This window comes from Lathyrus oleraceus, chromosome 5 (assembly GCF_024323335.1).
Source record: "Lathyrus oleraceus cultivar Zhongwan6 chromosome 5, CAAS_Psat_ZW6_1.0, whole genome shotgun sequence".
Taxonomy (NCBI): Eukaryota; Viridiplantae; Streptophyta; class Magnoliopsida; order Fabales; family Fabaceae; genus Lathyrus; species Lathyrus oleraceus.
Genome location: NC_066583.1, coordinates 420,965,683 through 421,037,771, shown reverse-complemented (window position 1 = coordinate 421,037,771; position 72,089 = coordinate 420,965,683). Strand labels below are relative to the sequence as shown.

Below are 72,089 nucleotides of genomic sequence, written 5' to 3'. Positions count from 1 at the left end.
GGCGAAATACGTAGCAACCGATAATTGTGTGCTTAAAATTTAGGGTTAAATACACTTTTCCCCCCTGTAATGTTAGCGAGTTTAGGATTACCCCCCTGTAAAAATATTTTTTGTAAACCCCCCCTTATGTTATGTAGATTCCTTCATAGAACCCCCTAATATCCAGGTGGCATGGAATCTAATAAGAGGTCATACACCTGGCATATTTTTAATTTTGTTAAAGTGATTATGTGTCATTTTACACTTTTTAATTTCAAATACCCCCTTAGAAAATTAGGGTTCTGAACATAGCAGGGAAGACGAAGACGAAATTTCCAGGGGAAGACGAAGACGAAGAAGAAGAATGCAGGGAACGAAGCAAACGAGAAAGACGACCGCAGTGAAGACGAAGATGAAGACAACCTCAGCGAATACGAAGAAGCGATCCAGCTCAGTGAAGACGAGCTCAGTGAAGTGTCCAAAGTCCGAGGTTAGTAAAAATTTGAAGTTCATCAATGTCGTAGGGTAAAATTTTGAAATCAACAATCTTTGACATGTGGGTATAATATATTGACAGGATTCACAACACTTTAGTGTTACACTCCACCATGGGGGTGAATTTTACAGGGTTTTTGAAGAAGAAATTATATACAGAGGGGGTACGGATACGACAGTTAATGGGATACATGTTTCAAATTGGAACATGGATAACATTGAGAAGTTGTTGAGTAGGTTAGGGTATAAGGCTGATTGTGTTAGGGTATGGACAAAAGTTTTAGAAATTCAAGATGGTTTTTTTCTGATTAGGAAAGATGATGCTGTTGATGATTTTGCTCTATACTTTAGTGCAATGAATGTGAAAGGAGATTTGTATGTTGAACATAGTACTAGGAACATGGACCCTGCTGATAGGGAACCTAAATGTGTGAATGATGATGACCACCCCCCTGATAATGGAATTGATGGGTTAGATGAGGAGAAGGTAGAGGGGTTAGATGACAGTGAAGATGAAAGAGCTACTGCTTACTTTGATGGTTTTGAAGGAATAGATGTTACTAAGCCTATTAGGTGGGAGCCCAATAACAGTATGGAGGAGCCCAATAAGAGTATGGATTCAGATGATGTATACTATAGTGATGAGTTGAATAGTTCTGACCCAGATGATTCTTGTGATGAAGAAAGGCCCAAGTATGCTAGGTTTAGGAAAGAGCATCTAAACAAAGACTTTATATTCAAGTGGGGTATGGAATTCAACACACTTGATGACTTTAGGGCAGCTATCCGTGAGTGGTCAGTGCTTAATGGGAGGGAAATTTCTTTTGTGAAAAATGAGGGAGATAGGGTAAGGGTGGTGTGTAAGCATAAATGTGGGTTTTTAGTCTTATGCTCTAAGGTGGGCCACAAGGAGACTTTTGCTATAAAAACACTTGTACATAAGCACACATGTGCTAGGGTTTTGAACAACAAGTCTGCTAGCTCAAAGTGGGTGGCCAAGCATGTGGTAAAGAGGATGCAAACTTCTGATACAGTCAGGATAAGAGACATCATCCAAGATATGAGGCAAACATATTCTGTGGGTATTACTGTTGCAAAAGCATGGAGGGCTAAGCTAATTGCGAAGAAGATAATTGAAGGTGATGCTGACAATCAGTATGCTTCCATATGGAGGTATGCAGAAGAACTAAGAAGGGTAAACCATGGCAACACTGTGAAGATAAATGTAGAAAGACCTAGTCCATCCATACAACCAAGGTTTGGGTCATTTTATTTCTGTTTTGATGGCTGTAAGAAAGGCTTTATTCATGGATGCAGACCATTTGTGGGGGTTGATGGATGTCACTTAAAGACCAAGTATGGTGGACAGTTACTTATTGCTGTAGGCAGGGATGCTAATGATCAATACTTCCCTTTGGCATTTGGTGTGGTTGAAAATGAAACAAAGGAGAGTTGGAGATGGTTTATACAACTACTAATGGAGGACATTGGTCAGGATAGAAGATATGTATTTATCTCTGATCAACAGAAGGTATGTATTTAACTCTATCTTTCTGTTGCAAATTATTCTATTCTCTAAATGTTGAAAAAATTTCTATTTTGTATCAGGGACTTGTGGCTGTATTTGAAGAATTGTCTGATACTATTGAGCATAGATTATGTCTTAGGCACTTGTATGCTAATTTCAAGAAAAGGTTTGGTGGAGGAGCCCTTATTAGAGATTTAATGATGGGAGCTGCTAAAGCCACATACTATCAGGCATGGGTCCAAAAGATGAATGAATTGAAGAATGCAGATCCCAATGCTTGGACTTGGTTGATGGCTGTTCCTACCAAAAGCTGGTGTAAGTATGCCTTTTCTTTTTACCCTAAATGTGATACATTGATGAATAATATCTCAGAGTCTTTTAATGCTACCATTCTAGCTGCTAGGGACAAACCTATACTCACAATGTGTGAGTGGATAAGAAAATATCTGATGAATAGGTTATCCACCTCTGCAAGTAAACTAGAAAATTGGCCACATAAGGTGATGCCAATACCTAGGAGAAGGTTAGATAATGAGGTGTTCAGGAGTGGTCATTGGTTGCCAACATGGTCAATTGCTGAGACTTTTCAGGTTACACATAGTTACAACACACATGAATTTATTGTTGACATTGCTAAAAGGTCATGTAGTTGTAATTTTTGGGAATTAGTAGGAATTCCATGTAGGCATGCTGTAGCTGCTCTGAGTTATAGAAAGCAAAACCCTGATGAATTTGTTGATGCTTGTTACACAAGAGAAAAGTTTGCACTATGTTATGGATTTTCAGTAAGTCCAATCAATGGTCAAGATATGTGGCCAGAAGTTGAGATGGAACCACCTCTACCACCTGCATATAAAAATGGTCCTGGTAGACCTAAGAAGATTAGGATAAGAGAAAGTGGAGAGGATGGTGCAAGGAAGAGAAGATCTGGTGTTGCATATAAGTGCACCAAATGTGATAATTTTGGTCACAATGCTATGACTTGTAAGGCTACCACTCAGGATCCCAATGCACTTAAAAGAAAGGTAATTCATTGTGATATACATTTTGTCTTACATTCTACATTCTGTCTTACATTCTTCATTGTGATATGCATTGTGATGACAACCATACATTGTGTCTTACATTGTAGAGAAAACCTAAAAAAGGACATGTGCCAACTGCAACTGATATGCCAACTGCATCTGATATGCCTGCCCCAACTGCAACTGATATGCCAACTGCAAATGATATGCCAACTGCAAATGATGTGCCAACTGCAAATGATATGCCAACTGCAAATGATATGCCAACTGCAACTGATATGACTGTTCCAACAAATGTGCCTGTTCCAACTGATCCACAGCCTCCAACTGATATGCCTATTCCAACTATTATGAGTCAAACAGGATCTAGTGTGGCTGCCTCAATCACAAAACAATCCAGAAAAAGGGTTGAAAAAAAACCTATCATCAAAAGAAGGCAAAGTGAGAGGATCAAGTTGAGTTGGTTTAAAAGACCCATAACAGGTGAAGGAATATCTAGTGACAAACCAATTACCCTACCAGAAAATGAAGACATACCCACTTCAAAATTAGGGACTGATTATTATGTTTCTGCTATGTATTTTGTAATCCTTTTGGAAAACTCTTTTGTAATGCCAACTGATCTTTGAAGACATGTATTTTGTAATCCTTTTAGTATATCAAAATGGGATGTAACATGCATAATTGAAATTCAGTTACTCACCTTCAATGGATGCCATTTGCCATTGGATGCTAACTCTTCAATGGATGCTAACTCTGCAAGTGTCTGTACATTTACAGTTTGGTTACTATGTGCTCTCAAAACAATTGCTCCAACACTGCTTTTTGATCTGTGTTCAATTGTTTTCCCTCAATGAATTCGTGTTTTTGCACTGCTGTTGTAACCTGTCTTTTATATGCTGCAAAAACAGTTGTTGTTATACCACAAAACAACTTTATGTATTGATACATGATAGTGTGCATCGATGCATACTGTAAGTAATGTAAATTTTGGTGAAATTTATTATTCATGTATCGATGCAAAAGTCGTGTGTATCGATGCAAGTGCTTATTACACTAGTATGTATCGATGCCTGGTGCGTATGTATTGATACACAGGCTGTTCCAATTTGTCATGTATCGATGCAGGGATCGTGTGTATCGATGCATAGAGTATTTTGTCTTCCATGTATTGATGCATGGCTCGTATGCATCGATGCATACTGAACAGAAAGGTTTTGTGATTTATTTCATGTTGTATGTATCGATGCAGAGGCTTTATGTATCGATGCTTACTGACATAAAATGCATTTTAATTGATATTTAAAGGGAAATATCAATGTAGGTTTATATGTACAGTTATGCAACAATATAGTGGGATGAAAAACATAATAAACACACATGTATCATATAAAATTGTTCTGTAGTTTTCTGATGATTTTGCAATTTTGCTCTTTCATTATGATATAACTTTTTTCTGTCATTATTGGTAGATTGAATGCTGAAAGTTTAATCAAATAATGATGCTGCACTGACAGTTTAAGATTGATGAACAGATTACATTTCATTGATGAACACATTACAAGTTCAACATTACATTGTTGAAAAACACTAATGACATAACAATTACATGACAGACTCATTAGACTAACTTAACCATAGCTGCTATCAACATCCATGACAGACCAATTACAAACATTAACCATAAATTTTTCCTCTTTTCCATTGCAATCTTTTTCTTCAGTTTTTCTAACTTGTTAAGCTTTCTGACTCTGCAATCTATCTCCTCAACAATCTCTTTAGCAAATTCAATCAAATAAGCCTTGTTGACTTCACATTGGCGGCATCCGGACGGATTGGTTTCTTTCACTGCAAACTCACTGACCAAATCATCCCACAAAAATAAACCGCACCCATTCTGCAATTTGAGACAAACACCACCAACAATTAATTTCGAAATCAAACTCAAAATAATAAAATGCTTCAAAATTGCTCACCATATAATTCCTGCATTTCCAAAATTTGCGACCGGGGTTTTCAATTGACTTGGAGACCCACAACTTCATGGTTTCATTGCATCCACATCTTGGTAAGCCGTTTCCAACTTCACTCGTGGAAGATGCCTTGCTGCCACCCATAACCCAGATGAAGGGGACACGGACGAAGATGAAGAGAGGGATGGATTTGGGGTAGGGATGGATTTCACGAAGAGAGAGAGGGATGGATTTGGGATAGGGATGGATTTCACGAAGAGAGAGAGGGATGGATTTGGGATAGGGATGGATTCCACGAAGAGAGAGAGGGATGGATTTGGAACCCTAATTTCTAGTTTATGCCATGCTGGAGACCTAATGAAGATTCACATGTGAAAATAAAAAAATTAAAAAGCCACGTCTGAAATAAAAAACCAAGATTCCATGCCACCTGGATATTAGGGGGTTCTATGAAGGAATCTACATAACATAAGGGGGGTATTGAAAAAATAACTTTACCAGGGGGGTAACCCTAAACTCGCTAACATTACAGGGGGGTAAAGTGTATTTAACCCTAAAATTTATGGCTCAAACAACAACTACTTGATTTTGATGTTAAACTACAATGTATTCCTATTATGTGCTACAACGCTAGTGTTATTAATCTAATAAAAAATATGGTGTTACACTCTCACGCTAAGCATATTGACATTTGTTACCACTTCCTACGTGACCATGTTGAAAAAGGAGACGCTGTATTTGAGCATGTTGATAGCAAAAATCAACTTGCAGATATCTTTACAAAACCTCTTGTGATTGGACTATTTTTCAACATTCGAAGGGAATTGGGGATACTTGATATCTCAAATCTTGCCTAAATATGATTTGTTGCATGCACTTTATATACCTTTGCTCTAACTTTTCTTGGAAGTACAATCACATGTGAGTGCACCCTTCATCAATTCATAAGTAAGGTAATATTGTTCCATTTTTCCCTCTTTGAAAGTTATATTTTACTTTTGCATTTTATTTATGTTCCAAATGCTTGATATTCTTGATGTATGAAATAGTACAGGAACGTTCACTTCAAAAAATTCTATTGATGTATGTCAATTTATATACTTATCGTGACTTTATGTTATTCTTCTTTCATACTTGAAATATGTTCTTGGTGTTTAAGCTTATCATTTATTCCGGCATGAAATATGTTTGAAAATGTTATAATGTTAGAAAAATTCTTGTAGTGTGTCATGAGTGGTGGTAAATTTATATACCGCCTTGCTAGAGCACATGCATGTGCAACATTTCAGGAGCACCAAAAAGTATATGTCACGTAATCATGTTGCTTTTGTAGCAACTCAAGAGTTTTTTATTGAATTATATCCTTCATCTTTCATATTTATTGTATATGTTATTTGGCATAAATTATGGCAACTATGTTGTCTGGTTGTTTAAATGCTTCTATTTATGTTTAGGCATTTTCAATATGTACATCATTCTATGTGAGTGTTGTGTTATTGATGATCTTATCTTTGTAAACATCTAAGGGAAAAAATCATTAGCAAGATGAAATTGGCATGCGTACATTCAGGGGGAGCCTTCATGAAGACATAAAACACATCGTCTCAAGTTTTGCCATCATAAAAAAGGGGGAGTATGTGGTGAGACTTTATGTTAGATGTATTTTGTATGATGTCAAAACTAGGATACTTTAGCGTTTATATATTGGACGGGGTCCTCTGATTCTCAATGTGCATCTTAGCATTAGAAAGCATAAAAACATTTGGAAATAAGTTGGAAAAGGTTTCATGCATCAAAAATTGATTTTCATGTAAAAAACAACTATGTGTCGACACATACACGTTATAGGTCGACACATAGAAATAAATTTTCTCTACAGGTCGACACATTCGATTTTCAGGTCGACTCATGTACTCCATTTTTAAAGCCTCTAGCCTCTGTTTGATGTGTCGCCTCTTTAGGTCGACACATGACCTTTACAGGCTGATACATAACCTATACAGGTCGACACATGCATCGAACAGGTCGATACATGACTTACATAGATCGACACATGTAACGCGTTTTTCCAAAAATTCATAACTTTTTCAAATCATTTGTACTCCTTTTGCCTCCAAACATGCATGCATATAAATACTTCATACATGCATCATTTCTAGTAAGGTTCTAGAGTAAACCTACATGAAACTAGGATTTCAAAGTATTCTCGTCATCTTCAACCTCATTCTATGCATACACACAAACAAACTACACATAATCATTCTTTTTTTGGGTGCCATCTAAAATTAGAGTTGATAGCGTCTAATTTAGGTTGATTGAATTGTAAATTGGGTTGAGATCTTTGAGCGTTTCAAATAAGAAAACTGAGCTGGGATTTTTCTTCAAGATCAATTTGGGATTTAAAGATTTTGGACAAGATTACACAATTTGGATCTGATCGAGTGAAGACTTTGAAGAACAAAAGGTTCTTGCAAAGGAGTAGCGTGGGACAGTGGGTCATATTGGTAAATCCTGGGTTAAAAATTTTTGCAATTTGGATCCGATCGAGTGAAAACTTTGAAGAACAAGGGGTTTCTTGCAAAGAAGTAGTGTGAGACGGTGAATCAAATTGACATTGTTGGGTTACTTCATCAAGCTTTGATCAAGGGAAGAGAAAGTGCCTGAATCAACATCAAACTTAGGATTTGTAGGGTTGAATTGCTACATTTCTCTTGTATACATGCTTTTGCAAAGTAAGATTAATTTCCTTATCTCAATTCAAATTCGAGTTGCGAGCACACATACCTAGCGAGGTCGATTGGGGAAATGCCTAAACAAATCCTTATGTACTCTCTCTCCCTCTCTATCTTTTTTATTTTTCGTTTGCAAATTGTTAAATTCATCGATCGTGCGATCAATTCGTTTGAACAATATTTTTTATTACCTTTTGAAAGAGGTGTTGTTGAGTTGATCACAATCCTTTAGATTATGATTAGATTTTAAGACCAACAAAACCATATAAATTTCCAAACAAAATCGATTGCACATAAGGTGTTCAATAATTTGTCAGAATAGGGTTTTTGTGTGATTGATCATTGGAAATAGACTATCCTTGTAGCTTAGCATTCAAGTGGTAGTGATCCAAAGTCTTTTGATCAATTTGTGTTCATTATCATACGTTGATAGCACTAATGCATATCCGAGCTTTTCGGTAGAGTTTCAGTTAGACGATTCGATTCGGGTTACTTCCGCTTGTCATAAACTCATCAAAATAATTTTTTGTTCAAAGTTTTAACTAGTGATCAACGTTGTAGTATATTAGTTACAATTTTAGTGATTATTAAAATACAGTTTATTTTTTACTTTTTTATTTTTGAATTAAACTTAAAAGAATGAAAAGTTTTATAAAAAAATATATAATTATATCAATTTTGATGATTTTTTTTTGAAAAAATTCATGACACATCAATTTTTAGTTAGGGTTTATTTATTTAGGGTTGCTATCATGTCAGTCTTAGCTTTATATTAAGGAGATATAATATTATATTGAAAATTAACTGTATTAAAATTTAAAGTAAAATATTTGATTCAATCAGATATGTAAACAGTATAATTTTGTTGACTTTGTCAATTCATGAAAAGGAAAGCTAAGTTTAAAAAAATCGGAACTCTCCAATACTTCCAAATTTTATTGATATGTATATAGGGATCGGAATTAGAAATTTTGAGTAGTGAGGGCAATATTTATCTATAAATTTATAATTATTTAAAATTTTCTTTTTTTTAAATTAAAAAATAAAACAAGTGTTTGAAATAGTTTATTAATTAGAATAAATAAATATATAAAATTTGAATGCAAAATATTATACATGTATCATTAAAAGAAATAGATAAAAGAAAAATAAAATAGAATAATATATATTATTAAATACATGTTTATCCAAAAATCAAATGCATAAAAATAAATTAGATTGAGATTTAGGTGACTTTAATAGTTATTATATTTATTTTCATATTAATATTAAAAATACATGTATAAATTAAAAATTAAAATTAAAATGAAGTGGGGACATATGCTTACACTTCGAACAGCATAGCTCCGTGCCTGTATGTATATATATGATACAACTATTTAGTAGTGATTACTTTTTACATTAATCATCTTTGTTTAACCAGGTCAGTTCATAGTAGTGATATTCAATTGTAGCAGGACGAGTTTAAAACTGTAAATGTGATTATTAGAGTATTAGACAAAAGAAAACAAATTTTAAATAAATATAGAGCTATAGTTAACTGTATTAAAGAATTTATTTTTAAAAAATAGTTTGAAATAGTGACAGGTGTACACAAAAGACAAAGCACATGTTTAGTTAGGGGAATATAGTACCATCGTTTATTGATTGGATGAAAGATTCGTAGCATGTCATAAGTTTGTAGTAAATCATTATCCGTGCTGCCTAAACGTGGGACGTAGAGATATCCCTGACGGGGTGGGGGTTGGAGAGATATTCCTGACGGGGTGGGGGTTGGAGAATGAACTTTTCTTGGGGGTTGAAACATGTGAATTTAGAAGGAAGAGGAGACGGATGATAAGTTCAGCTAAAAGTATTTCTTTCTCGTTAAAGTTTGTGTACACTGATTAAATAATTTAATAATATTATTATAAAAAATTAAATTTTTATTAATTTAACCTTACAAATATATTGAAAATAATGTGTACAGTAATAATTAAGAGACGCAAATCATCATTTTTACAAGGATAACATTCATTTAAAAAAAATATTTGCTAAATCAAAAACATATAAAAAAAAATACAACAAAAATCGGTGGTTAAGTTAAGGAATACTACAGCAGTATATGGTAAAAGAAACAAATTCATACTATCGGAGATTGAACTACCTACATTTGCATTCATTTATCCTAATTAACAAATATCACTTGAATTTATCCAACCAGTCCATATCAAATTCATCTTTAGAAGGTTTATTATTATTTTTTTGTTTACGAGAGTAATAAGAAAAAATAAACAAGACAAACAAAAACTATCAACCTGTTTGTTTTAGACTAAATTTTTTTTAAAAACATATTTATTAAAAATAATTTAATTTATTATTTATAAATTAAAAGATTAATTTTGACATCAAGCAACATAAATATACATTATTGATATTTAAAACATTGTTAAAATCACATAATTTTTTTTAAAAAGATGTATCTCCAAAATAATTTTTATAAAAATTATTTTAAAAATAACTTCAAATAAGAACCAACACAATAATAAAATAAGTGTAGTAGAGATGCAGATGTTGTGTTAGATGTGTGATAAAACTAGACATGATAAAATTAGAAATAATAATATTACAGGGAGTGTTAAGCATGTAGAGAAAAGACTTGATGATTTTCTAGTAAGGAGAGTATATCAGATGGAGATGAGACAAACAGTTAGATGTGAAAAATGTTGGTATAAGTCTTATAGACCAATTATTTTATTAAGAACTCGGTACTTGTATCTAATTATCTTTTAATTATAATAAGTGTTTTCTTTATTATGTTTGCTTTTGAAAGTAATAAAGTTTGATGAAGTATTTAGTGTGACTTAATCGTGAGACCCCATTAAACATAAAGAAAATATTCATAAAGTATATGTACTCAAGTTTTATTATGAAGTCGGATAACATTAAAAATTTAAGACAATTATGTGGATAAACGGATGATCATATCTCACCAATCATGGATAAAGAATTATCGAGTTTTTACATAGGTATAAATATCATGAGTATTAATTATACTTGATTGACCGACCATGAGAATACTACATAAAATATTAAGCAAGTGTCATAAGTTACTCTCAAGGTGATATTGGTGTATACCACCCTTTAACCTGAAACCATTATGGATCCTATATGTAGATTCGAGTACTTTATTATCAATCAAATATTATTTGTAACATGATGACCATAATGATGCTTGATGGATACTCTACACATTATGTTGATGGACATGAGTGATCATGGAGTTTTTCCATCATACGTAATAGGATAAATGTCTCTGAGCTCAATATTGAACTGGACAAGGATGACATAGTCTATGTCATGTGTTTATTACTCCCTTCATCCTACAATGAGTGACACAGTTGACCATTTTATACAGATTAAGAAAAAAGAATAAATGAAAGAGAGAGAATGATAATTTTACTAAAGTACCCATATCATGTATTGAGAATGATGAAAGTAATATTAATTACAGGGTGAAATTGGAAAAGATGCATTGAAAATTGTCCTTCATTTTGAGACACTCTTTTATTACAAATGAGTCACTCATTATGGGACGGAGGCAGTATAAACATGAGGGTAAAAAGGTAAGTATACACATCAACATTACCATATAAAGGTTTTTTTAAATCACATGACACATTTCAGACTTGGATAGCAGTGATGTGTTGCAAGATACGACTCAATGTTTATTATAATAAATGTGTGATTAATGTAATTTCCAATGTCACGAGAATCTATAGGGTCACAAACATAAGGATATATTGATGGTAGAAAATAAATAAGTGGAGCTTATTCAATTATCTGGTCTTGTAATTCACTAGCATTAATTATATAAACGTGGTATACCGTAAGATACAGTATACTTAAGTGAAATATGGAACATCGTAAGATACGATATATTTAAGTGAAATAAGGAACATCGTAAGGTATAATGTATTTGAGTAAAATACAGAACACCGTAAGATACAATACACATAAGTGAAATACAGTACACTAAAGTACGATGTGCTTAGTATGCTTATTTAGGTTGCAACCCACATAAGTGGTTATATAAATAGAATCCTTGTGTTGAAGTATTTGTTACTTGACCAAATTTGATTTTTGAAACTCTAGTCGTACTTATCTCTCTCAAAGTCTTCATTCATAACAACTAGCACTGAGATTGAAGACAATATGATCATGTGAACTAAGTATAGGTGTTGTTGTTTGTTTAACACTCATGATCGTTCTCGATTCTACATCAGTTGTTAATCGTCACAAGAGGTAATCATTCTATCACTGATCATGTTCATTCATAAGAATCAACTTAAGGGAAATGTTTGTTTTTTATGCGTATTTTAATCACAATTTCCCTTCAGCGGTATCAGAGTCACTTATGAAACCATGAGTCAAATATTTGTTTGTATTCCATACTTTTATGTCTTAATTCGATTAAACTTACTTAATGAATTAAATAATAATAGAGAAGTTAAATATTGGCATCATATTTTATATATTTTGGATGTTCAATGTTAATTATGCTTCGGAATCTAACATTTACATGGTGAAGATATGATACTCTGATCATCCATAAATGACACAAATATGATTGAGTGATTTATATATGATATAAATAGTTTTGGTGCAAGGTCGGTGTATTATACTATTTTTTTTCGTCCATTCGATTAGTGTAATAATTGTTATATATTTGAGTGATCAATGTTCATTCTGATTCAGAATCCAACATTTGTATGGTGAAGCAATGACATTTCAATCATTCATATTGAATAATCGATCATTATATTTTTTATGGTATGAACGTGTTGCATTTGGGTTTATGATGGTGCAAGAGTTGTGTTGTCATGAGTTATACAATTAGGATATATGATGATACAAGATATGTTCCTTTAAGGTTGCAAAGGGAATCAAGTGTTGATTCGAAATATGACCCGATTCAAAGTGAATTGTTCATTAAAACTTTGCACTAGGCCAGAACCCCACCTAACTATGTGTAGTGTGATCAATTGCCAATATTTAATTTTATTTATTTAATTTAGAAAATTTAATAATAATAATAACAATAATAATAATAATAATAATAATAATAATAATAATAATAATAATAATAATAAAAGTGTATTTATTATTGTTATCTCGTGGTGAGTGGTTATGACCTTAGTTTTATTTTTATTTTTGTTTTGGATTTTTTTTAAATACGACATACGTGTTGTGCCTTTCTGTATTCTCTATTTGTAATTTATTTTATCATCTTATTACCATATATGTCTTTTATGTAATGTAATTAGGAAAGAGAAGAAGACAATATCAAAGGAGGACTGCCATGGAGGTCTAACTTGAAAAAGTATCAATCGTTCTTATGTTTAACTTAGGTTCTCTCATTGGTTTGAATGAGAAATTACACTAAGGAGCATAACCGTATCATGTGAATATATGCCGATGCTTGTGAATGTATGTTGATGCATATGAATGTATGTTTATACATATGAGAGATAATTTACATAATAAATAAGTTGATGAGATCAAACTAATTAGAATTTTCCTCAAAATAAATATTAAGTTTAAGCTTTCCAATATTTAGCACTCGTCAAGACTAGTATCGAATAATGTAGATTTTGCCCATCGTGAGGTGCATATATATCTTTTATGTAATGTAATTAGGAAAGAGAAGAAGACAATATCAAAGGAGGACAACCATGGAGGTCTAACTTGAAAAAGTATCAATCGTTCTTATGTTTAACTTAGGTTCTCTCATTGGTTTGAATGAACAATTACACTAAGGAGCATAACCGTATCATGTGAATATATGTCGATGCTTATGAATGTATGTTGATGCATATGAATGTATGTTTATACATATGAGACATAATGTATATGATAAATAAGTCGATGAGATCAAACTAATTAGAATTTTCCTCAAAATAAATATTAAGTTTAAGCTTTCCAATATTTAGCACTCGTCAAGACTAGTATCGAATAATGTAGATTTTGCCCATCGTGAGGTGCATGTTCTATATTAGTAAGGTGTTATGAAATAAATATAATACCCAATTGCTAAAACTTTAGGTTTGACTTAACTAAACTAATTATAATAATTTTTTATATGTTAAGAAGCAAAAATTGGGAACAATCAATATGTTGGATTAGAATAAGAAATTACTCACCTAACTGATAAAAGTTGAAAATTGTATTAGAAAATTTTATAGAAGGAGTTCCTACCTAAATAATTTAATTTTGCGTAATCATCATACCATTAATTTAAAACTAAGTGAAATATGAATCTCTATCCATTATAAAATCTTCCAACGGGATTTTGTGAATCAAATGTTTAGGGTCATTTGGTTTGAGTAAAATAATGGGAGCGTATTTAATTAAATACCTAATTGAATATGTTTTTTAATGATACTTATATCTTCATAATTTTTGAAATGTAGATCACCTTATAACAAACACTTCAAACAATATTTTATGATCAATCATTGACAAGGAAAAATTGTGTGAGACAAATTTTCTGGATTGAAACCAAAACTTGAGGATTGTCCACAAACATGTGAAAAAATTATATGTCTTAGAGACACTTGCTACAGATGAGTAGCCTCAAAGTTCGGTTACCAAGGCTAAAATAAATTATTATAAGAAGCATGTTGATGATGCCATAGAAATTGTCTGTCTCATGTTGGCTACGATGAACTCTAAGTCACAAAAGCAACATGAGAGCATGGTAGCATTTGATATGATTGAAAACCTAAATATGCTCTATCAAGAGAATGATAGACATGAGAGATTTAAAGTTTCCCAAACCCATTTCAAGGAAATCTAGGTGAGGGGGCCCTTGAGGGTCCCATGTAATCAAGATGATTGGGTATGTGGAGAACCTTGACAAATTAGATTTTCTCCTCGAGAAATAGCTTGCGACTGATTTGATCATACAATCATCGATATAGAGATTCAATCAATTTTTCCTTAATTTCAATATGAATGATACGGGAAAAAATATGTTAGAGCTACTAGGCATGTTGAGAGTTGTTGAGTAGAATTTAAAATCAAAAGAGAAGACCATTCTCATGGTCATCAATGGAAATAAGTATAACAAAAGGCCTAACAAGCATGGTAGTAAAGGGGAAGACAAGGAATTTGTCAGGCCCAAACCTACTACTCATTCTTTGAAGCCTAATAGAGTTCTAACTAAAGAAGGAATTTGGTTCTACTATGGTAAGACTGAACATTAGAAGAGAAACTTCCCAGAGTACCGAGAAGATAAAAATAATGGAGTAGATGATAACGCGAAAATACATCATATATTTGCCTTGATTTACACTCAAAGATCATACCACTTTAGTTTATATTCCGATTATTCCGCAAGTATTCGAGTTATTTTTGCAGGTATTTCAATCTCCATGCATAAATGAGCAAAGTGTAGAAAAGGAAGAAAAAGAAGAAGAAACAGATGAGAAAGCAGCAGAAAAACAGAAAACAAAAGAACATAGAAATTGTTGATGTCACGACCGTCACAAGGTGCATGACGACCGGCACGCCCAGCCTGTGACGACCGTCGCATGCCCATAACGAGCGTCACACGGCCAGAATTAACGCTTGAAGCAGTCAACAGAAGCAACCAAAATGTGCCTAAATTCTAGGAACAGAACCACTTTCCCGTGGATTTCTCACTCAACCGAGTCATGCCTTGTTTCTCTCAACTGCCATGACCTACCAAGAGATATAAAAATGACAGAAGTTGGAAACGGAAAAACGGCTACTCTCCCTCTGCAATTTATTTTCTACAACCTTTTAGCTTTTTAGTGTTATTTTCTTTCAGGAACATTTGTTTTCCCTTTCCAAAAGTCAGTTACCATTCCGTTTAGAATTTCTATTTTCCCCTTCCCTTTCCGTTTTTCAGTTAGCCAAAGAAGTAGTTTCCTACACTGGGGAACTACTACACTTTATTTAATTTAGTAAGCAATTGTATCGAAGAAGCAGAATCCTACCGACCTGTGGAGGAATGCTCAAGTACTCCAAGATTCAACGTACTCTGTTAATCCAATTGCCAGGTTTTTATTCAATTATTATTATTATTATTATTGCTCTGTTATTATTATAATTATATTTGCTGCACTATTAATCTATTTATGCTCGTCTGTGTTTGCGTTATTTAACATGTCCGACTAAACTACCGGTGTCGGTATGTAACAATTTAATTAGACGGGATTTAATAATAATCGGTGAAAACTTCTTATCTCAAACAATCTTTTCGGATGTGGTTTTTTATTTTAATTTAATTAACTTTGTCACAAAAGTGAGAAGTTATTTAACGATTTTGCCACGAGAGTGGGAAATTAACTAAGGTGAGATCCAACAATCGCGAGAGCGTGAGGCTCGAACTGGATAGTAAAAACTAGGCATTGATTTTAAAAACAGCGAGAGCACTTTAAAAGCAATTAGAACTTATCTATTTTCATAAAGTATTTTTAACTTCAAATGGGACAGCGAGAGCGTACATTCTGACTTAAAGGTATAGGCCGAATCAACAACCACGAGAGTGTGAGAATAAGCTTTTTAAATAAGTATTTTCTACTAAAAGATATTTGGTATTTAAATTATACACCGGTGACTTATCGAATCCCTGACGGTTAATGCGTTGCATACTGATTCCTTCTATTAATACTTTCTTAAAACTTAACTTCCCTTAGATTTAATTTTCTGCAACCAAACTTCTAAAACTCATTCCCTTAGCTAAACATAGTAACGTCAGTAGCATTAGTTTGACCATCGATCTCTGTGGGTTCGATATCTTTTAAAACTAAAACGACTGGACTGTGCACTTGCAGTCAAGTACCCGATAGACTATATTCTATATACAGTCACGAGACATATCAAGTTTTTGGCGCCGTTGTCGGGGACCTGATTTAGTCAAATAGTGTGATTCTTTCGTTGCACGGTATAGACTAAGGTAAAAAGAAAAACTAATCTTCTTTCCCTTATTTCCCCCGATTGTATGCCAAGTACTCGCTCACAAGGCGATAACTTAGCACCACCAATCGCTGAACTAGAGTGTTTCTTATGTATAAGACGCTGAATACTAGAGTACCAACAAAGGTACGATATTCTTGATATCTTCTTTCCTACTAAACAAGACAAAAAGCCAACCATGGCTGAAGAAGGACCACATAATCGTCCTCTTAAATTCTACGTTACCCCGTCCCAACAAGGACCTCACAACAGCATTGCTTCCCCCCTATCAATCGAAACGATTTCGAGCTGAAACCCTCATTACTATCAGCAGTCCAACGACATCAATTTGCTGGAAATCCTATGGACGACCCTAATGAACACCTGACCAAGTTTGTGCAGTACGCAGACACTGTAAAGGCGAATGGTGTATCTCAAGATGCGATAAGACTACGCCTCTTTCCTTTCTTACTAAGAGACAGAGCTTGGGCTTGGTTGCAATCCTTGCCATCCAACTCAGTTACAACACGGGAAGAACTGAAGAACGTTTTCTTATCCCGATATTTTCCGCCGAGCAAAACTACTATGCTGAGAGCTCAAATCAATGGATTTCGACAAAAAGATGTAGAATCTCTATACGACGCGTGGGAGAGATACAAAGACATGATGAGGATATGTCCACATAACGGTCTCGAAGACTGGGTGATCATTCACTTGTTTTACAATGGGCTTCTGTATAACACAAGACTGACAGTAGACGCTGCCGGAGGCGGTGCACTTATGGACAAGCCATACAACGAAGCCTATCAACTCATTGAAAACATTGCCCAAAACCATTGCCAATGGGGAGGTGAAAGAACTCCAGTAGAAAAGTCCCAAACAAAGAATGGAATGTACAAAATCAGTAGCCTTGACCATGTCCATGCCGAGGTAGATGCCCTTGCTCAAAAGTTAGACAACTTGACCATACCACCCGCAGCCACCGTGGCTGCCGTGACTCCAAACTGTGAGTTATGTGGAAACCCTGGACACACTACACCAGAATGTCAGATATTAGCAGGTGTCCCAACCGATCAAGTAAATTACGCACAAGGAAATCCTTATTTGAATACCTACAACCCAGGTTGGAAAAACCATCCTAATTTTTCGTATAAGAATAACAATGCCCAGTATGCACCTGGCCAAGAACTAGTTGTTCCACTTGGACATCAAAAGTCAGCTAATAATGCTCCTAACATGCCTAGGATGTCAAACCTCGAACTAATGATGGAAAGCTTCATAGCTACCCAAGCTCAGACAACCGAAGACTTCTTGAACCAAAACATACATACTAGCGAGCAAAGTAGACGCCTTAGCCACCCACAATAAAATGCTTGAAACACAGATTTCACAAGTGGCTCAACAACAAGAATCTACAACCGCTCCAGCTGGAACATTTCCTGGACAGCTGCAACCTAATCCAAAAGGACATGTAAATGCCGTTATACTGAGGAGTGGAAAAGAAATAGACGGGCCCGTAGATCCAAGACTCCAAAACCCTGCCATGTACCAAAAACCAGACAAAACCTCAACTGAGCAGGTAAGTGAACCGAAGGAAATAGAAGATAATACCCGAGAGGCCGAAGAGAAAGAAAAACCTTATATGCCTCCACCTCCTTATAAACCACCCATTCTGTATCCTCAAAGGCTCGCAAGTTCTAAAACTGCAGGGCAAATTAGGAAATTTGTTGAACTTCTGAAGCAACTAAACATTACAATTCCCTTTACAAAAGCCATCACACAGATGCCCTCATATGCCAAATTTCTTAAGGAGATCCTATCCAATAAGAAAAAAATCGAGGATAACAAAACAGTTACACTTACTGCTGAATGTAGCGCAATAATCCAGAATAACATGCCTCCCAAACTAAAAGACCCAGGTAGTTTTTCCATACCTTATGTCATTGGAAAATTTGTCGTAGACAAAGCTCTATGCGATCTAGGAGCCAGCATTAGTATAATGCCATTAACCATCTGTAAAAGGCTCAATATGGGAGAATTAAGACCAACCAAGATGTTTGTTCAATTAGATGACCGCTCAATCAAATATCTTGTTGGTATACTAGAGAATGTCCCCGTACGTGTAGGACAATTTTACATTCCTACAGACTTCATAATCATGGACATCAAAGAAGATGCCAGTACACCTATTATATTAGGAAGGCCATTCTTAGCTACCGCCAGAGCTATAATAGACCTAAATAGAGGTAAGCTAACATTCGAAGTTGGAGAGGAAAAGGCTGAATTCATCTTAACACAATTCTTACAAGCGCCATCCATAGACGATACCTGTTATCTACTTGATGTCATAGACGAGTGCGTAAGAGAGATGGAGATGCAAGAAACCATATACTCTGATATAATGAAAATCCAAATCCCTCAAATCTTTGAAGACGATAATTGGCATGATCCATCCAAAATGACAATCTAAGCGAATGCTTAGCACTTACGCCTAACCACGTGCCATACCCAAAGAAACCTGACTTGGAATTAAAAGCACTACCAAAGAACCTAAGATAAGAATTCCTAGACACTGAACTCAAAAGACCAGTAATAGTCAACGCTGACTTGGGACAGATGGAAACTGAAAAGTTACTAGATGTGTTAAGAAAATATCCAACTGCGTTAGGATACAACATCGCCGACCTAAAAGGAATAAGTCCTTCTATCTGTATGCATCGCATTATGCTGGAGGAAGATTGTAAAACCTCTAGAGAACACCAGAGAAGGATCAACCCAATCTTAACTACGGTAGTCAAGGACGAAGTAAAGAAGTTACTAGATGCTGGAATCATATACCCGATCTTCGATAGTCAATGGGTTAGCCCCGTTCATGTAGTACCCAAGAAAAGGGGTGTTACAGTTGTTAAGAATGAGAAGGGCGAATCTATAGCATAAAGAGTTGTGATCGGAAGTAGAATGTGCATCGATTATAGAAAACTAAACAAAGCCACTCGGAAAGACCATTTTCCTCTACCTTTCATTGACCAAATGCTTGAACGATTGGCTAAGCATTCTCACTTCTGCTATCTAGACGGTTATTCAGGATTCTTTCAGATTCCAATCCATCCTGACAACCAAGAAAAGATAACCTTCACATGCCCTTATGGTACATTCGCTTACCGACGAATGCGATTCAGAGTATGCAACGCTCCCGCAACATTCCAAAGATGCATGATGGCAATCTTCGCTGATTTTATAGACGACATTATTGAAGTCTTTATGGACGACTTTTCTGTTTATGGGCAGAGTTTCGAAGGATGTCTGTCAAACCTTGAAATGGTACTTGAAAGATGCGTAAAGGTGAATCTCATTTTAAACTGGGAGAAATGCCATTTCATGGTCCAACAAGGAATCGTGTTAGGTCACGTAGTATCTGATAAAGGAATTGAAGTAGACAAAGCCAAGATTGAAATCATTGAGAACCTTCAACCTCCGAAAACCGTACGAGAAATACGAAGCTTTTTAGGACACGTCGGTTTCTACCGATGTTTCATCAAAGATTTCTAAAAAATTACCAGGCCACTTACGAGTTTATTAATGAAAGACGTTGATTTTATCTTTGATGAAAAATGTTTAACAGTGTTCAACCAATTAAAAACATCTTTAATCACCGCACCCATAATGCAACCACCTGACTGGAGATTACCTTTCGAAATCATGTGTGATGCGAGTGATTACGCCGTAGGCGCAGTACTGGGACAAAGAAAGGATAGGAAACTTCATGCTATCTACTACACAAATAGAACACTAGATCCATCCCAAATGAACTACGCCACCACTGAAAAGGAACTTTTAGCCGTTGTGTTTGCCTTGGACAAGTTCCATTCCTACTTAGTAGGGGCGAAAATTATTATCTATACTGACCACGCTGCTATTAGATATCTGCTAAGTAAGAAGGATGCCAAACCAAGACTTTTAAGATGGATCCTACTCTTACAAGAATTTGACTTAGAGATAAAAGATAAGAAAGGTACTGAAAACGTAGTAGCAGACCACTTATCACGAATCGAAGGGAATAAACCTGAACAAATTCCAATCAATGATGATTTCCCTTACGAACGACTCATAGCCCAAATGGAAAGCAACATGTCTGAATTAACAATAAATGATACCGGAATAGAAGAACCCGTGGAAGAAATTCATGCGAATGCAACTTTGCCATGGTATGCTGATTTTGTCAACTACCTAGCTGTTGGAGTGCTTCCACCGAACCTATCTTACCAACAAAAGAAGAAATTCTTTCATGTTCTAAAATAATACTACTGGGATGAACCTCTGCTTTTCAAAAGAGGTTCCGACGGTATTTTCCGTCGATGTGTTCCTGAGGATGAAATAGACGACATAATCTCTCATTCCCATTCCGTTCCCTATGAAGGGAACGCAAGTACCTCAAAGACCTGTACTAAGATCCTACAATCGGGCCTCTTTTGTTCTACTCTATGGAAAGATGTTCATAATGCGGTTATAAAATACGACCGGTGCCAACGCACTGGTAACATCTCAAGACGCGATGAAATGCCACAAACAGGAATCTTAGAAGTAGAAGTTTTCGATGTGTGGGGGATTGACTTCATGGGACCATTCCCACCTTCTTTTGGTAACAAGTACATACTCGTCGGTGTCAATTATATTTCAAAATGGATCGAGGTTGTAGCTTCTCCGACAAATGACACACGAGTAGTGATTAAGTTGTTCAAGAACATCATCTTTCCTAGATTTGATGTGCCAAAATTAGTAGTTAGTGACGGTGGCTCCCATTTCATATCAAACATCTTTGGAAAACTTCTTCTGAAGTATGGAGTCCGACACCGTGTAGCAACACCTTATCACCCACAAACTAGTGGACAAGTCGAAGTTTCGAATCGAGAGATCAAACAAATTCTAGAAAAGACTGTCGGAATATCCAGAAAAGACTGGTCATCTAAACTAAACGAAGCTCTGTGGGCCTATAGGACAGCTTACAAAACCCCAATAGGGACCACACCCTTTAAATTAGTCTACGGTAAATCATGTCATCTCCCTGTGGAACTAGAACACAAAGCTTACTGGGAAATTAAGACCCTAAATATAAATTACACTTCCGCAGGTGAGAAACGAATTTTGGACATTCACGAATTGGAAGAACTTCGACTAGACGCCTATGAGAATGCCAGGATATACAAAGAGCGAACCAAAAGATGGCACGACAAATGTATATCTAGGAAAGAGTTTAATGTCGGTGACATAGTACTACTATTTAATTCAAGACTTAAGCTTTTTCCAGGAAAACTTAAATCTAGGTGGTCAGGCCCTTTCGAAATCACAAAAGTCCTTAAAAGCGGTGTGATAGAAATCAAAGGTCGGAATAGTGAACCATTTATGGTAAACGGGCAGCGATTAAAACATTATCATAATATTGACAATAGAGACTATTCAAACAGTCTAAGACTTATAGAGCTGCCTGCTCAACCCCGAAACTAGTACATTGCAACATTACTGTCGAACTTACGACATTAAACAAAGTGCTTAGTGGGAGACAACCCACCTTTTCTTTTATTTGTTATCTTTGTTACTAAGTATTTTCCTTCTTTGACTTTCATTTGTATATTTGCTCCCCTTCCTTGATTCTATGCAGTAATATTTGTTGCTTCTAGTTACTAACTTAGAAACATTGGATACTGATTAACATGCGAATTTATAACTAGTTAGTTACTAACTTTCATCATGCAACCAGTAGACACAGTTTTCAGAGGCAGATTTCAGAGAAGGCGCTATGATTATTTAGCTCAGAAGGATATGGCTTTATCCATATATTATGATGGACCTACCATGGATAGGTTAGGTATCTGAGACAACATCTTGTTTATGTTTAACCAGTTAGGATGGGAGAATACTGCTATTAAGAGAAGGTTTGTCACTTACCGTGAACTCACCCTAGAATTCCTTAGCTCCCTAGTTTACAACCCCGAGCATGGTTACGGTCTTAACAAAGGGTTGATTTCCTTTAGGATGTTTAGCATGGACTTCACCTATAACCGTAGAGACCTTGCTGACCTCCTAGGATTTCCTAGTGGCCCATTTGTTTTCACTACCCACCAGGAGGAATTAATCGATGACATCGACCTAGATTACTTTTGGGGTAGTTTAACTGGAGATTACCACCCTAACCCAAACGAGATGCACTCCCAAATGATCCACAACCCTGCTATCCGCTACTTCCATAAAATACTAGCCCATACCCTGTTTGGAAAGGAAGAGAGCAACACCATAGTGTCACGAGATGAACTTTTCATCTTACTTTGTGTCGACCAAGGTCGACATGTCAATGTTGTGACATTTATGATGGAGAGATTCATTCACCTTGCAAAGAACAATCGCACCCCAATCATAATAGGTGGCCTAGTAACCATGATAGTTGATGCCATTGGACTTAGACTCCCGCTTTACGAGCATGTACCGTTTGGACACATTCGACCCATGGACATTGAATTTTGCTTTAACCGTAGAATCATAGGAAACCTTGGGCCGAATACTTTTGATTACCTCATTAACAATGAAGTTGTCAGACTATTTACCCTGCCTAACCATGAGAGAACAAGTGTTCATAACCGCAATAACTGGCTTTATGATTTAGATGAACACCCAATTGATCTACCTTCACCTCCTGAGACACCGCCTATATATAAGTATTTCAATGACCATATCCATGTTGATGAATCTGACCCTGAAACACCTCCAAACTACTATAACATAGATGAACCGGAACTTCCATCCTATGCAGATAATCTTGCCATGCTTCTTACCCATCTGAATGATTTCCATTCTGACATCACAACTATGAAAGAAGAGATAAAGATCATGCTCCTTGATGTCTTAGGCCTAATGGATGTCGCCGTCGAACAGTTTGATCATTGAACCAGGCTATAGCTACATTGGGATAGACCCATGGCTGATTTCACTGACCACTGATCTCTCCTACTCATGCTAAGCAATGAGGACACTGCTATGTTTTGTGTGGGGAAGGAGCATATTTTATTGCTTTTATTTATTGCTCTTTTATTGTTATTATTTCTTATATTACATTTAATTTTAATTTTTTAATTTAATAACATTGCTATTTATTTATTTATGCTTCTATATTTATTTATTTATGCTTCTATATTTATTTATTTATTTATTTATGCTTCTAAATTCAATTTCTCAGTCATTATATTATACTGTATTAAACTGCTGCAACATTTAATGAGAAAATTTGCAAACAAGCGTGTGACGACCGTCACATATAGTGTGACGCCCATCTCGCAGACGTGACGACCGTCACAGATCCACCACGCTCGTCACACATCATGCAGATGACCGTTATGCATAGTTGACCGTTGCAGACGACCGTTACACACCCGTTACGCGTGACGACCGTCACACCCCTGTGACAACCGTCACGAAACCAGAGAGCGCACCTATAAATACAGGCACACTTCCTCTCTTCTTCCTCATCAAATCATCCTACTCACACCACTATTCTCTCCATTATTCAATTTTTTACATCCTTTTAAGCGAGAAGCGTGTAACTCACGATATCCACCTCTCCCACCAACACCTATATTTTCATAAACCTCACCAATGGCCCGTCAAGAGAGAGTTGCTCCCGACCTCTCAACTGTCGTATTCAGAATTGGAGAAGCCGGTGAGCACCAAAGAGACAACTACCTAAAATTCTATCAATGTTCAGTCCAAGCTATGAGGTATGTTGATAACGAATGTCTGACGGAGCTGAGACTTTTAGATGGCGTGGGTTGGATGCTGAAAACTCCGGCTTAACACAGCTTTGCACCACACCGCAACCAACTTATGAGGCGCTGACTCTGGAATTCCTGAGTTCCTTCTCCTACATTACCCCCTCTGGCGCAACTCAGTTTCTCACCGGAGTCGCCACATTCAGAATGTTCGGTACCGAGTATTCCCTAAACCAAACTCAGATAGCGTGAATGCTTGGCTTCCGACATGGAGAGGGATTTCACTGCTGTATCCCTGACGGATGGTCAGAGATAGCATTTGGAGTGTGGCATAGCCTCACTAACATGAACGCCACAAGCTGGGATACGCTCAACGCAACTTACATTCACAACCCAGCTATTAGATATTTCCACCGAGTTCTGGGGCACACGGTTTTCGGAAGAGTCATCAATCACAAGGTAAACTCCAAGGAACTCTTCCTTCTCCACTGTGTGTTCACCCCGATCGCGTTCAATGTCACTTCATTCCTATTAGACAACATTCAGGCTGCTTACATGAGAGGCAGCCAGGCGTTTTGTTTTGGGGGAATCATCACCTCCATAGCACTAGGCCTGAATCTAGGAGATAGGCTCGCCGACTTGCCAGCCTTGCCAACCGAGTTCCTCGACATCGACAATTGTCGTGCTTCACACCTCATCAAGGCCAGAGACGACGGGAAGTATCATCCTGTGATTAGAAACAAAATAGTTCGAAGCATCATCATGCCCAACAGGAACCGAACAGATCCGCAGAATATGGAAAATTGGATTTTTGATCTGGACGCCCCTGAGGAAAATGAAGGAAATCCTAATAATGGAGCAGATGAAGTCGAGGAAGAACTTGACCGAGGCATGCCACAGCCACCTCTGGAGTACGCTGCAGAGACATCTTCCCGAGGCCAGCAAAGAAACGAGCGACGACCCGCCACCATGGAAAACATCTACGCTGAGATGTTGCGACACAACCAGAGGATGGAAGAACGCCAGACGGAAATAATGCAAGCAATCCAGCAGATACAGCGGGATCAGCACGACTATGCAAACTGGCACGACCAGGGGATGGCAGAGCTTTCAGACCAGATGAGTGCCTTGACATTCGCGTAGATGCCATCCAAGAGTACACTCAGCATGTGGGATTGGATCCTACCCAGCGAGGAAGAGGTGAGCGTGCACAAGCAAGAGCCAGAGCACGCAGAGGCCAATAGCGTGATGGCGAGTAGTTATCTTTATGTTTCTTCCCTTTTACTTTATATTGTCGCATTAGGGACAATGCTTTATTTAAATGTGGGAGGAAATCCTTATCTTTCCTTTACTTGTTTCTATTTTTAGCCAATACAAAAAAAAAAAATTATCCTTATTAAATCGTTACCATCATTCAATCATTTATACATAATTTGGCATAACAAAATTTTTTGTCCTTAAGATTAAATGCATACCCTACGAGTATATAGGTTGTCTTATAGATGTTCTGTTAGGAAAATGAGAAAAATCTAACAAGATTGATACCGTCCCGACACCTTAGATCCCTCACTTCTGCAAGATCAGTTTGAATACCCATTATACCGATACCTTAAGTCTCTGTTCTAGAGTAACCCCTAGTAGTTTATACTAGCAGTCAGCACCGTCTCAAGCACAAACCACGTGAAGAGCCGATTAATATAAGTGTTTGATGCCTACGAATTAAAGAAAATTCTTCATACTTTTGCTATCATGAAATCGATACATGAACCATACAAACGGTTGCAAGATATACAAAAGGAAGGAACAGAAATACCCGGCTGGTTGGTTCAGAGGTACCTGGTACTGGACTCGATAGGGCGAACTACGGTTCGATCCCCCATAACCTTCAAAAAGGGGATATATAAAGGGGTACCGCACTAGTGTACCAGACCCCGTGCTAAGAAAAGGATCAAAGTCACTAACCGGCTACTTCACTAAGTGCGTGCGAAGGCAAAGGGCTTAATGTGATTGCGCTAGAACGAAACCGGGTGAAATAGGAACGAGAGACACTAGGTTGAGCTATAATGGCATGATTCGAACTGGCTTTTACAAAGGAGAGATCTACGTTAATGCTTATTGCTTGTGTCGTCACTGTATCTTTAATGTTTTACTTGAATACCCAGTAACTGTCAGGACAGAAGTTGGAAACGGAAAAACGGCTACTCTCCCTCTGCAATTTATTTTCTACAGCCTTTTAGCTTTTTAGTGTTATTTTCTTTCAGGAACATTTGTTTTCCCTTTCCGAAAGTCAGTTACCATTCCGTTTAGAATTTCCGTTTTCCCCTTCCTTTTCCGTTTTTTAGTTAGCCAAAGTAGTAGTTTCCTACACTGGGGAACTACTACACTTTATTTAAGTTAGTAAGCAATTGTATCGAAGAAGCAGAATCCTACCGACCTGTGGAGGACTGCTCAAGTACTCCAAGATTCGACGTACTCTGTTAATCCAATTGCCAGGTTTTTATTCAATTATTATTATTATTGCTCTGTTATTATTATAATTATGTTTGCTGCACTGTTAATTTGTTTATGCCCGTCTGTGTTTGCGTTATTTAACATGTCCGGCTAAACTACCGGTATCGGTATGTAACAATTTAATTAGACGGGATTTAATTATAATCGGTGAAAACTTCTTATCTCAAACAATCTTTTCGACTGTGGTTTTTAATTAACTTTTTCCCAAAAGTTAGAAGCTATTTAATACGATTTTGCCACGAGAGTGGGAAATTAACTAAGGTGAGATCCAACAATCGCGAGAGCGTGAGGCTCGAACTGGATAGTAAAAACTAGGCATTGACTTTAAAAACAGCGAGAGCACTTTAAAAGCAATTAGAACTTATCTATTTTCAAAAAGTATTTTTAACTTCAAATGGGACAACGAGAGCGTACATTCTGACTTAAAGGTATATGCCGAATCAACAACCACGAGAGTGTGAGAATAAGCCTTTTAAATAAGTATTTTCTACTGAAAGATATTTGGTATTTAAATTATACACCGGTGACTTATCGAATCCCTGACGATTAATGCGTTGCATACTGATTCCTCCTATTAATACTTTCTTAAAACTTAACTTCCCTTAGATTTAATTTTCTGCAACCAAACTTCTAAAAATCATTCCCTTAGCTAAACATAGTAACGTCAGTAGCATTAGTTTGACCATCGGTCCCTGTGGGTTCGATATCTTTTAAAACTAAAACGACTGGACTGTGCACTTGCAGTCAAGTACCCGATAGACTATATTCTATATACAATCACGAGACGTATCAATAGATACTTCACGTTAAGATATTTTTGTTACAGAAATAAATTTATCTACTTTTTTATCATGATTATTGAATATATTGAATGTGGTTCTCACATTTGTACTAATGTGCAAGGGCTAAAAAGGAGTAGAGAATTAGAAAAAGGTGAAGTTGATCTACGAGTTATAAATAGAGCAAAGGTTGTTACTTTAGCTGTAGGAACTTATGTATTGACTTTACCTAGTGGCTTACTAATTCACTTAGAGAACTGATATTATGTACTTGCAATTAGCAGAAATATTATTTTTGTTTCTTGTTTGGACAAGTTTGATTTTTCATTTATAATAAATATCAATTGTTGCTTTATTTATTTAAATGATATATTTTATGCTACTGCATAAATGAACAGGTATTATATGTCCTTGATCTTGAAATGATAATTTATGACATTAATGCTAAAATGATGAAATCTAATAAGTTAATCTGACTTACCTTTGACATTGTCGCTTAGGTCACATAAATAAGAAATATATTTCCAAACTCCATAAAGATGGACTCTTGGATTACTTGGAAATATGACAAAGTCCCATTTCATAAAAAAGGTGAAAGGGCTGGTGATCTTTTGGCCCTCATACATGCTGATGTATATGGACCAATGAACACACCATCCATAAGAAGTTTTGAAAATTTCATCACATTTACCGACAATTACAGTAGATATGTGAAGCTAGCGAAAATATACCCGAACGCATCACACGCTCGAAGGTACAACAGAGTCGCCATCAAACTTGATTTATTCCCAAAGGGAAGGGAAAACATTGATAAAACCCGGGGGAAGAGAAAATGGGTAAGGAAGTCGGTTATGCAACAAGAAGGTATTAACACACCCCACTTTCATTGTACTCAACAGAAACCGTTTTGATTGTTCTAAGCTCGAATGAATGTTATATCTAAAGGTTTCTCACAAAAGGATAAAGGGAAATAAAGGGAATAAATAGAGTGCTTGGAGAGGATTAGGGCCCTCATGCCTACGTATCCTTATAGTGCAATAAGGAATTTAGAGTTCCGTAGTTCATAGAACTAATGATGGGAGATGAAAAGAAGAGTGATAACTGTCGTACCCCAAAATTTGTCCTCCCCTTTTCATCTTTTCATTCAACCTATGACTTGAGACCCATCTATACTCATCCATGTCTCATTCACATGCATCATGCATTCATGTTAATACAAGCAGCAATAGATTCAAAGTTGCTTACTGGTTCAAACTAGGGTTTTGTTTGAGGAATGGTGGATTGCTCACCACATGGAATGCAAACCCTGACCTCATGCTCTCTTATGTCTTGAGTCTTGGAAATCACATCATGACCCTCATTTATCCATCTGAAATCCTAATCCTTGTTGTTGTCCTATCATTTGTGGTTATCTGATCACTTGAGGACTACCTCATACCCTAATTTGTGCCTCCCAATTGACTTTTTTGTCAACTAGTTAACCAAAGTCAACAATTCCATATATAGTCTTTCTAAACTCAACTTGGCTTGTTTATATACCATTTCCATATCAAGTTTGATGGCATCAATTATGTTCCTTTCTACTAATTTGTTTCTACTCACATCAATAAAGTCACGAGAAACCAAGGTGTTAAAAGCTTCCATGTTCTTGTTCATGTATGCACCATGTTAAACTCACTTTCAATTTCCATTAACATTTCAACTAATATTTTGAAATCAATTTCAAACCATTTCAAGTTAACTCTTAATTAACATTTTGACCTTTTTTTAATATTATTCAAAATCATAACTAATTCACCATAAATCCACATTCATGGTTAAATCATATTTTACAATAATGTCCAAGACTTTTTCAATCACAGTTTTTAATTCAAATAAATTTTCAATACAATTTCCCATTTCAAACCAAGCATTTAACTCATTTGACTCTACAGATATCCATTTAATTTGCAATTAACATATGGATCCATACTTAAAACAAACTTTAGAAACTTTCTTCAAAACCAACTCAAATACAATTTTAAAAACCAATTTGGTTTCACATAAGGAGCATCTTCGTATGTTTCAAACTCTTAAAATTCCTTATACAACTACTATTACATGATCAAGAGAATTACACAATCTAACATCTATCCCTAAACCATCATCTTAATCCTCAAGTCTTGGTATCCTTGATCATATCCATTTGCCATGACATGACCTGTAAAAACACATATAACACCATTAGATCACCAAGCGTAACTTTGTTCAATGCATATCACTTCTCAACACAAAATCAAGCCAAGCAAGTCATGAATAATTGAATCCCTAACATCCATTGTTATTGCTCATCTCAATTTTTTGAAAACATAACATTTTCTAATTAGTCAATAAACTTAATTTAACTAATACATAACATGGCCATTTAGTTCCTAAAATATGAGCCAACATTCAATCGATTCAAACCATACCCTACACACAATGTCAACAATTCATCCATTTTAATCTAACAATTTCCTAACATAAACAATTCATCCTCATATAACCAATTCAATTTCAGCATATTTCAACTTAGTTAACCTACTGACATAACAATTGTTAGCTTCCTAATTCAGAATAAGTCCTAACATTGATCGTTAACATAACAAGTAGTTCATTCTAATAGCCCATCCCATTTTATCCCATAACGGTTCAGTCACGAAGCAATGTAAAAGAGAACCAAACAAAGCATTACATTTTAATACCATGATAACAAGCTTACACAGCAGGCCAAAATCCAAATCAACCATGAGCAAGTAAACAACCTGCAGCATGCGAAACCATTTTGCAATGTGGTAACATTCATCTCAAAAATAGAATTGCCTCAAAACACTGATAACAACAGCAAGCCTGCAAGTGCGTACAATTAATTAGTTAACATCCAAAACAAAATGGAGCAAACAATTAACCTAGCAGCAACAGGGTATAATTGGATTTTCATTTCCCTCTAACCATATTTCATTCCCAGCTGACTGATTTAACATCACTTAACAAAAATTTCGACAAACCTATAACTAATCCTAATAGAGGAATTTAGCAGAATTGAACAACTAACTAAATCTTAATTTCTAACTGACAGTTCATTTGAGCTGAATTTTATATCAATTTCAAGGATATTTCTAACCACCAACTCAGAATGCTATAAAAACTCACCATACTGAGATTCTGCGTTTTCTGCAAAAAACTTCATTCTCCATTTTGCTTCACCTTCATCTTCCTGCTTCAAATCCTTCACCTTCATCTTCCTGCTTCACAATCTTCACTCTTCATCCAATCTTCAAATCCTTGAAATCTTCACTCTTCATCCACGCACAAGCTTTTTTCACTCTAAATCTTCTTCATTAATCAATCTTAACTCTCAGAGTCTCACGATTCGTAATACTCTCTGCATATGCACATCAAAAACAAGAACATTACAACAACATCACAGAGCGAAGAAGAATAAGAGAAGAAGATCCAAACATGCTTTGTAATTTGAGTAAAGGAATCAAGAGTCACATTACCCGAGGAGACGAATCTCTGGAGTACTTCAGGAAACGCCACTTCTGAAGAGCCGCCGAAGCTACTCTGGCAGGTAAATAATCCTCCGCTTCTTCTTTTGATTGGATCCTGAATCGCCACCACAGTTTAGTTTTGAGCTTCAGGATTTAAAGCCATACCCTCGTAGGTTTCGATTCCCTCGCGATATCTTATGATTTCTTTTGATCTGGAAATTTAGGGTTTATTTGGGGTTTTTCTTCGATTCGGGCTTAGGGAAAGGAATCAAATGGAAACGGTGTGAGATCGAGATAGAGTGAGAAAGTATGAGTGTTTTGATGTAACATTTAGGGGGTTAGGTCATCCGCCGCCGCCGGTGGCGAATTCCAGCGCGACGGAGGGGTTGTTTCTCAGGAGAAGCAAATGAAGAACATTTTTCTCCGAGCGCATTGTCCCTGTTTTGAGCGGATCCATGGAAATCATACATGGCTTGGGCCTTGGAATCCCTTGGGCCCATTTATTTTACTCAATGTACCGTCTGCTCCATATCGCACCACAGAAAATTTTACCCTATACCCCTACAATTGTACCCATACCCCTACATTTAAATTTTTTTGACCAAAATACCCTCATATAAATAGGGTATATTTTCCGTTTCAAAATTTTTTTACCATTTTCGTTGAAGACTTCCGGAGAAGAAATTTTTTTGGCGTTTTTGCATTGTATACCGGAACACTTAAGAGTAAGTCTTCCGGTTTGAAAAGTGTATACCGGAACACTTCTCTAAAGTGTTCCGGTTTGTTGTTTTTATGGACACTGAACCGGAAGTCTTCTAGAAAGTCTTCCGGTTTGTATACTTGTATACCGGAACACTTTCTTCAAGTCTTCCGGTTTGGATGATGTGTACCGGAACTCTTCTTTGAAGTGTTCCGGTACGTAATTTTTATTTTATTTTTTTATTTTTAATTTTAATTATTTTTTTTTACATTATTTTTGCAGTGGTTCGAAGAAGAGGTGCAGATGGCCGGATTCCAGTCCGCACGTTAGACCGGGGTGCATCTTCATCTGCAGCTGCAGCTGAGCCGACTGGATATCCAGGAGGGCCGTACGATACATCGCTTTTGGTGAAGTACGAGCATCATGTTGCTCGACATATATGGTTCGGTGAGGTAAGTAAACGGACTATATTTGAAAATGAATAATAGTTGAATATTTTATAATTTGTTTTCTAATATGTGTTTTAATTGTTTTTAGGAAAGAGGACCAAAGAAAGAGTTGAAGGTTGCCGGACATGGACTGAAGTTGAATTCTAGGGTTCCATTGGCTCTTCCACCACAGATGGAGAGTTGGGTATCTAGATCCGGTTTAGCTTCACTGCAGAGAACGAGTCTGAACAAGATAGACACAAATCTTGTCTCTGCATTGGACGAGCTGACACCTACCGACGTCATCTGGCGACCATTTGAGGATCATAGAGCATGGCGTGTATTTGATGAGATATGTCTTTACAGGGGCTGTTTGAAGTGGGGTGAAACAGTTGTTCCATACTTGCCTGATAGATGTTTACGTCAGTTCGGGTATAGGCAGTATGTTCCATCCCCACCTCTGGATTGTATGATGGCGACGGATATTGATGTTGATTGGATCAGTTACCATCAGAGTGTTGTCGATGTGATCGGTTCATCTTCCGTGGCCACCACTCCATCTGAGGTAGTAGACGGTTATCTGGAGTGGTATTATCGTGTTTCCCATCCACGGTTGGTCCCTCCCCATCGTGACGCTCCTAGAGAGGTACCCGTTCCTGTATGTGACGCCGGGCCATCTGATCCTGATTGGGCTCGTGTATCTACATTGATTCGTCGCTATCTGAGACAGGTTAATGTTGAAGAGGAAGATCCACAGTTTTCTGATTTATTTGAAGCTTTGCATATTTCTCGTTCACATTGATTATATGTATTAAGCTTTGAATATAATAGACATAATAATATAGATTTCATGTTTTGATTACATATTTATGTTTTGATTACATAATCATGCTAATACAGGTGTAAGTAATTGCCAATGTTGCATACGTCCTGCAAATCCTAGCATCCAAGTAGTTGCTATATGAGAACGAAATTTCTTCCAATCTAATGTGACCGGTGGCAATGGGTATCGGTATCGGTATACCACCTACTCTGTATCTTCCTAACTCACAAGCACAAGGTAACCCATAAGATGTTCTAAGAGTACAACCACATATTTGCCTGTTAGTTCCAACATAATCAACTCTCAATAACTCTTCAGCAATACGTCTCAAAGCAGCTCGAGATACGGAACCACGCAAATAACCATAAAAGGGACTTACGTGCGCGTTCTCAACTTCGTAAAAACTCTTTTGAAATGAAGCTCTAATGTTTCCCAGTTGTAACCTCAAGTTGTTATTCATGGCTTCCCAACATTTGACCATGTCACCTATACTGTTTCCTAACATCTGCTTTAACTTCCAATGAGCAGATTCAACCCTAAAAATATCAGATATAAAAAATACCATTAGATATTGAAAATATCAAGTATTAAAAATATCAAATATTGAAAATAACACATCAAAAAACATAAAAAAAATATCAAATATAAAATTATAAGACGTACCGATTAGTCGTTGTGTTACCCAAATGTAGGACTCGATTAATCCATGCTCCAACAAATCTATGCCTATGTGGAGTCAACCATGTGTCTTTCACATAATTAATAAATCCACTATAATCAACACATGCTTGCTCAAGTTGATGCAACCGCTGACCATACTCAACCTCATCACTAGCCCAGACAACTTCCATCCATAATGTGTCTATCGTCTTTTGCAGGTCATTCACCACATGTTGTTTGCATTTGGCACCAACGTTTTTGTTAATGTGAAATCTACATAGCAAATTAATCGAGTTGGGAAACACAACTTCAATTGCTTTCATCAAAGCAAGATCTCTATCTGTCAAAATCACTTGTGGACACATGTCTTTCTTCACAAACAACTCTTTTAATTTCTCCAATACCCAGCAAAAATTCTCTGTTTGCTCAGACTCCATATATGCAAATCCAACAGCAAAAGTCAACTCAGTCGATGTCATGCCAACAATTTCAAACAAAGGTTGTCTATATTTGTTTGTCTTGTAGGTGCTATCCATAACTAACACAATCGGAAATATATTCAACAACTTCACTGAATCAGGATGTGCCCAAAATATCTCTCTCACCACTTCCGAGTCATCCTTTTTCCTACTCCAATACACATATCCTGCATCCTCAATAAGCTTAAACAGATGTTGTATCTCACTCCTTGGACCTCTTATCTCTTTTTCTATCACACTCTTATGCTTGTATACTTGCGTAATACGAGTGACATTCTCAGGAAACTTGTCTTGCAAGGAAAGCAAAATGTTTCTAGGTGCTACATGTCTCTTTGCCAAATCAGCGACATGTTGCTTCTCATCTGTGGTCAACCTACCAATAAACGAATGACCTTCTAATCTATCAGGTAAACCATGATTATGTAACCCACATTTTACATCAATCTTCCAACCAGATCCATCTTTCGCCGGAGTCGACCTGATTTTAAATGGACATCCACATTTCTTGGACGCACTTTGGGTACCACTATCACTAATCTTGTGTTTCCCACCTTTATCACAGCCAAATATTATTTTGTTACTTCTCCCTCTCTTCCCCGTTTCAGTATCTGAACGACTGATAATAACAGTTACTTTATTGTCGATTCCAACCTCTTTAATCCATCTGATAACCTCTTCTCGTGTACCAAATCTTTCCGTCGTCATAAACGCATCAGTAGTATCTACACATATTTTGGGAAGATTTTCCATTTCTGTAAAAAAAAAAAACACGTACCGGAAGACTTAAAGAAAGACTTCTGGTACACAAAAAAAGCAAACCGGAACACTTCTCCAAAGAGTTCCGGTATGCAAATTTTTTTTGAAATTTTTTTATGTGAACCGGAACTCTTTCCTTAAATGTTCCGGTTTGCTTTTTTTGTGTTCCGGAAGTCTTCCCAAAAGTCTTCCGGTTTGGAAAAATACATACCGGAAGTCTTTTTGCAGGTGTTCCGGTGCGAGGGGTGTGAAAGTGTAATTTTTGTAATTTTCAACTGAATGGTAAAAATGAAATGGTAAATTGGTTAAAACCAATTAAGGGTAAAATGGGAATTTTTAAATTTTTGTAGGGGTATAGGATTAATTGTAGGGGTACAAGGTAAAATTTTCCGCACCACATTTTGGCTTGGATGGTGATTATGGGCTTCAAGCCCAAATATTGCTATTTGCACCCTGCACAAGTGTGCCATCCCTTTTTATTTGGTAGCGAATTTTGGGCTTTAGGCCCAATAATCTCTTATTGCACCTGGTTTTCAGACCCAGACCCTTGGTGTTATGCTCGTTAACTTAACCTTAATTAATTTTTTTAATTAGCTTAACCAATTCTAATTAATTTAGGATTTGAGTTCAGTTTTTTATGCTAATGGTGATTAAGATGATTATTTGTAAGCATTAAAATTTCTATGATTAATTGTAATCGGCTATTTGTGAGGTTAATTAGATTATTATGATTTGTAGAAATAATTGTAATTAATCAATTAATTGTTGTCTTTAGAGATTTTAGTTTTTTGTGAAATTAAACTTAGCCTAATTCCATTCTCATCACATATTCATGAATGGTTTTTAATTGACTAATTGGTTTTACATAGTTTGATTTAATTTCATTTTGTGAAATGACCATTTTGCCCTTAGGACATAAAATTTTGATTTTTAATACATGCTCCCCTAGTTTAGGGATTTAACCAGAATTGTCTGATTTATTTAGGATTTATTATTGTGCATAGCTCAACTATTATTTCAATCCCATCGATTAGTGTTGACCAAATGACACTTTGGACGATCAAATCCTTTGTAATTGTGTTGTAAGCCCCAAGCCCATTCAAGTGATCAAAAGACCCTTGATCACTTGATATGGCAAGTTCATTACGCTCAAGCTATTGCGGATATGCTGAATCTCAGGAGCTCAAGACCTCAAGGTTCAAAGGCAAGATCAAGACGTCAAGTCAACATCAGTCAAGCATAGCTAGCAAAGTGGATTACTTCTAAAGCACTGCAAAAGTATCATTACTTGATGATCATAATTCAAAGTGTGTGGCACGAGCCTTAAGCAATAGAGAATGGATGAGCATGGAGAGTTACATTAACTCATTATGAATATCTTTGGGTACGAGATGCTTGACCCAGTTGATCATTGTATTCACCTTTATTCATAGACTTTAGCATAATTTGAATTATGTGATTGTCAAGTCTTCTTCTACGACGAGTAACATTACATTAATAGGATCAACACACATGATCTCCTATCAGCAACTTGTCAATTTTGATTTGAGTTGCGCGCTATGAGGCTTAAGAAACAAAGAATGATGAGAGTGGAGAACTCCTATCCTTGTCTAGGATATCCTTGGGTACGGGACACATGACCCAATTGCTCAAGCTATTCGCCTTTTTTCATATACTTTAGTGCAATTTGAATCACACAATTGATAAGTCTTATTCTTCAAGCAAGCATCAATCATTCAAACACTTCAATAATGGGACACCTTTGCTATTAGCAATTTGTGGTTGTACACTCTCTTTCATTCAATTCTTTTCCTTGAAAGGTGAATAACCTTGGCTCTTATTTTTTCCCTTGTAAGGTGATAAACCTTGGCACTTGTTCCTTGCCTTGAGAAGTGTTAAACCTTGGAAATTCAATTTCTTGCCTTGAGAGGTGTTAAACCTTGGCTATTCAGTTCAAGCCTTTTCCCTAAGAGTCATGGACTCTGGCATCTATTTCTCTTTACCATGTAAGGTGATAAACCTTGGCAGTCCAATTCGGTTCCTTGCCTTGAGAGGCAGTAAATCTTGGTTATTCAATTCAGCTCTTTTCCCTGAGAGTCATGGACTATAACATCTGTTTCTCTTTGCCCTGTAAGGTGATAAACCTTGGCTGTTCAATTCCTCGACATCATCAGTTATAGACTCTGGTACTGATACCTTTCCTAGAAGGTTGTGAACCTTGGAACTCATTTTTTAGTCTTGAAGGGTTGTGTAACCTAGCAAGTCAATCAGTTTTCCTTTTCTTTCAGCCGCAGTAGGCTGAACTACGAAAGCTATGACTTTCTCATTACACTGTGAGAATACGTAGGTAGGAGAATTCAGAGTCTCAATGAGCTACCTTATTTATTAACACTTCATTCTTCATTCGTCAATCAATACCATATTTTTTAGATAAAATATACTTCTCTTTGGACTCCATGAACATCCTTTTAGGATGATATAATGACAGTCCACCTTGTGAACCAAGAGTTATTTGGATCAGACCCAGGCATTTAATTCATTCTTTTAGGCTAAGACGCCATTTTACTCTTTGGTTTAAAGTTAACTCACCATTTGTGGGTTCCCTTGATACCATTATGTTGGTGAAAGTTATTCTTTTCATCACTTTCAATTTCCATTTGTTCTCGTGGTTCCACGAACTACGATTGCTCTGACTTTCTCATTGCACAGTGAGAATACGTAGGCATGAGGATTCAAATCCTCTGCGAGCATGCTTATTTATTCCTCCCGCCTTATGGCACCATTCATATCTTTCATGATCCATTATCTACCTTCAATCACTGTACCTTTCACCTAGTGACATATCATTTCTTTGAAACCGAAATACAGTTTTCTTTGGAATTCCATATACACATTTTTATGACCATATAGTGGCAATCCACATTTGTACCTAGAGTTATTTGGCTCGTACTTATACCTATAATTCCTTCTTTTTGGATAAGACATTGTTTCCCTCTAGGGTACAAATTCTGTTTCTCATATGGATTCCAATGTATACCTTTACCTTTGGTTTCAAATTATACCTCTTCAGTCACTTGCTACCAAATATTCAGTTTTGTGACTATGGTCATTCATTTCATTCATCTCCATGATGCATTCATATTCTACCTTCATTCGCTTCATGTGATATACCTTATCTTTTAGCCAAATAAAATATCCTTTGAGTTCCATCTTGTATCTCTTTGTGAACCAAGAGTTATTTGGCTCGTACCCAAACATTTAATTCTCATTGTTTTCGGTTATACCATATAGTCGCAGATACTGTCAGCTAGTCCACATATTGGTCAATGCCAGTTTTACTCTTGGGTTCATATTTCACCCCTTTGGGAGTTCAAACAATATTACCTTTTGGTTCAGACCATACTTGTTATCATTCTTCTTTTTATCTCCTGTCATTAGTTCTATGAACTACGGAGCTTTGAATTCCTCAGTGCACTATGAGGATACGTAAGAATGAGGGTCATAATCCTCACCGAGCATTTTATCTATTTCTTTCCTTTTCCTTTATTCTTTCGCGAGAATTTTTTAGATATAACACTCATTCGAGAAATAACAATCAAAACGGTTCCCATGGAGTACCATGGATATTAGGGGTGCTAATACCTTTCCCTTGCATAACTGACTTCCTTACCCAACATATCTCTTTCCCCGGGTTTTATCGATGTTTTCCCTTTCCTCCAGGAATAAATAAAGTTCGATGGTGACTATGTTGTATGTTTGAGCGTGCGATGCACTTGTGTATATTTCCGCTAGCTTCGATTGGTGACTCTGCTGGGGAGTTTGCTTGTAGTTCAGGCTCTCTTCTTGAGTATCCTCAGCTTCATCTAGCAACTCTAATGGGGACTACTTCGCTGCTTGGAGTACTTCCTAATCGTTAAAAGGAGTCGAGCCTGGTTTTGATTGCTTCTCCTTTTGCTTGGGTGTTTACCTTTATTACTCTACTCGCTTTATTTATCGCATTCTTTATTTCTTTAAATATTGTTTATACATGATGTTATATGTTATACTCTCTATTAGGTAGGGGTTATACTACATGAGTGAAGCTTTATACCCGAGCTGAGTACATACACAGGATATATACGTGGATAGTCATGTACACCCGCGTTTCACGCGTTGGGTTGTCACGACAGCCACACCCAGACTAGATTCACTTGGAAGTAATTTTGTCCTATGAGAATTCACTATGGCAGGGTATTTTCATTTCAAGTCGATGACTCTCGAAGACCTTATAAGGACTACCTTCTGAAGACTAGAACCTACCTATGAGGGGGATATGGTTTTTTCCCAGGAAATCATAAACTCTACATACCTTATTCTCATGGACGTCAAACCTTTGATCCTGCATTAAGCAATATACACAGATTATCCGGATTATTTTATGTTGTTAACATACATTATTGCATATCATTATTGCATTGTTGTATATATATGCCAGAGTTTTGAACTTGAGTTATTATGCCATTAATGCTTTGAATCTATGGATGTTGCATAATTATTTGCATTCTGTAACACCCCAAAATTTTAAATATTTATATTATAAATATTTGTCTCAATAACCTTTATGATTTGTTATTTATTAAATGAGTTATTTTATGTGTAATAAATTTAAATAAATTATTAAAACACCAATTTTATTAAATTAGTATACGTTGATTTAATTTATTTTATTCATGAGATGAAAATTGTGAATTCTACAATAATTGACTTTTATTTAAATTCAAACCTATTCACTATATGTATTTTATTATTTTATTCAGAGTGGTGGTGATACAATATTTATTTCTAACATAATACATTATTTGATTTGATGAGTTACTATATTATGATAAATTAATTTAATTAGATTAAAAATATGTATCTTTTTCTCAAAATGATTTATTTGTACTTGAAATTAGAATTATTAGAATTATTTTACAAATGGTTAATTTAGTAAATTGAAACACCCTTTATTTTATTAAGTAGAAGAACATAATTTAATTTAATTAATAAGTCAGAATCATACATTTTAATCACTTAAAATAATTAATTTTGTGAGAATTGCAAATCTCATTTTTATTGAATAAGTAAATCCCATGTTTTATTCATTTATTTAAATTAGTCAATTTAGTGTGAATATGATAAATAAATAATCAAATTATTCACAAGTTTAAGGGAAAACAAATAATCTAAAACTTAAGAATATATGTGTTATTGTTAGTAGCATTTTATAAATGAAGTTTGAATTAATATATTCAATAAGTCTAAAATAAAAGAACATGTGTGAAGCTAGCGGAAATATACCCGAACGTATCGCACGCTCGAACATACAACAGAGTCTCCATCGAACTTTATTTATCCCCAAAGGGAAGGGAAAACATCGATAAAACCCGGGGGAAAAAGATATGTTGGGTAAGGAAGTCGGTTATACAAGGGGAATGTATTAGCATCCCAAACATCCATGGTACTCCATGGGAACCGTTTTGATTGTTCTCGGTCGAATAGGTGTTAGATCTAAGAGTTACTCGCAAAAGGACGGGAAAGGAAAGGAAACATATAAAGTGTTCGGTGAGGATTAGGGCCCTCATGCTTATGTATCCTCATAGTGCAATAAGGAATTTAGAGCTTCGTAGTTCAAGGAACTAGAGGCATGAGGTGGAAAAAAGTGTGATAGAAAAATGGTTTGAACCAAAGAACAGTGTTTTGAGCTCCAACAAGGGTGAAATATGAACCCAAGACTAAGGTGGCTATTACCAGTACATGGACTAGCAGGCCGCCACTATAAGGTAAAGCCAAAAAGACGAAGAAATAGGTTTTTGGGCGCGGTCCCAAACATATCTTGGTTCACAAGGTGATGCAAGGAGGAGCACAAAGGGGTAGTATATTTGGCTCAAAGATAACTGGTATATCACCTGGAGTAAGTGAAGGTAGAATATGAGTGTATCATGGAGATGAACGGAATGAAGTGACCGAAGTCACAAAAACTGAATATTTGGTGATAAGTGACTGGAGAAGTATTGTTTGAAATCAAAAGGTGAAAGTGTATTGGAATCCATAAAATAAGTGAAATTCATACCATAGAGGGAAACAACTTTAACCAATACGTGGACTAGTGGGCCACCACTATAGGGTGTTTAGCCAAAAAAGAAGGAATTAAGTGTTTGAGGTTGTAGCCCAAACAACTCTAGGTAGAAAGGCGGACTACATTAGGTGTCCTAAAAGGATGTGTATATGGAATTCCAAAGAAAGTGTATTTTGATATCAAAGAGACAGTATGTCACTGGGTGAACGATTTATGATCGAAGGTAGATGATGGATAGTGAAAGATATGAGTGATGCCCTAAGGCGAAGGAGGAATAATTAGAAGTATGCTCGCCAAGGATTCACATCCTCGTGCCTACGTATTCTCATTGTGCCATGAGAAAATCAGAGCAATCGTAGTTCAGAACCACGAGAATAGAAAGAGAGACATACAGTGATAAAGAGTATGATTTGTACCAACAGAATGGTAACAAAAGGTATTTGTCCAAGCAATGGAGACTCACAAGACAAACCCAATTTCAGGGATTAACTGCCATGAAACAAGGAGAGAGAGATAATTGTCTAAGCGACGGGGGACTCACAAGACAAACACTAACTCAAGGAATGATTGCAGTACTGGATGGTACAAGGAATAATGTATCACTTGCAGGGGAAACAAACAGTTCGAGATCAATGAAGGATAGTATCTCGGATCCAAGAAGGAGATAGACTCTGAATCAAAGAGCAAGGTAGGCATTTACCAATACATGGACTAGCAGGTCGCCACTATAGGGTAAAGCCAAAAAGAAAGACGGAGTTAAGTGTTTCGGGTTGTAGCCCAAACAACTCTCAACTGAAGAGATGAACTTTCGTTAAGACATCCAAAAAACATACCACACACTAAAGAAAAATGGGAGGGACCTATCTCAGTCATACTTGTATTGATTCATCTGATGCAAGGTCATTGATGAATCAATTAGCCTTTAGACATTAGAGATTTCATTGGTCAAATAAGGGAAATGGGGAGGAATAGGGATGAAGATGAAGAGGGAGGGGGAAATAGAAATACAAATTGATCATGGGAGGAATTTCATCTGATCAAAACCATCCATTCATTTTGGGAGATGAAATGCACATTTCATCAATCCCCTAAATCCAATGGTTTTGATCCAACAAAAGTCAAATCAACCATGACCAAGGCCCAAACAGAAAGTCAAACATCGCAAGACCATAAAAATGGCTCAACAATACTTTTAAACATTTAATCAATTAAAAATCATATTAAAAATGAATTAAAATACATTTTAATTTGGACAAAACCTAAAATCCCTTCAAAACACCAAATAAATGGACAAGGGATTTATCCTAGGTCAAACAAGGTCAAAGGACCTTAGACAAAAAATTTCACAATTTTCAAAAAGTCAGAAGTATTTTTAAATAATTAAAAATATGCACAAAAACATTTTATTCATAAAAAATACCAAAATTATTCCAAAAAATAATTTTAATTCAGAATATTGAAGAGAAAAATATTTTTTTTGGTGAAAGTACCATATTTTTTGGATTAAAAATGGATTTATTATGAATTAAATGAAATAAGAGCAATTAAAAGAAATAAAAAATTACAAAAAAATAAGAGCCATCAAATCTCCCTCATTAATTGAGGGGGCAAATCTGATGGTCACGCGTGTGGTGTCCACCAAACACACTAGTCAAACGTGCTGCAAACATGGTCATGCAAACCAATGGACCTGATTAAAGTGTTTAAACACGATCAAAGGGATGAGAGGGTGCCAACACACCACAAGAGCTAGGGCTCCGGTCATCTTCTCCGGTGGACCTCACCGGATTGGTCCACCATCAACCTTCACTAAAATAAAAAAGTGCATACACTAATTTGAAGAGAAAAACGCCAGGAATCCAAATTTATCCTCAAAATTCTCAAATTCTCACTATATTGAAAGATACGTGGAATTGAAAATTGAGGAGTATGAACTGAGTTGCTTCGATTTAACCTCAAAGCAACTCAATCTTATTGCCTACATTGGTAGGTCTTCAGACAACCAAAGATCAAGCAAAATGATAGAGAATTGAGGGAGAATCGAAGAAGAGAAAAATCTGAAAATTAACCTTCCGTTTGCTTCAATTGAGCTCGATCTTTCCTTCAATTTGGCTTGGCTTGCTTCTATCTACTTGCAGGAGATGATATTGATGATTAAAAGGCTTGGACTCTTGGAGTTTCAATTCCAAAACAGAATGAGAATTGAAACTCGATTTCTAAAGAAATCTTTAAGATTATCCTTTCAATGGGGTTTGGGGAAGAAGTAGGTCAAATCTTGGGCAAGAGTATCCTCATTTTGAGCTCAAGGGAGCTGTATTTATAGCCATGTTCATTGTTTTCCATACACTTTCAAAATTTGGCCAAAATGGTAATGTGATGTGCATGCTTGCATGGGTGTGTGATAGGCCCATGAAATGATGTAAACAGGTCCAAATTACTTTTCAAATGATGTTGTAACTTTAACAAGGGACCATGCAATGTTGAAATGAAAATTGATCATAAATCTATCCAAATGGGGCCATGCGTTATACCCATGCACAAGTCCTTCAATCTTGGTCCAAATAAGGTGACCTTGGACTTTTTGGAAAGGTGACATTAAGGGGAACGCCTTTCATGTTTAAAACTTTTCCATTCAAAGCTTGGATCATGATGAATTTTGAGTTGGAAGTTGGAGAAGTCAAACATAGTTGAAAATTTTCTAAGTACAAAGTCAAATGACCACTTCTTCCACCTTGAATAACTTTTTCTATGAGCTTCAAATGGAAACAGTTCCTTAATCAAAGTTGTAGATATTTCACCCCTCTTAAATTTGGTTCACAAATTAGACCTCGTTTGGATTTTACATGAGGGAGTTATGCATTTTAGGAGTTGAGGAAAATTGCTTGTTCAATGATGATGGCCCAAAATGACCTAAAATATTTCCTCTTGGAACATGCCCTTGCAAATTGAATTTGACATTTATCAAAGAATAAAAGTTGGAGACAACATATAGAAATTTATCATGGAACTTGGATGGCCTTCATATCATAAAAGTTGAGCAAGTTATGGTCTTTGGAAGTTGACCTCTTATCAAGGGTTGAACGAACTTGCAAGCTTGAAGTTCCCTTGATCTTTGGGACTCATGGAGGATCATATATGTATAATATGATGTAATATGAAGTATCCCTTTAAATTCTTGATAAAAGTTTGAAGAAACTTGTTGAGGAAGTCACACAAGATACCCAAATGAATTAGGGTTTCCAATGCAAACTAGCTTCAAACTCTTGATGAATTCTTGATCAAAATGATAAATGAAAATCATGGGGATCCATATATGATTTTTAGAACCAATGTGAACCATTTCTTGATTGGTCTCCTTGCTCTAAGGGTCTCAAACCCTAAATATGAGCTGGATGAGACATAGGTGGAAGCACACACTACCTACAAAAGAAACAAGGCTATACATAGACATATTTTTTGTATTTTGGTTAGTAAAAAAACAAAAATAAAGTATGATACAATCAAATATATTGGGTGATCTCTCCCAATGCAAACCCAATGAATGAGGGGTAAGGAGGATGTCAAGGTGTGATCCCAAATCCAATGCAAATGATGAGATAACATGAGGGATCTGTTGGTGTAAGCCCTAGAGGTCAATACTTTTGGTACTTGTATCGAATTATTTATTAATAATAAAAGGCTTTTTCTTTATTACGTTTGTTTAATAAAGTCCCTAGAATAGCTAGTCTGTTTAATGTATCAAGTATGACTTAATCATGAGATCACATTAAACCTAAGGACATTATTCTTAAAGTATCCGTAGTCGAGCTTTATTGTGAAGTGGGATGACATTAAAGCATTAAGACTATTATGTATATAGACTGATGATCACATCTCATGGATCATGGATAAGGAGTTATCAAGTCTTAAACATAGGTATGAATATTAAGAGTAATATTTATACCGGATTGACCCGCTATGAGAATACTATATAGAAAGTTATGCAAAGTGTCATAAGTTATTCTCATGGTGATAATGGTGTATACCACTCTTCGACCTGAAACCACTATGGACCCTTGATGTAGAGTCGAGTGCTTTATTGTTGATCAAACGTTGTCCGTAACTGGATAACCATAAAGACAGTTGATGGGTACTCCGCGAAGCATGCTGAGGGACATGAGTGACCTAGATGGAATTTGCCCATCCCGCATAACAGGATAAATGTCTATGGGCCCAATATTGAACTAGACAAGGATGACACGGTCTATGCCTTGTGTTCAATATAGACATAAGGGCAAAAGGGTAATTATACACATAAGTATTATCACAGAAGGAATTGTCAGATCACTTGACATTTTCGTGTCTTGGGTAGCAGTGATGTGTTGCTAGATACCGCTCACTATTTATTATGTTAAATACATGATTTAATATAATTGCCAATGCCGCGAGAACCTACAAGGTCACACACAAAGGACGGATTGATGAGAGATAAAGTAACTAAGGAATACCGTAAGGTACGGTGCCCTTAAGTGAATTATAGAACATCGTAAGGTACGGTGTACTTGAGTAGAATACGAAATATGGTAAGGTACCATGGGCTTAAGTGATTTTGGGGATATTATAAGATATGGGCCAAAATACACTTAAGTGGGCCTTTTAGATTGAAGCCCACACAAGTGGTTCTATAAATAGAACGCTTGTGCAAAAGCATTCATTGCGGTTGCATTATTTCCGTTCTCTCTCTCTCTCTCTCACTCACTCAAAGCCTTCATTCGTACCAGCTAGCACTGAGATTGAAGGAATCCGTTCGTATGGACTGAGTAGAGACGTTGTCATCGTTCAACGTTCGTGATCGCTTCGTGGATCTGCATCAAAGGTTTTGATCGTCACAAGAGATCTGCACCAAAGGTTTCAATCGACACAAGAGGTAAATATTCTATCACTGATCATGACCATTCGTAAGGATCTCTAAAGAAGAAAATTTTAATTTCCGCTGTGTTTTGGATCGCAATTCTCCTTCAGGATCTTAGGGTCAAAATTGGGGTCTTACAGCTGCCCCTATTTAAGGACATTCTGGCTGAGGATGTGAAGGTTAAAATTTTTGTATCAACTCAGTAGAATAGACTTAAATAACAACATCTAGAAATAAATTTTTGTCCTTAAGAGACCTCATGATGCATATGATATGAATGTTAAAAGTAATCTTTATGGGGAATATATTGCCACAAAGGAAAAGAATCCTGAGAGACTGAAAGTCCACAGGAGCATAATGCATTCCATAAGTAAAACTCACTAGGGAGACAAAGACTCTGGGGATAAAAGTCGTGCGTAGGCCAGGCTACGACTTAAAACTGCTGGGAGACACGAGGGGATTTCCATGAAAATAAATCAATGAAAAGACTTAGTTTGGGGATAAGGAAAATATGTAGGTGATAAGAATAGATCAGAACAAAGTTGAAATAATCAAACCAAACATGAAATGGCGATTCACTGAGGAAATACACACTCAAACTCAACTGGGAAAGAATGAACTTCAATACAGGAGTAAAAGAGATATATTATCTATTACCGGTTACTGGGTAGGAAGATAATACACTCTGGCAGCAAGACATCCGTTACCGGTTTGGGTAAACATATCAAGGACGACTCGCTGAGGCAAAATAGGTGTATCCATTACCAGTTACTGGGTAAGAATAACCTACTGGGGAGAAAATATCAAATGGGATTTACAACTTTTGGTTACTGGGAAGAAACCCACAAAAATAGAGAGAATTCGTCACTGGTTAGAGTGAACATATCAAGGATAAACTCAAAGGAAGAATATTTGTCATTGGTTAGGATGAACATATCAAGGATATACCACCTAGGGAATGAGGAGGAATATCTGTTACCTGTTAATGTAAACATATCAAGGATAAACTGTCAGGGAGAAATAGGAATTACAACTACCAGTTACTGGGTAGGAGACCAAAGATAAAGAATATCTGTCATTGGTTAGGATGAACATATCAAGGATAGACTTAGCAGAGGAAATGGGATTTACAACTACCGGTTACTGGGCAGAAGACCACAAAAATAGAGAGAATATGTCACTCGTTAGAGTGAACATATCAAGGATTAACTCTAAGGGGAAAAGTAGGATTTATATCTACCATTTACTGGGCAAAAGACCATAAAGAAGAGAAAATCCGTCATTGGTTAAAGTGAACATATCAAGGATAAACTCTCTAGGAATAAAAGTAGGGATTACAACTACCTTTTTACTGGGTAGAAAACCAAAAAGGAAGAATATCAGTCATCGGTTAGGATGAACATATCAAGGATAAACTCAAAGGAAGTAGGTTACATTTTACCAGGTATTGGACAAAAGTAATGTACTCAACATCAAGAAAAAAAATTACCAGTTACTGGGTAATAGACTCTCGGGAGACTAAAATATCTATCTAGGTAATAACTAGAAAGAAACGGTCAAGAAAAGACTCAGCCTAATGAGGATATAACTCAAAGGGAGTGGTTCCATCCAGATAATTAACTGGGGAGGAAAATGAAATAACAATCATCCACGAAGAAATAACTCAGTGGGGAATGAGAAAGGTTAAACTCTTTCTGCTTAAGGGGATGACACTCTACAATTGAAGGAGGACAAACACACCAAATCTGAATGGGAAAATAATATCACCAAAGTGGGGGATTAGAAGAAAAACCAATGCGATAAAATGCATAATGAAATATCTGATGCTGTGTTTTATGCATGAGTATGCATGCGTATGATTATGATCATGCTGACAAAACATCACAAAGCATACAAATAACAAAGATTTGAATCATCACCACAACACTCGGCTAATCTCAACAAGATGGAAGCACCAATTGGAGAAAAATGCTAGGGATGAAAATAAATCATCTAGCTCTGAATAAATCAATTATGGTTGTGGAAAGTCATGGGGAACATGCTTTCAATAAATCTCAGTAAACTCTGAGGAGAGAGAGAGAGAGCATTGCTGAAGGATGATCTCCTAAACATGTCGAGGATATAGAAGGATATGCTGAGGATTCAAACAAATCAACACTGCGGGGAATTTTAAGTCAACACCATATCAAATGGGAGACAACCTTGCAGGGGAAAAAATCAAATGCTGCTCAGAACCAAATACTTCCGGGAACGAGGGATCTTCTATCAGAAGATAAACTCTGCCGGGGAATACAAGAGATAAAACTCTGAGTCAGGAATCGAGCAAATTGTTGGGGATGCTGAGATCTGGAAGACCAATAGACCCCCTCAATAATCATCGAATTCTTCTCAGAAATTGTGAAGTAAACCAATTCCAAGGAAAATATAATCGGATCTGACTCACAGATGGGAGAAACTGTCGGGGTTATACAATACAAACAAATGAAAATGGGGACCTGGAAAACAAATAAAGGTTCCGGATATCCAGGGTCCAATCGTAAATCACAAACTAGGAGATACAAAACATGAGCACCTCAGCTGGGGAATATGGATTTGCAAAGGGGATCGATCATGAGCTTAACTGGAGATGAGACTCACTAACTCTACTGGGGATGAGAAAACACTCGGGGAGAAACTCATCGGCCAAGCTGGGGATAAATGACAAATAGTTGGGGAGGAAAATAGTTACCAAACCAACTGCTTGGCAAAGACCAATAATGCTTCTCACTTCAAGACTTACCTGTTCTTAGATTGTTGTTGACATTCCTTACTGAAATAAGTTATTCTTAAAGTGACTGCTTTTATTATTTTAAGAAAAATAATTATTCATTAATTTATTTCAAAACTAACATCATAAAAATTCAATTTTATTTAACATAAGTAAATAAGAATAGAAACAATTGGATAGAAGCTCAACTTTATTCAATAGAATGGTAGTCCTTCAATCACAGGACTCCATGGATCTTTACAAAGTTTGAGAATGGTAATTTACATGGAAAAGAGCTACATTGAATACAATGATCACTACTTCCCCTACTAGTTATGAAATCCGTTGTGCTTTTGTCTTTGGTTGAGGATGATGAACTAGAACCAAATAACTTGCTCCAAACTATTTCAAAGATCGGGACCAGACGGATGCAGTTACTTGCCATAATCCCTAATTTTTTCCTAGATTTCCCCAAGGTGGATTACTCAATCTACCGGGATAAATTTTTCTGTTTTATGTCTCTAATTTTTTCTTGGATCGCCCTTTCGGGTTTTCAATCCACCGAGACACTCATTTTTGCCTAAGCCGCCCTTTCGGGTTTTCAACTTAGCGAGTTATTCTTTTATTTTTAGGCAAAGTATTTCTTTACTGCATTGGCATTCACATGACGAGTGTGAAGGAGAATTGCCATCCAAGGCGCAGCGGAATTTAAAAATTTCTCCATTTAGTGATCCTTACGAATGGGCATGATCAGTGATAAAATCGTTACCTCTTATGGCGATTCAAACCTTTGGTGCAGATTTCTTGTAACGATCAAAACCTTGGATACAAATCCATGGAGCGATCACGAATGTTGAACGATGACAACATCTCTACTCAGTCCACACGAACGGGTTCGTTCAATCTCAGTGCTAGCTGGTACGAATGAAGGCTTTGAGTGAGAGAGAGAGGGAAACGAAATTCCAAGTCTTCACTTGAGTTGAGTCTGAATGAAAATGCTTCTACCCAAGGGTTCTATTTATAGAACCACGTGTGTGGGCTTCAAGCTAAAAAGCCCACTTAAGTGTATTTTGGCCCATATCTCATAATATGCCAAAATCACTTAAGTATTTGGTACCTTACCATATTTCGTATTCCACTTAAGTGCACCGTACCTTACGGTGTTCCTTAGTTACTCTATCTCTCATCAATCCGTCCTTTGTATGTGACCCTGTAGGTTTTCGCGACGTTGGCAATTATATTAAATCACACATTTAACATAATAAACAGTGAGCGGTATCTAGCAACACATCACTACTACCCAAGACACGAAAATGTCATGTGATCTGACAAAACCTCCTGTGATAATAATTATGTGTATAATTACCCCTTTGCCCTTATGTCTATATTGAACACAAGGTATAGACCGTGTCATCCTTGTCCAGTTCAATATTGGGCCTATAGACATTTATCCTGTTACGCAGGATTGACAAATTCCATCTAGGACACTCATGTCCCTCAGCATGCTTTGTGGAGTACCCATCAACTGTCTTTATGGTTATCCAGTTATGGACAATGTTGGATCAGCAACAAAGCACTCGACTCTACATCTAGGGTCCATAGTGGTTTCAGGTCGAAGAGTGGCATACACCATTATCACCATGAGAATAACTTATGACACTTTGCATAACTTTCTATATAGTATTCTCATAGCGGGTCAATCCGGTATAAATATTACTCTTAATATTCATACCTATGTTTAAGACTTGATAACTCTTTATCCATGATCCATGAGATGTGATCATCAGTCTACAAACATAATAGTCTTAATGCTTTAATGTTATCCCACTTCACACTAAAGCTCGACTACGGATACTTTAAGAATAGTGTCCTTATGTTTAATGTGCTCTCATGATTAAGTCACACTTAATACATTAAACGGACTATCTATTCCAGGGACTTTATTAATCAACCATAATAAAGAAAAAACCTTTTTATTAATTAATAAATAATTCGATACAAGTACCAAAAGTATTGGCCTCTAGGGCTTACACCAACAGAGTGAACTCTTCACCATCTATAGTTGTTAGAATCAAAGCACTGCCTGAAAAGGCTCCCTTAACAACATATGAGCCTTCATAATTATGAGTCCATTTGCCCCAAGCATCTAGTTTGAAAGATAGAATCTTCTTGAGCACGAGGTCACCTTCTTTAAACATACGAGGCTTGACCTTCTTATCAAAAGCTTTACTCATTCTCTGCTGATATAACTGACCATGACACATGGCAGTCAATCTCCTCTCTTCAATCAAATTCAGCTGGTCATATCTGGTCTGGCACCATTCAGCTTCAGTCAACTTGGCTTCCATAAAGACATGCAATGATGGGATTTCAACCTCCATGGGGAGCACAACTTCCATGCCATAAACAATAGAGAAAGAGGTTGCCCATGTTGAAGTGTTGATGGATGTACGGTATCCATGCAAAGCAAATGGGAGTATCTCAAGCCAATCTTTATATGTCACAACCATCTTCTGAATGATCTTCTTAATGTTCTTATTCGCAGCTTCAACAACCCCATTTATCTTGGGTCTGTAGGGAGAAGAATTATGATGTGCAATCTTGAAGTCTTTGCAAAGAGCTTCCACCATGTTATTGTTCAAGTTAGATCCATTATCAGTAATGATCTTACTTGGCACACCGTAACGACATATAATCTGATTCTTGATAAACCTTACAATAACTTGTTTGGTTACATTTGCATACGATGCCGCTTCAACCCACTTTGTGAAGTAGTCAATAGCCACCATAATGAAACAATGCCCGTTCGAAGCTTTGGGCTCAATCATGCCAATCATATCAATTCCCCACATGGAGAAGGACCATGGAGAGGAAATGACGTTCAACAGTGTCGGAGGAACATGGATCCTATCTACATAAATTTGACACTTATGGCATTTCTTTACAAACTTGCAATAGTCAGATTCCATTGTCAGCCAATAGTAACATGCTCTCAACATATTCTTGGCCATAGCATGTCCAATGGAATGATTACCAAAGGAACCTTCATGGACTTCAGTCATCAATAGGTCTGATTCATGTCTATCCACGCATCTGAGCAAAACCATATCAAAATTTCTCTTATAAAGCACATCACCATTCAGCTATAAGTTGCCGGTTAATGTTCTCAAAGTCTTCTTATCTTTCAAAGATGCCCTAGACGGGTAAATTTGACTTTGAAGGAAACATTTGATATCAAAATACCATGGCTTTTCGTTGTTGACTTCTTCAACAACAAATACATGAGGTGACCTATAAAGACGCATCACAGTCAAATTAGGAACTTAATTCCAAAAATTCACCATAATTATTGAAGCCAACGTTGCAAGAGCATCTGCCATCCGATTTTCATCTCGAGGGATATGATGAAACTCAACTTTTGTAAAGAAAGTTGAAATTCTCCTTGCATAATCTCTATCTGGTATCAAACCAGGTTGATTCGTCTCCCGTCCACCTTTGATTTGATTGACTACCAAAGCTGAATCTCCATAGACGTCAAGATATTTGATTATGAGATCAATGGCCTCTCCAAGCCCCAGAATGCAAGCTTCATACTCAGCCATATTGTTTGTACACTTGAAAGTTAATCTAGCTATAAACGGAAAATAAGTTCCGTGAGGAGTAATAATCACTTCCCCAATGCCATTACCATAAGAATTAATAACTCCATCAAATACCATGCCCCAACGGGAACCAAGCAATGGTTCATCACAATCTTTCATCTTCAAGTACAAAATCTCTTCGTCAGGAAAATCATACTACACTGACTAATAATCTTCAATTGGTTGGTGAGCCAAATGGTCAGCCAAAACACTACCTTTGATAGCTTTCTGAGATCGGTATTCAATATCATACCCAGATAACAACATCTGCCAACGGATAATCCTCCCAGTTAAAATAGGCTTCTCAAAAATGTACTTGATTTGATCCATTTTAGATATCAACCAGAGTAGTATGATTTAACATATACTGGCGCAGACACTTACCAACCCAAGCTAATGCGTAACATGTCTTCTCAAGCATAGAATATCGAGTCTCACAGTCAGTGAACTTCTTACCGAGGTAGTAAATTGCATATTCTTTCTTTCCTGATTCATTTTGCTGACCAAGAGCACAACCCATACTCTCGTCAAGCACAGTCAAATACATGATCAAAGGTCTTCCTTTAACAGGCGGAGATGAAATCGAAGGTTCAAGAAGATACTCTTTGATACTATCAAACGCTTTCTGGAAATCTTCGGTCCTATCACAAGACTGATCTTTCTGAAGAAGCTTGATTATAGGCGCACATGTGGTAGTTATATGTGATATAAATCTCGAGATATAGTTCAAGCGGCCGAGAAAACCTCTGACTTGCTTCTCAGTTTTGGGTGCAGGAAACTCTTGTATTACTTTGACCTTGGCAGGATCAACTTCAATACCCTTCTCGCTGACAATGAAGCCTAACAACTTACCAGAATGAACACCAAACGTACATTTATTAGGATTCAATCGGAGTTTATACTTCCTCAAATGCTGGAACAACTTCAACAAATGCTCAACATGCTCTTCTTCATCGCCTGATTTAGCAATCATATCATCAACATAAACTTCAATCTCTTTATGCATCATATCATGGAAAAGAGTGGTAATATCTCTCTGGTATGTTGCACCATCATTCAATAAACCAAAAGGCATTACTCTATAACAGAATATTCCCCAGGGTGTAATGAATGTGGTCTTCTCCATATCTTCAGGTGCCATCTTGATTTGATTGTAACCGGAAAATCCATCCGTAAACGAAAAGACTTTGAATTAAGTTGTATTATCCTCCAACATATCAATGTGTGGTAGAGGAAAATCATCTTTCATACTAGCTTTGTTCAAATCTCTATAATCAACACACATGTTGACTTTTCCATATTTCTTAGGAACAAGCACAATATTGGCCACCCATTGTGGATATTCGGAGGTGATAAGAAAACTGTAGCACCTCAAATTTGCACCTCCCATTTGTACATACATTTTCATTTTAGGTCATTAACATTGCATTAACATTTGCATAGTCCATCACATGTCATCAATCAAGACTGGTTAGGAGATTCAGTTGTGCAAGCAAGCAAGTGCATTTTCTATGGAATCAAAGCCCTAGGGTTGGTTCAATGAGTTCATATGATTCAAGGATCATTTTGAAGTGGTTTGGCCAAAGATTGGATGTTCAAAGCTCATCAGTCAATGTACAATTCATCTGAAACCCTAGAAAGTCAACAAAAGTCAACTGTGAGTTTAACTGTGGATTTGAAGGTGGGAGATGGTAAGAGAGGCATCATTCATGTCCATACAAGTCTCATTTGACATTTCAAACATCAACATTGAAGAATTTGAGGTCAGATGAAAACTTTCCAAAAATAGTAAGTGACCTGTAATTTGAAATTGCCAAAAATGGAAAGGTTTTCAACTCAAGATTACATCATCAAGAAAGCTTCAAATGAAATTTTGTCCAACATGAAAGTTGAAGATGTTTCTCTCCCCTTTCCAAAAAGTCCAATATCATGAATTTCTCATGTATGGTTGAAGAGATATGGATCAATCATGGCCAAGTGAACATGGAACTTCAAACATGCATAACTTTCAAACCATAAGGCCAAATGAAGTGGTTCTTTTTTGTACATTCATGTCTTGACATACACTATCCAAATTATGCATCACATGCCATGCATTCTCATCACATAATTTTTTGGTTTTTCATTTGAATTTTGGAGGGAATTTTCAAATTTAAAAATAATGCACTGTTTTCACATTCCAACACTTCCATTGGCTTCCAAATGATCTTTTAAGTGAAATTCAAGCAAAAAACATGCACTGTTCCATTGGACTTTCATGCATAAGGTGCATTATCCAATTTTCATCCACACTCCATTTTGGCTAATTACAATTGCATTGGCTTAAGTATGATTAAGGAGTGGATTAACAGGACCTATATAAACCTAATCATAACAGATTTCTGCATGAACACATCACTTTTTCAGATCTAGATCCATTTTCACAAATTCTTCTCTCAAAATTTTCATCAATTTTCTTCGAGTACATTGCATATTCCTTGATTGATTCATCACCTAGAAGCATTGTGGAGCATTTTTGAAGCAAGATCCAGTGGAAATCGTGCAATTGGAAGCTGTTTGGAACTTGAAGCTCATCCATGGCAGTTGAGAATTCTGGAAGGATCGTGCACATCTAAGCTTCAAACCTTCATCCATTCATCCATACGTGCACTGAGGAAGATCTGTTTGAGCTGTTCGAGGCCTGAAATCACCAATTCCACTTCTGCATCTTCATCAAGGTCAAAAATCGATTTCCTTAATTCATGAAATTGTTAGGTGATAGTTGTAGATCCTTCAATGCTGAGCAATCTGAGCTTTGTTTCACAAGATTCCATGTAGAATTGAAGTAGATATAGTGATTTAAAGATTGACATGTGAAACTTCATTTGATCGATTTGCTTGATATATGTTGATTCATGTTAAGCCATGCTTGGATTTGTGATGTGTGATGAAAGACCTATCCATTGATGTGCTTGTTTTTAATTTCTGTGAACTTTTGTTCTTAAGCATGAAGAACATGATGAACTCGTATGAAGGTGATAGGGTTTCAATTTCCAGAATGTGTTTGATCTGTTTGAAAGGTGTAATCCGCGTTTGCATGTGTTTTTGGAATAGCTTGCATGTACTGGTCCAGTTGTCGCTTGCATGGCATAATGAGTGGATAACATTGCTTCGCTTGGCCATATAGGATAAGTGAAATGCAGAGTTTCACATGCTAGCGCGCCACATTTTAAATTGTTCCTCCCTTCGAATCCTGGCTCCAGCTTCTTTTCAAATGGCATTTTCATTTTCTCTTTTCCCTCCATACTACATTCATACATACTTCACATGTTTTTTTATTTTTTCTTTCACTTTAAAAATTCATAACTAATTGATTAATCATCCAAATAATGTGGGAATTTTGCATCATGTTCCTTATTGTTTCTAATTTCTTTTGATTATTTTTCCACAATTTGTTCATGGCTGGAATTTAATTGGTGCTAGGAATTGTGAACATACATGTTTTTTGTACCTTGCTTGCCATATCTCTTGTGAAATGATGAGATTTAATCCAATGCTTTTGAAATTTGACATGCATAAAATAGACTCTTAGCTGGACATTTTGGTGTTGAGTTTGCAATTTTATCATGTGCCATAGCCGAGATATGATCTTGTGAATGTAGGTGTGACAATGTGTGTCACACCTTTGCTTGTCCAATTTGATTAATTTCTTTGCCATGCCAAATAAATTCCAAATGATGTGATTTTTTGTATGATGCTTCTTATGGATGTTATGACTGATCATTAATTTTCTTGGAATTTTTGGATTCATTTCTGATTTGTTTGAGATTTTTCATTCTGGATGGTCATTTGTGCACTTTTGGATAGTCTTGAATTTCAATCATTTGTGAAATGCTTGTGCTTTATCATATGAATGTGAAATTTTGCACATTGTTTCTAGACATGTTAAAGTTTATGTTGGCTTTGATTGGAGGTCTTTACCATGTTCCAATTCTGTTTTAGGCTTGTGCTAAGTTGATGTAACATTTGGTGTCCTATTTGAGCTTGTTTTGATTGCCTTGCCTTATGGAATTTGATTACCATGCTTAATCATGTCCAATTGCCCTAATTTTTTGTGTGATGATCATGTTGTGTGTTCTGTTTAGCCATGATTTTTCTTGAGATTAATTGGAGCATTTTTGAATTAATGTGCATTTGTTCATTCTGTTGCCTCAATGTGCTTTCAACTTGCATACCTTGCCATGATTGGTTTATGAAATGAATTTGGTGAATGCTAGTGACATGAGACCTTTTGGATTGTGTTCTTAATTGATTGAGGTTGATCCATGTTGAATTTTTTCTCCCTTTTTGACCCTAGGCCTTGTCCTAGTGGTTTGTGCTTTGGTTTCAGGTTAAAGAAGCACATTGCCTTAAGTGAAGTGGTTCACTCATTTGGATGGATTATTTGGTTGATGTTAGCTAATCTTGACTTGTTTTGTAGGTTGATGTCAGCTCATTTGAGTTTGAGCTTGTGCCTTGCACATTGTTGCATTGCTTGTGTGACTATGTCTGTTGACTGTTGACTATTGGTTGTCTGTTTGACTTTTTGAGTTGTATACTAATTGAGTTAGATTTTTTTCAGGTACATTAGTTTCTTAAGTTCATTTTGAACTTGCTTTTGCTTTGCTTGGTTGCTTAAGCATTGAGGTATAACTTCTCTGACTTCATGTAGTCTGGAAGACCTGTCCTGTTACTTGGGCAGGCACCTGTCTGAAGCCCTCCTTAAGAGGCAATGCTTGTGTTTGTTTACTTTTGTGCCAAGCAGGAAAAGACCTTTGATAAGGCAATTGGCAGATAAAAGAGATGTGCAATCCATCTCCTGCTATTCAGTGTGTCATCCCTTTGCTCACACACCTTGTGTCGACGCATTGTGGATATTAACCCAAGATCTATGTTGAGTCAGTCATATGTGGATAGAAGAGTTCCTACTTTCTGAACTCCCACACCTTCCATTTGAGTCAAGATCTCCCAGGCCAGGGATAAGAGCTATGAGGCACACCCCTCACTTCCCATTTCATCTGCTTCACCCTAACTCTCAATGTTAGGGTTAAGAGCTAACATCACCCGATTCCAGTTGGCTTGTGTTTCACAGCCTAACCTTGTGTGAGCCCACTTTGTTTGTATATAGTGTGTGCTAATTGTGTGATTGATTGCTTTGCCTATGCTGTCTAGGATAGCTTGCTCCCTGTGCAAGTTAGATAGAAACCTCAATCTAGGACCATGGTGAATTTACATGATAACTATTAGGCTCGAGTTAGTCTCCCTTCTAGTATGTCATTTCCCAGTCTCTGGTTAGGTTAGAAGTCCTTTTTCCCTACGTAGGGGAACTATGTCGCCCTGATCCTCATACCAGATGAGGTACGTAGGCAGGAGATGAGCTGATCTCTCTGGGCGCCCTTTTTGTTTTGCCCCTTTGTGTGTGTTGGAGTCTGACGTAAGTCCAGCGATTGGCAGTCGGTTTCCTGTGTGGTTTTGTTTGGCGTGCGTTAGCCGAGCTACGAGTGCTCTGATTCTTCTTTAGTCCGAGAAGATACGTATGCATAGGATGCGACATCCTAGCGAGCACGTTTCCCCCTATCCCGAACTACGTCGACTCTGATGTCTGTGCCTGACAGACTACGTAGGCCCAGGATGCGATATCCTGCCGAGTTAGTTTCTTGTCTTTCCTGTGTCTCTTTCAGCCAGTGTTTGATGATTGTGAGCAGTTTTAGCAACCTTTATCTTTCCTTTTGTGCGTGGATCCCGTCGAGTACGACGGATGCGTAGGGGTGCTAATACCTTCCCTTCGCATAACCGACTCCCAATCCCATCTCTCTCTGGTCGCGAGACCATGTCTTTTCCAGGTTTACTTCGAGCGTTTCCTTTCCCTCTTTTGGGATAAATAACGCACGGTGGCGGCTCTGTTGTTTTTGTTTTCCCGCCGGTTTTTCGCGTAATGCGACAGCTGGCGACTCTGCTGGGGAAATGCTAAAGTTGACCTCTTGCTGGTCCATCTTCCCTAAGCGAGTCAGTCCTAGCGCTCTTTAGGATAGAGTTTAGGTTGCTTTTGCTGTTCTATTTATTGCATCTATGATTATTATGTTGTGTTTATATTTGCATAAATGTTTGCATGCATCATACTATCATTGTGCTGTCTCCTGTACAGGTGGTTCCTCTGATTTGGGGTGGGTGTTCTGAGTGGGGCTAAAACCCAGGCCCGAGTATACACCTAGGATTAGTGTGGTCTCACGTCTCCTCACATGTTAGGTCAACATGGTTGTTGCGACGTGACATACCACAAGCCGAACGAGGTTCTTTTGAGAGAGCTCTTCCTTTGTGGAGTATCCACTTCGGTTGAGTTACCTCATCTGAGCTGTTGACTTCGGTGACCGTTCTTTCCCGGATCTTTGGTTTAGACGATCTTAAGGGAGCTGCAACGGCACACCCGGAAGGGCAAACCCGTTGAGTATCTTTGCCCGATTGTCGAGACCATTGTCCGTCTTTGGATGACCTTGTTAGAATTCACCTATGAGGGGAGGGTTTGATTCTTGCAAGTACAGATTTCTGCAAGTGATGCTGTGTTGGTGACCATAAGCCGGATTTATGGATCTTTATTTCTGGACGCCGGAGGTTTGACCCTGGTATTGATCAGAGGGTTCCGTTTATTTCGGATCCCTGGGCTGAATTTAAGGGTAGTTGCTCAGATGGTGACGTGGTTCAGAAGTATGGGTTCAGATGACTTTGGGTTTCAGATGATTTGTGGTTCCGAATTCAGGCCGAAGCTTTGATCCCGTGCCACGTGATACTCAGTCGACCAGTCATGGCTCCATTATTTGCATCATAGCATGTTTATTTTCAAAAAAAATAATAATGTATAAGAAAAAGAAAAGTTAACCTGCATACGCATCGCACGCATCATACGCACATCATTTTGCATAACAGGTGTTCTTGTTCGTGACTTCTCACTCTGGTTCCTGTGTCAGGCAGGATAGCTGATCAACGACCGCATCGCTACTCAACCAGACTCAATCATCAGAGGAACATGGACCAGGTTCAGGCAGAATTGGCTGAGATGAGGGCGAACATGGCCCAGTTCATGACGATGATGCAAGGTGTTGTGCAAGGGCAAGAGGAGCTGTGTGCCTTAGCCCAAAGACAAGAGACCGTGATTCCGCAGTCCAACCGAGCATCACCAGTGGGTGTACCCATTCATGAGAATGTTGCTACTGCTGCTCCCGCCAACGACTACGCTGTGGGTGATGAGTTAAGGGGGATCAGAATCAACGGACAGCCTCTTGCTGCAGAGACTGTCAATGCCAGAGCTACCCGGGCTCCTGTTCGTCATCCTGCTCCGATTGTTGATAGACAAGAGGACATGTTCACTCTGCTCAGTGAAGATGATGGTGATGTGGTTAGAGTGGAAGAGAGGGACCGTAAAGTTGACGCCCTCGCTGAGAAAATAAGAGCTATGGAATGTTAGAACTCCCTTGGGTTTGACGTGACCAACATGGGTTTGGTGGAAGGGTTGAGGATCCCTTACAAATTCAAAGCACCCTCATTCGATAAATACAATGGTACTTCTTGCCCTCGCACCCACGTGCAGACTTATTATCGGAAAATCTCTGCTTACACCGATGATGAGAAAATGTGGATGTACTTCTTCCAGGACAACTTATCTGGGGCTTCCTTGGACTGGTACATGGAACTGAAGAGAGATTCTATCCGCTGTTGGAGGGATCTGGGTGAGGCCTTCTTGAGGCAGTATAAACATAACATGGACATGGCGCCGAGCCGGACTCAGTTGCAGAGTCTTTGTCAGAAATCTGGAGAGAGCTTCAAGGAGTACACCCAGAGGTGGCGTGAATTGGCTGCAAGAGTACAACCCCCTATGCTGGAGAGGGAGTTGACTGATATGTTTATTGGTACTCTGCAAGGTGTTTTCATGGACCGGATGGGAAGCTGCCCATTCGGTAGTTTTTCAGATGTGGTAATCTGCGGAGAGAGGACAGAGAGCTTGATCAAGGCTGGTAAAATTCAAGATGTGGGTTCTTCATCGTCCAAGAAACCGTTTGCTGGGGTACCTCGCCGGAGAGAGGGGGAAGCCAGTGCGGTGCAACACAGTAGAAGGGTTGTAAATAGAAATCAGTATCGCCAGGTTGCTGCTGTAACCATTCCGGCGCCTCAACCTCGTCAACAACAGCAACAGCAAAAAGTTCAACAACCGCCACAACAATAACAACAACAACATTCGTATCAGCCGAGACAAAGGATGCCTGATCGACGTTTTGATCCGCTACCGATGACCTATGCTGAGTTGCTACCTGAGTTGCTTAGATTGGGATTCGTGGAGTTGAGGACCATGACACGTTGACAAAGATACCACCTGGGTATGATGCCAACGTGCGTTGTGATTTCCACTCCGGTGCACCGGGGCACCACATTGAGAACTGCAGGGCTTTTCATCATAAAGTCCAGGACCTAATTGACGCCAAAACTATCAATTTTGCTCCTGTGCCGAATGTTGTTAACAACCCTATGCCTCCGCATGGTGCACACAGAGTGAACAATATTGAAGGGGAAGAAACTGAAGATCTGGTGTTCAATGTTGATGAGGTTCAGACCTCTTTGTTGGTTGTAAAGGGCCGTTTGTTGAGTGGAGGTGTATTCCCGGGCTGTTATGAGGGTTGTGCTGATTGTGCTGAATCTGAGAATGGTTGTAATCGGTTAAGGGCTGGTATCCAGGGTTTGATGGATGAGGGCTGTTTGCAATTCAGTCGGGTTGTTAAGGATCGTGGGATGGTGTCAACCGTCACTATCTACTTTAAACTGTCTGAGGGACGTGGCCAGAGAGTTGTTAATGCGCCTCCAGCTAGTGGTACTCCTGTTACCATTTCCGCTCCTGCAACCGTCAGTGCTCCAACTACCGTCGTTGCTTCGGGCAGAAGGGCTGTTGACAGTAGGGCTGTGCCATGGAGATATGACAACGCTTATCGCAGCAATCGAAGGGCTGAGAATCAGGTTAGGCCGGTGAATCAAGCGCCTGTGACTATTGGTGTGCCAGGTAGAACTCCTGTGGTTGTGAGTCCAGTTGTGGACAATGTTGGTGGACCAGGAGGTTTTACCAGAAGTGGACGTCTGTTTTCTCCGCAACCGTTAAGAGACAATAATGCCGAGGCTCTTGCCAAAGCTAAAGGCAAACAGGCTGTGGTTGACGAGGAACCGGCTCAGAAGGAGGCGCCTGAGGGTTCATTTGAGAAGGACGTGGAAGAGTTTATGAAGATAATCAAGAAGAGTGACTACAAGATTGTAAATCAGCTGAATCAGACTCCGTCCAAGATTTCAATCCTCTCGTTGCTTCTGTGCTCTGAGGCACATCGTAATGCCTTCTTAAAGATGCTGAATATGGCTTACGTGCCTCAAGAGATTTCTCTCAACCAACTGGAGGGAGTGATTGCTAACGTAAGCACCAGGCATGGTTTGGGGTTCACAGACCTGGACTTGATGCCTGAAGGACGTAATCATAATAAGGCCTTGCATATCACCATGGAGTGCAAGGGTGCAGTGTTGTCTCATGTGTTGGTAGACACTGGCTCGTCGCTGAACGTGTTGCCTAAGCAGATCTTGAAAAAGATTGATGTTGAAGGGGTTGTGCTCACTCCGAGTGACCTGATTGTGCGTGCATTTGACGGATCCAAACGTTATGTTTTTGGTGAAGTCACCTTGCCAGTGAAGATAGGTCCGGAGGTCTTCGACATTGTCTTCTATGTAATGGACATCCAGCCCGCATACAGTTGTTTGTTGGGGCGTCCGTGGATTCATGCAGCAGGGGCAGTTTCGTCGACTCTCCACCAAAAGTTGAAGTATGTATGGAATGGTCAGATTGTGACCGTGTGTGGTGAAGAAGATATTCTGGTGAGTCACCTATCCTCTTTCAAGTATGTAGAGGTGGATGGCGAGATCCATGAAACTTTATGCCAGGCATTCAAGACTGTTGCTCTTGAGAGAGTGGCTTTTGTTGAGCAGAAGAAGCCAGGTGCCTCAATTGCATCGTATAAGCAGGCCAAGGAGGTTGTTGACTCTGGTAGAGCTGAGGGCTGGGGCAAGATGGTGGATTTTCCTATCAAGGAGGACAAGTTTGGAATTGGCTATCAACCCTTGCAGGCGGAGCAGGGTGTGCAGACAAGTCCGAGTACCTTTACCAGCGCTGGGCTGATGAATCACGGTGATGTCTTTACGATCGGTAGTGAAGATGGTGACAGTGATTGTGATCTCGACAACTGGGTTCGCCCGTGTGCACCAGGGGAGTCGGTCAACAACTAGACGACAGAAGATGTGGTCCAAGTTACTCTTCAAACAGAGTAATTTTCTTTTGTTTTTCATTCTGCATAAAACCCTGCGTTCTGCCCAAGGCGTAGTGGTTCATTGTAGGGCCTCAACCTGTTTTTCAATGATTATCATTAATAAAGGACGTTTTGCAAACAATTTTGTGATCCCTGTCTTTCTATTTTTGTTTTCATTTTTCAAACAAATAAAATGGCAATGTTTTTGTTTTTGTGACTTTCTTGAATTCTTTTTCTAAAAACAAAGCATTAAACATGCAGAAGTGATCTCACGGAATCCACTATGAACAGTTCTGTTATGGCTCAGTATGATTTCAATAATCCCATCTACCAAGCTGAAGAGGAGAGTGAGGAAGACTGTGAACTCCCGAAAGAATTGGTCAGATTGTTGAAGCAGGAGGAAAGGGTCATCCAACCTCATCAGGAGGAGTTGGAGATTATTAATCTTGGTACTGAGGACGCCAGAAGAGATATTAAGATCGGGGCTGCTTTGAAGACAGATGTCAAGAGCAGGTTGATTGAGATGCTGAGAGAGTATGTGGAGATATTCGCCTGGTCGTATCAAGATATACCTGGGTTGGATACCGATATTGTGGTGCATAGACTACCTCTCAGGGAAGATTGTCCTTCGGTCAAGCAGAAGCTTCGGAGAACGAGTCCTGATATGGCTGTTAAGATCAAGGAAGAAGTGCAGAAGCAGTTCGATGCGGGTTTCTTGTCAGTAACAACTTATCCCCCGTGGGTGGCCAACATAGTTCCCGTGCCGAAGAAGGACGGTAAGGTCAGAATGTGTGTCGATTACCGGGATCTGAATAGAGCCAGTCCGAAAGATGATTTCCCATTACCTCACATTGATGTATTGGTTGATAATACTGCTCAATCCTCGGTTTTCTCTTTCATGGACGGTTTTTCTGGTTATAATCAGATTAAGATGGCGCCAGAGGACATGGAAAAGACGACATTCATTACACCTTGGGGCACGTTCTGCTATAAGGTGATGCCATTTGGGCTGAAGAATGCCGGTGCTACCTATCAGAGGGCTATGACGACTCTCTTTCATGACATGATGCACAAAGAGATTGAAGTGTACGTGGATGATATGATTGCGAAGTCGCAGACAGAAGAGGAGCACCTGGTTAATTTGCAGAAATTGTTTGATAGGCTGAGAAAGTTCAAACTGAGGCTGAATCCGAACAAGTGTACGTTTGGTGTGCGATCCGGGAAGCTGTTAGGCTTCATTGTCAGTGAGAAAGGGATTGAGGTTGATCCAGCAAAAGTCAAAGCTATACAAGAGATGCCTGAACCGAAAACAGAAAAGCAGGTTCGTGGGTTTTTAGGGAGATTGAACTACATTGCAAGGTTTGTATCTCACCTAACTGCCACGTGTGAACCGATATTCAAATTGCTAAGAAAGAATCAAGCAATCAGGTGGAATGATGACTGTCAGAAAGCTTTTGACAAGATAAAAGAATATTTACAGAAACCTCCAATCCTTATACCTCCGGTTCCTGGGAGGCCTCTGATAATGTACCTATCAGTGACTGAGAACTCGATGGGGTGTGTATTGGGACAGCATGACGAGTCTGGTCGAAAAGAGCATGCCATATACTACCTTAGCAAAAAGTTTACCGACTGTGAAATCAAATATTCACAGCTTGAGAAAACTTGCTGTGCTTTGGCCTGGGCTGCTCGCCGACTGAGGCAGTATATGTTGAACCATACTACCTTGTTGATTTCTAAGATGGATCCAGTGAAATACATCTTTGAGAAGCCGGCTCTCACCGGACGTGTTGCCCGTTGGCAGATGATTTTAACAGAATATGATATCCAGTATACGTCGCAGAAAGCCATCAAAGGTAGTATTCTGTCGGACTATCTTGCCGAGCAACCGATTGATGATTACCAGCAGATGATATTTGAATTCCCTGATGAAGACATCATGTATTTGAAGATGAAAGACTGTGAAGAGCCTCTTGTCGAGGAAGGACCGGATCCTGATGACAAGTGGACGTTGATGTTTGATGGGGCTGTGAATGTGAATGGTAACGGTGTTGGTGCAGTGCTTATCAATCCAAAAGGTGCTCATATACCTTTTTCGGCTAGATTGACTTTTGACGTCACCAACAATGAGGCTGAGTATGAGGCTTGTATCATGGGGATAGAAGAAGCCACTGATTTGAGGATCAAAACGCTTGACATCTATGGAGATTCCGCTCTAGTGATCAACCAGGTCAATGGAGATCGGAATACTAATCATCCACATTTGATTCCTTATAGAGATTACACTTGAAGAATACTGACGTTCTTCAAGAAAGTGAAGTTGTATCATGTCCCCCGGGATGAGAATCAGATGGCTGATGCCTTGGCTACTTTATCTTCTATGATCAAAGTTCATTGGTGGAATCATGTGCCACATGTTGCGGTGAATCGACTCGAGAGGCCTGCGTATGTGTTTGCAGCCGAGTCTGTGATTGATGAGAAGCCGTGGTATTATGATATCAAGAACTTTCTCAAGAGCCAGGAGTATCCTGAAGGTGCGTCAAAGAATGACAAGAAAACCCTGAGAAGGCTAGCTGGAAGCTTTTATTTGAATCAGGATGATGTGCTGTACAAGAGGAACTTCGACATGGTTCTGCTCAGATGCGTGGATAGACACGAAGCAGACATGTTGATGCAGGAAGTGCATGAAGGTTCGTTTGGTACCCATGCTGGTGGTCATGCAATGTCTAAGAAATTGTTGAGAGCCGGTTATTACTGGATGACTATGGAATCCGATTGCTTCAAATATGCTCGGAAATGCCATAAATGTCAAATCTATGCTGATAAGGTGCATGTACCACCAAGCCCTCTGAATGTCATGAACTCGCCTTGGCAGTTTGCCATGTGGGGCATTGATATGATTGGGAAGATTTAGCCTACTGCTTCTAATGGACATCGCTTCATCTTGGTTACGATTGATTACTTCACCAAGTGGGTGGAAGCAGCTTCCTATGCTAATGTTACTAAACAAGTGGTTGCCCGGTTCATCAAGAAAGAAATCATCTGTCGTTATGGAGTTCCTGAGAGAATCATCACTGATAATGGTTCGAACCTCAATAACAAGATGATGAAAGAACTTTGTAGAGATTTCAAGATCGAACATCACAATTCTTCTCCTTACAGACCGAAGATGAATGGTGTTGTGGAGGCGGCAAACAAGAATATTAAGAAGATTGTGCAGAAGATGGTCGTGACGTACAAGGATTGGCATGAGATGCTGCCTTTCGCTTTGCATGGGTACCGTACCTCAGTACGTACGTCGACCGGGGCGACCCCATACTCCCTTGTGTATGGTATGGAAGCAGTCCTACCTGTTGAAGTGGAGATTCCTTCTCTGAGAGTTTTGTTGGATGTCAAGCTTGACGAAGCCGAGTGGATTCGAACGAGGTTTAACGAGTTAAGCCTTATCGAAGAGAGATGGCTAGCAGCTGTTTGCCATGGGCAGTTGTATCAGAGAAGGATGAAAAGAGCCTTTGATCAGAAAGTGCGTCCTCGAAGCTATAAGATCGGTGATCTAGTTTTGAAGAGGATTCTTCCTCCAGGTACAGATAACAGGGGCAAGTGGACTCCTAATTATGAAGGTCCGTATGTTGTGAAGAAGGTTTTCTCTGGTGGAGCCTTGATGCTTACAACTATGGATGGTGAAGATTTTCCGTCCCCTGTTAACTCAGATGTAGTCAAAAAATACTTCGCGTAAATTGACCCGCTGGACAAAAAGAATAAAAGAGTCCAGGCAAAAAAGGGCATCCCGGCGAACAAAAAAAAAACAGAAAGAAAAGGTTCGGGCAAAAATTAGGGATAAAATGAAAAGAATTTGTACACCCGGTAAGTCGAAAACCCGCAAGGGCGGCTTAGGCAAGAATGGGTATCCCGGTGGATTGAAAACCCGAAAGGGCGATCCAGGAAAAAGAGGGATTAAAGCGAAGACTACAACCTGAGTTATCTGTACTTCATCGCGCTTTATCGTCTGCCATCTCGAAAGATGTGATCGGTCCAGTCATTCTTCTCAGAAAGCAAGGAAGTTGGGAGGAAAGCTGATGATCTGTGAGTTATAACAGAATTGGGAAATGGTGGATGCCGTGTTCACATTGCCATTAGGATAGATTTTTTTCCTTTTGTGCGCAATTACCTCTTTCTAGGAATTTCTTCCCGATGTATTCGCCTTTTCAGGCACATTTTCAATCAATAAAAGTCGTTATTCAGATAAATAGCTCTCTTGTTTTATTTTACTGTTTTGTTTGCAAAAACGTCCGAATTTTTGATAAACATTGCATATAAAAACATGAAGGCTAAGCAATAACGTGCAAAAAGATAAAACATTTGAAAATCATTTTGAATGTTGAGGGTACTTGAGCGTATCTTGTCCATGCAACCCCTGGGGCATGTATGTTGAGCTGTTTTGCAAATTGTCATCTATGAGGACGATTCCCCAGCAGATGTTTCCCCAGTTGAGTTCCTAGCTGAGTTTGAAGATGGATTATCCCCGCTGTGTCGGAGAGATGATGTATCCCCAGCGGAGGTATCAATGGAGTAGTTCTATTCCCCAGCAGTGTGGTTTGAAGTACTGTTATCCCCAGCGTGGTCGTGAGTGCTTATCTCCAGCAGGGTTGTGAATGTCTATATCCAGTATGGTCTGATATATTACTTTCCCCACCAGAGTTATACTTTTCCTCAGCAGAGTGGTGAATGCCTGTCCCCGTCAGGATTGTGAAGTTTTTCCCTAGCAGATCTCCCGAGTAGAGGTTTGTGTTGATGGTTTTCCCCAGCAGGTTCCCCGAGTGGATCAGGTTCGGTGAAAGTTATCTCCGGCAGAGTTTATCCTACCTGTGGACTGGTAGCTCTCCCCAGCGTAGTTACTTTGGTTGTTTCCCAAGCGGAGTCCCCGAGTGGATTGGGATCCTTTCCCCAGCAACAATGTTATTCTCCGGCCTGAGTGAGAAGTCGGTGCTATCTCCCCGCAGAGTACTCCTCAAGCAGAGTCTCCTTACAAAGTTGGAGTATCTGATCGGTTTTGGCTCCCCAGCCGGAGTTCATCATTTGCATTTGGCATGTAGTAACCATTGCATCCTCAAATCGCGTAGCATTTCCATTCGATATGGAGCATTACGGCATAGAAAAATTCAAACATATGCATTCATGTGTTGAAACCCACTCAGACCATATCCCCGACAGAGGCAGATCGTTGTTCAAACATCTGTACAGCATGTTTGCTATAGTTGCTCCTGACAGCATTCAGGATATTCCCCAGAGAGGTTTATTTCCTCACCCGTCCGCGAACGGAAAGTTTGACTCCCCAGTGAGATCCCCAGCAAGTGGTCAGCCTTGCCTCAACATATGTAGATGTCATCCTTGCAATACCCGTAAGTGTCGTGGTTGTCCCCAGGTGGGTCCTTCTTTTTGGTGTCCGTAGACATCATCTTTCGATGTTCGTAACATCCTCGTTCCGTCCTCCCAGTTCATCCATTGATGTCTGGTCACCTCTCCGTTGGTGTCGATAAACGATGAGTTTTTCCAGGTCGTCCGTTGACGGTTGGTTGTGTTAACTTTTTCCCCAGTAGAGTTCACCTCTCCGTTGGTTTCGATAAACGTCGAGTTTTTCCTAGTTGTCCGTTGACATCTAGTTGTATTTCCCCAGGTCATCCGTTGATGTCTGTTCACCTCTCCGTTGGTTTCGATAAACGTCGAGTTTTTCCTAGTTGTCCGTTGACATCTAGTTGTCTTCCCCACAAGTCATCCATTGATGTCTGTTCACCTCTCCCTTGGTTTCGATAAACGTTGAGTTTTTCCCAATCGTCCGTTGACGTTTGGTTGTGATTAGCTTTTCCCCAGTAGGTTCACCTTTCTCCGTTGGTGTCGATAAACGTCGAGCTTCTCCCTTTCGTCCGTTGATGTCTGGTCGAGTCCTTCCCAGTCATTCATTAATGTCTGGTCACCTTTCTCCATTGGTGTCGATAAACGTCGAGCTTCTCCCTTTCGTCCGTTGACGTCTGGTCGAGTCCTTCCCAGTCATTCATTAATGTCTTGTCACCTTTCTCCGTTGGTGTCGATAAACGTCGAGCTTCTCCCTTTCGTCCGTTGACGTCTGGTCGAGTCCTTCCCAGTCATTCATTAATGTCTGGTCACCTTTCTCCATTGGTGTCGATAAACGTCGAGCTTCTCCCTTGCGTCCGTTGACGCCTGGTTGAGTCTTTCCCATTCATTCATTAATGTCTGGTCACCTTTCTCCGTTGGTGTCGATAAACGTCGAGCTTCTCCCTTTCATCCGTTGACGTCTGGTCGAGTCCTTCCCAGTCATTCATTAATGTCTGGTCACCTTTCTCCGTTGGTGTCGATAAACGTCGAGCTTCTCCCTTGCGTCCGTTGACGTCTGGTCGAGTCCTTCCCAGTCATTCATTAATGTCTGGTCACCTTTCTCCGTTGGTGTCGATAAACGTCGAGCTTCTCCCTTTCGTCTGTTGACGTCTGGTCGAGTCCTTCCCAGTCATTCATTAATGTCTGGTCACCTTTCTCCGTTGGTGTCGATAAACGTCGAGCTTCTCCCTTGCGTCCGTTGACGTCTGGTCAAGTCCTTCCCAGTCATTCATTAATGTCTGGTCACCTTTCTCCGTTGGTGTCGATAAACGTCGAGCTTCTCCCTTTCGTCCGTTGACGTCTGGTCGAGTCCTTCCCAGTCATTCATTAATGTCTGGTCACCTTTCTCCGTTGGTGTCGATAAACGTCGAGCTTCTCCCTTACGTCCGTTGACGTCTGGTTGAGTCTTTCCCATTCATTCATTAATGTCTGGTCACCATTCTCCGTTGGTGTCGATAAACGTCGAGCTTCTCCCTTTTGTCCGTTGACGTCTGGTCGAGTCCTTCCCAGTCATTCATTAATGTCTGGTCACCTTTCTCCGTTGGTGTCGATAAACGTCGAGCTTCTCCCTTGCGTCCGTTGACGTCTGGTTGAGTCTTTCCCATTCATTCATTAATGTCTGGTCACCTTTCTCCGTTGGTGTCGATAAACGTCGAGCTTCTCCCGTTCGTCCGTTGACGTATGGTCGAGTCTTTCCCAGTCATTCATTAATGTCTGGTCACCTTTCTCCGTTGGTGTCGATAAACGTCGAGCTTCTCCCTTGCGTCCGTTGATGTCTGGTCGAGTCTTTCCCATTCATCCGTTGATGTCTGGTTACCTCTCCGTTGGTTTCGGTAAACGTTGAGTTTTTCCCATTCGTCCGTTGACGTATGGTTGTATTCCTTTCTTTCCAGTCATCCGTTGATGTCTGGTTACCTCTCAGTTGGTTTCGGTAAACGTTGAGTTTTTCCCATTCGTCCGTTGACGTATGGTTGTATACCTTTTCCCAGTTCATCCGTTGATGATTGGTTACCTCTCCGTTGGTTTCGGTAAACGTTGAGTTTTTCCCACTCGTCCATTGACGTATGGTTGTCTCTCTTCCCATTCATCTGTTGATGTCTGGTCACCTCTCCGTTGGTTTCGGTAAACGTCGAGTTTTTCCTAGTCGTCCGTTGGCGTCTGGTTGTGATTTCTATTCCCATTCATCATCTTTCGATGTCTGGATGTGACTGTACCTTTGAGAAAAAAATCAAAATCCCCAGTGGAGTCATTGGTAAACATCTTGATTGGTTCAGTGACAAATATCAGATCCCAGTGGAAGCTCCCGTTGGTGAATTTTCCTTTCTCGGATCCCCGCAGAGCGCAAATTTCTACGGTTCTTTGGTATTCAATCCCTGTTTACCTTGAAGGTCTGACAGCCATTGCTCTCATCCGTTCAGGTTCCCAGTTGATTGAATAGGGGCAGCTGTAGCACCTCAAATTTGCACCTCCCATTTGTACATACATTTTCATTTTAGGTCATTAACATTGCATTAACATTTGCATAGTCCATCACATGTCATCAGTCAAGACTGGTTAGGAGATTCAGTTGTGCAAGCAAGCAAGTGCATTTTCTATGGAATCAAAGCCCTAGGGTTGGTTCAATGAGTTCATATGATTCAAGGATCATTTTGAAGTGGTTTGGCCAAAGATTGGATGTTCAAAGCTCATCAGTCAATGTATAATTCATCTGAAACCCTAGAAAGTCAACAAAAAATCAATTATGAGTTTAACTGTGGATTTGAAGGTGGGAGATGGTAAGAGAGGCCTCATTCATGTCCATACAAGTCTCATTTGACATTTCAAACATCAACATTGAAGAATTTGAGGTCAGATGAAAACTTTCCAAAAATAGTAAGTGACCTGTAATTTGAAATTGCCAAAAATGGAAAGGTTTTCAACTCAAGATTACATCATCAAGAAAGCTTCAAACGAAATTTTGTCCAACATGAAAGTTGAAGATCTTGCTCTCCCCTTTCCAAAAAGTCCAAGATCATGAATTTCTCACGTATGGTTGAAGAGATATGGATCAATCATGGCCAAGTGAACATGGAACTTCAAACATGCATAACTTTCAAACCATAAGGCCAAATGAAGTGGTTCTTTTTTGTACATTCATGTCTTGACATACACTATCCAAATTATGCATCACATGCCATGAATTCTCATCACATAATTTTTTGGTTTTTCATTTGAATTTTGGAGGGAATTTTCAAATTTAAAAATAATGCATTGTTTTCACATTCCAACACTTCCATTGGCTTCCAAATGATCTTTTAAGTGAAATTCAAGCAAAAAACGTGCACTGTTCCATTGGACTTTCATGCATAAGGTGCATTATCCAATTTTCATCCACACTCCATTTTGGCTAATTACAATTGCATTGGCTTAAGTATGATTAAGGAGTGGATTAACAGGACCTATATAAACCTAATCATAACAGATTTCTGCATGAACACATCACTTTTTCAGATCTAGATCCATTTTCACAAATTCTTCTCTCAAAATTTTCATCAATTTTCTTCGAGTACATTGCATATTCCTTGATTGATTCATCACCTAGAAGCATTGTGGAGCATTTTTGAAGCAAGATCCAGTGGAAATCGTGCAATTGGAAGCTGTTTGGAACTTGAAGCTCATCCATGGCAGTTGAGAATTCTGGAAGGATCGTGCACATCTAAGCTTCAAACCTTCATCCATTCATCCATACGTGCACTGAGGAAGATCTGTTTGAGCTGTTCGAGGCCTGAAATCACCAATTCCACTTCTGCATCTTCATCAAGGTCAAAAATCGATTTCCTTAATTCATGAAATTGTTAGGTGATAGTTGTAGATCCTTCAATGCTGAGCAATCTGAGCTTTGTTTCACAA

At 38.2% G+C, this 72,089-nt stretch overlaps 2 protein-coding genes, 1 long non-coding RNA gene and 1 other non-coding gene across 5 annotated transcripts; all 4 read right to left on the bottom strand.

The window, feature by feature from the left end:
* Positions 1 to 4,648: 4,648 nt before the first annotated feature.
* On the bottom strand, positions 4,649 to 5,144 carry LOC127081111 (uncharacterized). The gene is made up of 2 exons (XM_051021395.1): positions 5,004 to 5,144; positions 4,649 to 4,924 (listed from the first exon to the last, which is right to left on the bottom strand). Exons 1-2 carry the CDS (start codon positions 5,142 to 5,144, stop codon positions 4,649 to 4,651), a joined length of 417 nt encoding a protein of 138 aa, XP_050877352.1.
* Positions 5,145 to 17,281: 12,137 nt separating this feature from the next.
* Positions 17,282 to 17,388, bottom strand: LOC127089480 (small nucleolar RNA R71). The gene has a single exon (XR_007791068.1). It is a non-coding gene; the product is annotated as a small nucleolar RNA R71 (small nucleolar RNA).
* A 12,324-nt stretch (positions 17,389 to 29,712) lies between these two features.
* Positions 29,713 to 31,691, bottom strand: LOC127085185 (uncharacterized). Of its 2 annotated transcripts, none has more exons than XR_007788988.1 (4): positions 31,262 to 31,691; positions 30,912 to 31,143; positions 30,454 to 30,608; positions 29,713 to 29,940 (listed from the first exon to the last, which is right to left on the bottom strand). It is a non-coding gene; the product is annotated as an uncharacterized LOC127085185 (long non-coding RNA). The 2 variants fall into 2 exon arrangements; XR_007788989.1 differs by having other exon boundaries at positions 30,524 to 30,608; positions 31,262 to 31,690.
* Positions 31,692 to 31,805: 114 nt separating this feature from the next.
* LOC127081110 (PKS-NRPS hybrid synthetase cheA-like) lies at positions 31,806 to 35,102 on the bottom strand. Its single transcript, XM_051021394.1, has 3 exons — positions 33,867 to 35,102; positions 33,405 to 33,739; positions 31,806 to 31,813 (listed from the first exon to the last, which is right to left on the bottom strand). The coding sequence occupies exons 1-3, from the start codon at positions 35,090 to 35,092 to the stop codon at positions 31,806 to 31,808; spliced, it is 1,569 nt and encodes a 522-aa protein (XP_050877351.1). The 5' UTR covers positions 35,093 to 35,102.
* Between the last annotated feature and the right edge of the window lie 36,987 nt (positions 35,103 to 72,089).

Excerpts from the sequence above, each read along its gene's own strand:
- LOC127081110 (XM_051021394.1), bottom strand. The coding sequence starts at position 35,092 with ATGGAAAATCTTCCCAAAATATGTGTAGATACTACTGATGCGTTTATG. Across the intron at positions 33,740-33,866 it reads GGTAACACAACGACTAATCG|GGTTGAATCTGCTCATTGGA; the intron begins GTACGTCTTATA and ends TGATATTTTTAG.
- LOC127081111 (XM_051021395.1), bottom strand. The coding sequence starts at position 5,144 with ATGGGTGGCAGCAAGGCATCTTCCACGAGTGAAGTTGGAAACGGCTTA. Across the intron at positions 4,925-5,003 it reads GGAAATGCAGGAATTATATG|AATGGGTGCGGTTTATTTTT; the intron begins GTGAGCAATTTT and ends CTCAAATTGCAG.